At 60.5% G+C, this 62,500-nt stretch overlaps 1 long non-coding RNA gene across 1 annotated transcript; it reads left to right on the top strand.

The window, feature by feature from the left end:
• Positions 1 to 29,399: 29,399 nt before the first annotated feature.
• On the top strand, positions 29,400 to 50,362 carry LOC140399479 (uncharacterized). The gene is made up of 4 exons (XR_011937692.1): positions 29,400 to 29,473; positions 42,485 to 42,541; positions 45,455 to 45,531; positions 50,308 to 50,362. It is a non-coding gene; the product is annotated as an uncharacterized lncRNA (long non-coding RNA).
• The last annotated feature ends 12,138 nt before the right edge of the window (positions 50,363 to 62,500 follow it).

The raw sequence follows: 62,500 nt of genomic DNA, 5'->3' as shown, positions 1-62,500 counted from the left end.
CCCCCCCACTCTACCCCCCCATCCTCCTCTCTCCCCCCGTCCTCCACTCCCCCCCCGCCCCCCGTCCTCTACTCTTCCTCCCCCGTCCTCCACTCCCCCCCCCCGTCCTCTACTCTTCCCCCCCCCCCCCCATCTCCACTCTCTCCCCCCATCCTCCACTCCCCCCCCCACTCCCCCCGTCCTCCACTCTCTCCCCCCCCCCACTCTCCCCCCCTCCATCCTCCTCTCCTCCCCCCCGTCCTCCACTCCCCCCCCCCCCGTCTCCCACTCTCTCCCCCCATCCTCCACTCCCCCCCCCCCCCGTCCTTCACTCTCCCCCCCCCACTCTCCCCCCCTCCATCCTCCTCTCTCCCCCGTCCTCCACTCCCCCCCCCGTCCTCCACTCCCCCCCCCCCACTCTCTCCCCCCCCCGTCCTCCACTCTCTCCCCCCCGTCCTCCACTCTCTCCCCCCCCCACTCTCTTCCCCCCCCCCCGTCCTGCACTCTCTCCCCCCCCCCCGTCTCCCACTCTCTCCCCCCATCCTCCACTCCCCCCACTCCCCGTCCTCCACTGTCTCCCCCCCCCCCCCGTCCTCCACTCTCTCCCCCCCGTCCCCACTCTCTCCCCCCCCATCCCCCACTCTCTCCCCCTCGTCCCCCACTCTCTCCCCCCCCCACCGTCCTCCACTCTCTCTCCCCGTCCCCCACTCTCGCCCCCCTCCATCCTCCTCTCTTCCCCCCGTCCTCACTCCCCCCCCCACCCCCCCGTCCTCCACTCCCCCCCCCCACTCTCCCCCCCCCCATCCTCCACTCTCTCCCCCGTCCTCCACTCCCCCCCCCCCCCCCCGTTCTCCACCACCCCCCCCGGTCCTCCACTCCCCCCCCCCCCCCCCCGTCCTCCACTCCCCCCCCCCACTCTCTCCCCCCCCATGTCCTCCACTCTCTCCCCCCCGTCCTCCACTCCCCCCCCACCCCCCCGTCCTCCACTCCCCCCCCCCCCCACTCTCTCCCCCCCCCCCCCCCCCAATCCTCCACTCTCTCCCCCGTCTCCACTCCCCCCCCCGTTCTCCACCACCCCCCCCGGTCCTCCACTCCCCCCCCCCCCCCATGTCCTCCACTCCCCCCCCCCGTCCTCCACTCCCCCCCCCCCACTCTACCCCCCCATCCTCCTCTCTCCCCCGTCCTCCACTACCCCCCCCCGTCCTCCACTTCCCCCCCCCCGTCCTCCACTCCCCCCCCCCACTCTCTCCCCCACCCCTGTCCTCCACTCCCCCCCCCCACTCTCTCCCCCACCCCCGTCCTCCACTCTCTCCCCTCGTCCTCCACTCTTTCCCCCCCGTCCACCACTCTCTCCCCCCCCGTTCCCCACTCTCTCCCCCCCCGTCCCCCACTCTCTCCCCCCCTCCAACCTCCTCTCTCCCCCGTCCTCCACTCCCCCCCCCCCCCGTCCCCCACTCTCTCCCCCCCCGTCCCCCACTCTCTCCCCCCCCGTCCCCCACTCTCTTCCCCCCCGTCCCCCACTCTCTCCCCCCCATCACCCACTCTCTCCCCCTGTCCCCCCACTCTCCCCCGCCCCGCTCTCTCTCCCCCGCCCCGCTCTCTCTCCCCCGCCCCGCTCTCTCTCCCCCGCCCCGCTCTCTCTCCCCCGCCCCGCTCTCTCTCCCCGCCCCGCCTCTCTCTCCCCCGCCCCGCTCTCTCTCCCCCGCCCCGCTCTCTCTCCCCCGCCCCGCTCTCTCCCCCGCCCGGCTCTCTCTCCCCCGCCCGGCTCTCTCTCCCCCGCCCGCTCTCTCTCCCCCGCCCGCTCTCTCTCCCCCGCCCGACTCTCTCTCCCCCACCCGGCTCTCTCTCCCCCGCCCCGCTCTCTCTCCCCAGCCCCGCTCTCTCTTCCCCGCCCCGCTCTCTCTCCCATCCCCCCTCTCTCCCCATCGTTCTCCCTCTCCCCACCCGTCCCCTCTCTCACCCCCTCCCCCGTCCCGCTCTCTCTCCCCCGCCCCACCTCTCTCCCCATCCCCCTCTCTATCCCCCGGCCCGCTCTCTCTCCCCGACCCACTCTCTCCCCCCCGCCCTGAGCTCTCCCCCCCGCCCTGCGCTCTCTCCCCCGTCCCGTTCTCTCTCCCCGTCCCGTTCTCTCTGCCCCGCCCCGCTCTCTCTGCCCCGCCCCGCTCTCTCTGCCCCGCCCCGCTCTCTCTGCCCCGCCCCGCTCTCTCTGCCCGCCCCCGCTCTCTTTCCCCCGCCCCACTCTCTTTCCCCCGCCCCACTCTCTTTCCCCCGCCCCACTCTCTCTCCCCCGCCCTGCTCTGCCCCGCCCCGCACGCTCTGCCCCGCCCTGCTCTCTCTGCCCCGCCCCGCTCTCTCTGCCCCCGCCCCGCTCTCTCTGCCCCGCCCCGCTCTCTCTGCCCCGCCCCACTCTCTTTCCCCCGCCCCACTCTCTTTCCCCCGCCCCTCTCTCTTTCCCCCGCCCCTCTCTCTTTCCCCCGCCCCTCTCTCTTTCCCCCGCCCCACTCTCTTTCCCCCGCCCCACTCTCTTTCCCCCGCCCCACTCTCTTTCCCCCGCCCCACTCTCTTCCCCCGCCCCACTCTCTTTCCCCCGCCCCACTCTCTTTCCCCCGCCCCACTCTCTTTCCCCCGCCCCACTCTCTTTCCCCCGCCCCACTCTCTTTCCCCCGCCCCACTCTCTTTCCCCCGCCCCACTCTCTTTCCCCCGCCCCACTCTCTTTCCCCCGCCCCACTCTCTTTCCCCCGCCCCACTCTCTTTCCCCCGCCCACTCTCTTTCCCCCGCCCCACTCTCTTTCCCCCCGCCCCACTCTCTTTCCCCCGCCCCACTCTCTTTCCCCCGCCCCACTCTCTTTTCCCCCGCCCCACTCTCTTTCCCCCGCCCCACTCTCTTTCCCCCGCCCCACTCTCTTTCCCCCGCCCCACTCTCTTTCCCCCGCCCCACTCTCTTTCCCCCGCCCCACTCTCTTTCCCCCGCCCCACTCTCTTTCCCCCGCCCCACTCTCTTTCCCCCCGCCCCACTCTCTTTCCCCCGCCCCACTCTCTTTCCCCGCCCCACTCTCTTTCCCCCGCCCCACTCTCTTTCCCCCGCTCCACTCTCTGTCCCCCGCCCCACTCTCTCTCCCCCGCCCCACTCTCTCTCCCCCGCCCCACTCTCTCTCCCCCGCCCCACTCTCTCTCCCCCGCCCCACTCTCTCTCCCCCGCCCCGCTCTTCCCCCGCACCGCACTCTGTTCCCCGCCCCACTCTCTCTCCCCGCCCCACTCTCTCTCCCCCGCCCCACTCTCTCTCCCCCGCCCCACTCTCTCTCCCCCGCCCCACTCTCTCTCCCCCGCCCCACTCTCTCTCCCCCGCCCCACTCTCTCTCCCCCGCCCCACTCTCTCTCCCCCGCCCCGCTCTTCCCCCGCACCGCACTCTCTCCCCCCGCCCCGCACTCTCTCCCCCGCCCCACTCTCTCTCCCCCGCCCCCGCTCTTCCCCCGCCCCGCACTCTCTCCCCGCCCCGCACTCTCTCCCCCGCCCCGCACTCTCTCCCCCCGCCCCGCACTCTCTCCCCCGCCCCGCACTCTCTCCCCCGCCCCGCACTCTCTCCCCCGCTCCGCACTCTCTCCCCCGCCCCGCACTCTCTCCCCCGCCCCGCACTCTCTCCCCCGCCCCGCACTCTCTCCCCCGCCCCGCACTCTCTCCCCGCCCCGCACTCTCTCTCCCGCCCACTCTCTCTCCCCCGCCCCACTCTCTCTCCCCCGCCCCGCTCTTCCCCCGCACCGCACTCTGTTCCCCGCCCCACTCTCTCTCCCCCGCCCCACTCTCTCTCCCCCGCCCCACTCTCTCTCCCCCGCCCCACTCTCTCTCCCCCGCCCCACTCTCTCTCCCCCGCCCCACTCTCTCTCCCCCGCCCCGCTCTTCCCCCGCACCGCACTCTCTCCCCCGCCCCGCACTCTCTCCCCCGCCCCACTCTCTCTCCCCCGCCCCCGCTCTTCCCCCCGCCCCGCACTCTCTCCCCCGCCCCGCACTCTCTCCCCGCCCCGCACTCTCTCCCCGCCCCGCACTCTCTCCCCGCCCCGCACTCTCTCCCCCGCCCCGCACTCTCTCCCCCGCTCCGCACTCTCTCCCCGCCCCGCACTCTCTCCCCCCGCCCCGCACTCTCTCCCCCGCCCCGCACTCTCTCCCTCTCTCCCCGCCCCCGCACTCTCTCCCCCGCCCCGCACTCTCTCTCCCGCCCCGCACTCTCTCTCCCGCCCCGCACTCTCTCTCCCGCCCCGCACTCTCTCTCCCGCCCCGCACTCTCTCTCCCGCCCCGCACTCTCTCCCCGCCCGCACTCTCTCCCCCGCCCCGCACACTCTCCCCCCGCCCCGCACTCTCTCCCCCGCCCCGCACTCTCTCCCCCGCCCCGCACTCTCTCCCCCGCCCCGCACTCTCTCCCCCCCGCCCCGCACTCTCTTCCCCGCCCCGCACTCTCTCCCCCGCCCCGCACTCTCTCCCCCGCCCCGCACTCTCTCCCCCGCCCCGCACTCTCTCCCCCGCCCCGCACTCTCACCCCCGCCCCGCACTCACCCCCGCCCCGCACTCTCACCCCCGCCCCGCACTCTCACCCCCGCCCCGCACTCTCACCCCCGCCCCGCACTCTCACCCCCGCCCCGCACTCTCACCCCCGCCCCGCACTCTCTCCCCCGCCCCGCACTCTCTCCCCCGCCCCGCACTCTCCTCCCCGCCCCGCACTCTCTCCCCCGCCCCGCACTCTCTCCCCCGCCCCGCACTCTCTCCCCCGCCCCGCACTCTCTCCCCCCGCCCCGCACTCTCTCCCCCGCCCCGCACTCTCTCCCCCGCCCGCTCTCTCTCCCCGCCCCGCTCTCTCTCCCCGCCCCGCTCTCTCTCCCGCCCCGTTCTCTCTCCCCGCCCCGCTTTCTCTCCCCGCCCCGCTTTCTCTCCCCGCCCCGCTTTCTCTCCCTGCCCCTCTCTCTCTCCCCGCCCCTCTCTCTCTCCCCGCCCCTCTCTCTCTCCCCGCCCCGCTCTCTCTCCCCGCCCCGCTCTCTCTCCCCGCCCCGCTCTCTCTCCCCGCCCCGCTCTCTCTCCCCGCCCCGCTCTCTCTCCCCGCCCCGCTCTCTCTCCCCGCCCCCGCTCTCTCTCCCGCCCCGCTCTCTCTCCCCGCCCCGCTCTCTCTCCCCGCCCCGCTCTCTCTCCCCGCCCCGCTCTCTCTCCCCGCCCCGCTCTCTCTCCCCGCCCCGCTCTCTCTCCCCGCCCCGCTCTCTCTCCCCGCCCCGCTCTCTCTCCCCGCCCCGCTCTCTCTCCCCGCCCCGCTCTCTCTCCCCGCCCCGCTCTCTCTCCCCGCCCCGCTCTCTCTCCCCGCCCCGCTCTCTCTCCCCGCCCCGCTCTCTCTCCCCGCCCCGCTCTCTCTCCCCGCCCCGCTCTCTCTCCCCGCCCCGCTCTCTCTCCCCGCCCCGCTCTCTCCCCCGCCCCGCTCTCTCCCCCGCCCCGCTCTCTCCCCCGCCCCGCTCTCTCCCCCGCCCCGCTCTACTCCCCCGCCCCGCTCTCTCGCCCCCGCCCCGCTCTCTCTCCCCGCATCGCTCTCTCTCCCCGACCCGCTCTCTCCCCCGACCCGCTCTCTCCCCCGACCGCTCTCCCCCCCGCCCCGCTCTCTCACACCCGCCCGCTCTCTCTCCCCCGCCCCGCTCTCTCTCCCCCGCCCCGCTCTCTCTCCCCCGCCCCGCTCTCTCTCCCCCGCCCCGCTCTCTCTCCCCCGCCCCGCTCTCTCTCCCCCCGCCCCGCTCTCTCTCCCCCGCCCCGCTCTCTCTCCCCCGCCCCGCTCTCTCTCCCCCGCCCCGCTCTCTCTCTCCCCGCCCCGCTCTCTCTCCCCCGCCCCGCTCTCTCTCCCCCGCCCCGCTCTCTCTCCCCCGCCCCGCTCTCTCTCCCATTCCCCTCTCTCCCCCATCGTTCTCTCTCTCTCCCTCCCCCGTCCCCCCCTCTTCCCCTTCCCCCTCTCTCTCCCCCGCCCCGCTCTCTCTTCCCCGCACGGCTCTCTCTCCCCGCCCCGCTCTCTCTCCCCCGTCCCGCTCTCTCTCCCCCGCATCGCTCTCTCCCCCGCCCTGTTCTCTCACCCCCGCCCGCTCTCTCTCCCCCCGCCCTGCCTCTCTCACCCCCGCCCGCTCTCTCTCCCCGCCCTGCTCTCTCTCCCCCGCCCTGCTCTCTCTCCCCCGCCCTGCTCTCTCTCCCCCGCCCCAGTCCATCCACGAACCTGCCTCCCATCCATTGACTCCATCTACACCTCCCGCTGCCTGGGGAAAGCGGGCAGTATAATCAAAGACCCCTCCCACCCGGCTTACTCACTCTTCCAACTTCTTCCATCGGGCAGGAGATACAGAAGTCTGAGAACACGCACGAAAAGACTCAAAAACAGCTTCTTCCCCACTGTCACCAGACTCCTAAATGACCCTCTTATGGACTGACCTCATTAACACTACACCCTGTATGCTTCATCCGATGCCAGTGCTTTTGTAGTTACATTGTATATGTTGTGTTGCCCTATTATGTATTTTCTTTTATTCCCTTTTCTTCTCATGTACTTAATGATCTGTTGAGCTGCTCGCAGAAAAACTTTTCACTGTCCCTCGGTACACGTGACAATGAACAAATCCAATCCAACCCCAGCTCCAGCAGCACCTTCTTCACCCACGGGACATTACCTGCCCAAACAAACCCTGGTATCAGTGCATTCACCCTCCTAAAAACGCCTTTGCAATGAAGATCGGGAGATTCTGGAACACAAATAAAAACCTCGGGAGAATCGTCATCTCACCGATTGCACTCGTCCCGCCAACGAGACGGGAGCACATCCCACCTCCTAAAACCCGCCTTCACCTGTTCCAGCAGCCTAATTCAGCTTGTGCAGCTGCGCCCACCCCCGCGCCACCTGAATGCCCACGTGCTGATGGTTCCCCCCCCCCCCCACCACCCTAGCCTCTTCTCCAGCCCCCTCGCTCTTCCCCATATTCAACTTGTACCCCGAGAATCGATCAGATTCCTCCAATATTGCTCATAATGCCCTCAATAACTTCCAAAGGATGTGATATGTACAACAGCAGATTGTCCACGAACAGCGAGACCCTATGCTCCACACCCCCGGTACTATCCCTGCCAGTCCCCTTGATGCTCTCAGTGCCATTGCCAGTGGCTCTGTGCCAAGGCAAAGAGCAATGGGAGAGAGTGGACTTCCCTGCCTCGTCCCCTGGTGCAGCCGGAAATATTCCAAACTCACCCAGTTTGTCCGCACTCTCGCCACCGGTGCCTGGTACAATAACCGGTCCCAGTCCACAAACCCCTGTCCAAACCCAAACCGCCCCAGCACCCCCCACAAATAATCCCACTCCAGCCAGTCGAAGGCCTTCTCCAGATCCATGGCGACCACCACCTCCAGACTTCGTCCCTCCGGGGGCATCATTCTAACATTTAACAACCGCCTGATGTTGGCCAACAGATGCCTCCCCTTTACAGACCTCGTCTGGTCCTCCCCTATCACCCCCGGCACACAGCCCTCAATCCAAGATCTTGGCCAGCAACTTAGCGTCCACATTTAAAAATGAAATTGGCCGGGAAGATCCACACTGTTCCGAATCCTTATCCCGATTTGAAATTAAGGAGCCCGAGGCCTGCGATCACTCCCTGCTCCTTCGCCTCATTGCAACCGCCCTCACCAGCAGGAGCGCCAAGTCCCTCAAAAACGTTTTATAGAATTCCACCGGGCTCCCGTCCCGTCCCTAAACCCTCCAACACCTCCACCAGTCCAATATGGGCTCCCAATCCCTCCACGAGGTCCTCCTGCTTACCACCCCCACAGCTACTAAACTCCTCAACGACCCCCCCTCAAACTGATCTGTTCCCTGTGAGAACACTATTCACGACGCCCTATGCTGCTCTTGCTCATGTATTTGCTTTGTTTGGCCCCTTGCTCCGCACTGTAACCAATCACTGTCGATGTCCCATTTGTCAATGTTCTCTGTCGATTATTCTTTTTGTCTGCTGTGTACGTTCCCTTGGCCGCAGAAAATTACTTTTCACTGCACTTCGGGTACGTGTAACAATAAATCAAATCAAATCATATCCTCCACCCTTGGGAACATCAACCCACCCAAAAAATGCTTCATTCCCTCCACCCGGGCCAGGGGGTTCCGACTCCTACAACCTTCTATAACCTCATACCACAAAGGAGGGGGCGTTTCACCCCCACCGCCCCATTCACCCCCGCTGCCCCAAGTCACCCCCACCGGGTCCATGACCGCGTTCCCCCGTCCTATCTTCACCTTTCCGATCTCCCTTCCACAGTTGATGTGCCATCATCCTACTCGCCTTTTCCCCGTATTTATAACCCGCCCCCTTCACCCGACTCAACTGCCCTGCCGCCTTAACCCGTGGATATCACTCCATCTGAAGTTTCTGTCGCTCCCTCAACAACCCCACCCCCGGGGCCTCCGAATCCCTTCTATCTACCTGCAGGATCTCCTCCACCAACTTCGCCATCTCCGCCCGCTCCCTCTTGTCCCTATGCTACCATATTAAAATAAACTCCCCCCTCACCACTACGTTCAGTGCCTCCCACAACGTGGCGGGCAAAATCTCACCCGTGTCGTTGAACCGGTGCGGGTCCAGGTCCGGGATTGTCCCCAGCACGCTCCAACTCTACATTGTTGCAGATCATAGAACATAGAACATTACAGCACAGTACAGGCCCTTCGGGGCTTAAACATTCACCAACACCACGGGCATCCCCTCCTCTATCCCACTCACCATAATGAACCTCCTCCCGGAGACTGCCACTGTGTTCTCCGCTTCCAAACCTGCCCGCTTATTTATCGAGACAGCCACTCCCCCACCCCCCCCCGTCTTCAAATCCAATGCCCCCCCATCCCCGGCTCAAACATTATCTTGGTGCAAACAACAATATCAGAACAAAAAAAACCCGGCCCCACAGAACAAAGGACAATGACACCCAGAGCCCAATGCACTCACCCACGACCCTCCCCTATCCCCCACAAAACCCCCCAACAACCCCCCAGAGGATAAAAAACAAGAAGACAGAAAAGACTCCCCATCCCCCTCTCTCTCCCCCTGTTCCCCCCCTCTCTCCCCATCCCTCTCTCTCTTTCTCCCCATCCCCCTCTCTCCCCCCTCGTTCCCCCCCCCCTTTCTCTCCCTGTCCCCCTCGCTCACATCTCCGTCTCGACTCCATCCTCACACCACAAAGGAGGGAGCGTTTCACATTGTCCTCCCCTCTTGCCCTCCAGAAAGCTCGAGAAACAGAAAGAGAGAGAGCGGAAGAAGGAGGAGAAGAGGAAGATTGCCAGTTTATCCTTCACCCTGGATGACGAGGAGGAGGACGAAGAGGAGGAAGAGGAGGACCCAGGAGAGGAATTTAAAAGTGATGACGAAGAGCTGGCATTAGGTACGAAAGACGGTGAAATATCTTGTCCCTATCTGCTCCCCTGTGTCCCTTATCCGGATCCTTCTGTCAGTGCAACATGGCCGCCCCCGGCACAGTGGTCTGCCTCACAGCGCCAGGATACGGGTTCGATTCCGGCCTTGGGTGACTGTGTGGAGGTTGCACGTTCTCCCCGTGTCTGCGTGGGTTTCCCCCCCGAGCGCTCCACGGGGAATTGAACCCGGGTCCCTGGCACTGCGAGGGCAGTGGTGCTAACCACTGTGCTGCCTATCTCTGGAGTGGTTTGATTTTTGCAAGGTGTAGGAGCTGGTTTAGCTCAGTCGGCTAGACAGCTGGTTCGTGATGCGGAGACTTCCAGACATCCCTTGTACATCTTTCACCTCAGTAACACACCTGTGGATTCTCAAACGAGGGGCGCGATCCTCCCAGCCCTGCGCCGGGCCGGGGAACCGCCGCAACCGCGCCCCGGGGTGCGGAGAATCGGCGGCGGTAAGCGCCGGCACGTTTGGCGCGGCGCCGGTCGCGGGCCGCTGCACACGGCGGGGCCGCCGCTTCTCCGGCCCGGAGGGGCCGAGCGGCCGCGTGGCAAAGGCAGAGTGCCGCCGGTCGCTGCCGGCGGGAAATCTGAGCGAAGGGTCGGAGGGGGCGGCCTGTGGGGGAGGGAGGGGCGGGCTCCATCCCCGGGGGGGAGGCCTCCGATGGGGACTGGCCCGCGATCGGGGCCAGAACCCCGGCGCCATGTCGGGGCCGTAGCGTTCAGTAAGGCCACAGCACACGCGCGGGTTGGCGCCGCCCCCCCCAGTGCGCGCCAGGAAGTCAGGCTGGAGCGGCGTGGAAACCGACGGCGCAGACTCTCTGTTCCTCAATCTCCTCTTCCCTTCCAACCGCACATTTCAAACCACTTCTACCTTTGATTTCAGTCCCCCCCGAACCAGGCCAATCGGCCCCTCTGCTCGTGTGTTTATACAGCTTCACCCCCCGCTCCTTCAGCATGATCCACCTCAACCACTCCCCGTGGGAGCGAGTCCCACATTCTCCCCACTCCCCGTGGGAGTGAGTCCCACATTCTCCCCACGCCCCGTGGGAGCGAGTCCCACACTCTCCCCACTCCCCGTGGGAGCGAGTCCCACATTCTCCCCACTCCCCGTGGGAGCAAGTCCCACATTCTCCCCACTCCCCGTGGGAGCGAGTTCCACACGCCCCCCACTCCCCGTGGGAGCGAGTCCCACATTATCCCCACTCCCCGTGGGAGGGAGTCCCACATTCTCCCCACTCCCCGTGGGAGCGAGTTCCACATTCTCCCCACTCCCCGTGGGAGCGAGTCCCACATTCTCCCCACTCCCCGTGGGAGCGAGTCCCACATTCGCCCCACTACCCGCGGGAGCGAGTCCCACATTCTCCCCACGCCCCGTGGGAGCGAGTTCCACATTCTCCCCACTCCCCGTGGGAGCGTGTCCCACATTCTCCCCACGCCCCGTGGGAGCGAGTTCACATTGCTCCCCACGGGAGCGAGTCCCACATTCTCCCCACTCCCCGTGGGAGCGAGTTCCACACTCCCCATTCCCCGTGGGAGCGAGTTCCACACTCCCCCCCCCCCCCCCCACTCCCCAAGGGAGCGAGTCCCACACTCTCCCCACTCCCCGAGGGAGCGAGTCCCACATTCTCCACACTACCGAGGGAGCGAGTCCCACATTCTCCCCACTCCCCGTGGGAGCGAGTCCCACATTCTCCCCGCTCCCCGTGGGAGCGAGTCCCACATTCTCCCCGCTCCCCGTGGGAGCGAGTCCACATTCTCCCCGCTCCCCGTGGGAGCGAGTCCCACATTCTCCCCACTCCCCGTGGGAGCGAGTACCACATTCTCCCCACTCCCCGTGGGAGCGAGTCCCACATTCTCCCCCACTCCCCGTGGGAGCGAGTCCCACATTCTCCCCGCTCCCCGTGGGAGCGAGTCCCACATTCTCCCGCTCCCCGTGGGAGCGAGTCCCACATTCTCCCCACTCCCCGTGGGAGAGAGTCCCACATTCTCCCCACTCCCCGTGGGAGCGAGTCCCACATTCTCCCCACTCCCCGTGGGAGCGAGTTCCACATTCTCCCCACTCCCCGTGGGAGCGAGTCCCACATTCTCCCCACTCCCCGTGGGAGCGAATCCCACATCCTCCCCACTCCCCGTGGGAGCGAGTCCCACACTCTCCCCACTCCCCGTGGGAGCGAGTCCCACATTCTCCCCACTCCCCGTGGGAGTGAGTCCCACATTCTCCCCTCTCCCCGTGGGAGCGAGTCCCACATTCTCCCCACTCCCCGAGGGAGCGAGTCCCACATTCTCCCCACTCCCCGTGGGAGCGAGTCCCACATTCTCCCCACTCCCCGTGGGAGCGAGTCCCACATTCTCCCCACTCCCCGTGGGAGCGAGTTCCACATTCTCCCCACTCCCCGTGGGAGCGAGTTCCACACTCCCCCCACTCCCCATGGGAGCGAGTCCCACACTCTCCCCACTCCCCGTGGGAGCGAGTCCCACATTCTCCCCACTCCCCGTGGGAGCGAGTCCCACATTCTCCCCACTCCCCGTGGGAGCGAATCCCACATTCTCCCCACTCCCCGTGGGAGCGAGTCCCACATTCTCCCCACTCCCCGTGGGAGCGATTCCCACATTTTCCCCACTCCCCGTGGGAGCGAGTCCCACATTCTCCCCCACTCCCGAGGGAGCGAGTCCCAATTCTCCCCACTCCCCGAGGGAGCGAGTCCCACATTCTCCCCCACTCCCGTGGGAGCGAGTCCCACACTCTCCCCACTCCCGTGGAGCGAGTCCCACATTCTCCCCACTCCCCGTGGGAGTGAGTCCCGCATTCTCCCCACTCCCCGTGGGAGCGAGTCCCGCATTCTCCCCACGCCCCGTGGGAGTGAGTCTCGCATTCTCCCCACTCCCCGTGGAGCGAGTCCCACACTCCTCCCCACTCCCGTGGGAGCGAGTCCCACATTCACCCTCACTCCCCGTGGGAGCGAGTCCCACATTCTCCCCACTCCCCGTGGGAGCGAGTCCCACATTCTCCCCACGCCCCGTGGGAGCGAGTCCCACATTCTCCCCACTCCCCGTGGGAGCGAGTCCCACATTCTCCCCGCTCCCCGTGGGAGTGAGTCCCACATTCGCCCTACTCCCCGTGGGAGCGAGTCCCACATTCTCCCCACTCCCCGGGGGAGCGAGTCCCACCATTCTCCCCACTCCCGTGGGAGCGAGTCCCACATTCTCCCCACTCCCCGTGAGAGCGAGTCCCACATTCTCCCCACTCCCTGTGGGAGCGAGTCCCACATTCTTCCCCACTCCCCGTGGGAGCGAGTCCCACATTCCCCCCACTCCCCTGGGGAGCGAGTTCCACATTCTCCCCACTCCCCGTGGGAGCGAGTCCCACATTCTCCCCACTCCCCGTGGGAGCGAGTCCCACATTCTCCCCGCTCCCCGTGGGAGTGAGTCCCACATTCGCCCTACTCCCCGTGGGAGCGAGTCCCACATTCTCCCACTCCCCGGGGGAGCGAGTCCCACATTCTCCCCACTCCCCGTGGGAGCGAGTCCCACATTCTCCCCACTCCCGTGAGAGCGAGTCCCACATTCTCCCCACTCCTGTGGGAGCGAGTCCCACATTCTCCCCACTCCCCGTGGGAGCGAGTCCCACATTCCCCCCACTCCCCTGGGGAGCGAGTTCCACATTCTCCCCACTCCCCGTGGGAGCGAGTCCCACATTCTCCCCACTCCCCGTGGGAGCGAGTCCCACATTCTCCCCTCTCCCCGTGGGAGCGAGTCCCACATTCTCCCACTCCCCGTGGGAGCGAGTCCCACATTCTCCCACGCCCGTGGGAGCGAGTCCCACATTCTCCCCACTCCCCGTGGGAGCGAGTCCCACATTCTCCCCGCTCCCCGTGGGAGTGAGTCCACATTCGCCCTACTCCCCGTGGGAGCGAGTCCCACATTCTCCCCACTCCCCGGGGGAGCGAGTCCCACATTCTCCCCACTCCCCGTGGGAGCGAGTCCCACATTCTCCCCACTCCCCGTGAGAGCGAGTCCCACATTCTCCCCACTCCCCGTGGGAGCGAGTCCACATTCTCCCCACTCCCCGTGGGAGCGAGTCCCACATTCCCCCCACTCCCCTGGGGAGCGAGTCCCACATTCTCCCCACTCCCCGTGGGAGCGAGTCTCACAATCTCCCCACTCCCTGTGAGAGCGAGACCCACATTCTCCCACTCCCCGTGGGAGCGAGTCCCACATTCTCCCCACGCCCCGTGGGAGCGAGTCCCACATTCTCCCCACTCCCCGTGGGAGCGAGTCCCCACACACTCCGGGGGTCTGTGCAGGTTCCGGGGGTCTGGCCGGGCTCCGGGGGTCTGGGGCGGGCTCCGGGTGTCTGGGCGGGGTCTGGGCGGGCTCCGGGGGGTCTGGGCGGGGTCTGGGCGGGCTCCGGGGGTCTGGGCGGGCTCCGGGGGTCCTGGGCGGGGTCTGGGCGGGGTCCGGGGGGTCTGGGGCGGGGTCTGGGCGGGCTCCGGGGGTCTGGGCGGGGTCTGGGCGGGCTCCGGGGGTCTGGGCGGGCTCCGGGGGTCTGGGCGGGCTCCGGGGGTCTGGGCGGGGTCTGGGCGGGCTCCGGGGGGTCTGGGCGGGCTCCGGGGGTCTGGGCGGGCTCCGGGGGTCTGGGCGGGCTCCGGGGGTCTGGGCGGGCTCCGGGGGTCTGGGCGGGGTCTGGGCGGGCTCCGGGTGTCTGGGCGGGCTCCGGGGGTCTGGGCGGGGTCTGGGCGGGCTCCGGGGTCTGGGCAGGCTCCGGGGGTCTGGGCGGGCTCCGGGGGTCTGGGCGGGGTCTGGGGGTCTGGGCGGGCTCCGGGGGTCTGGGCGGGCTCCGGGGGTCTGGCCGGGCTCCGGGGGTCTGGGCGGGGTCTGGGCGGGCTCCGGGGGTCTGGGCGGGCTCCGGGGGTCTGGGCGGGCTCCGGGGTCTGGGCGGGCTCCGGGGGGTCTGGGCGGGCTCCGGGGGTCTGGGCGGGGTCTGGGCGGGCTCCGGGTGTCTGGGCGGGCTCCGGGGGTCTGGGCGGGGTCTGGGCGGCTCCGGGGGTCTGGGCAGGCTCCGGGGGTCTGGGCGGGGTCTGGGGTCTGGGCGGGGTCTGGGGGTCTGGGCGGGCTCCGGGGGTCTGGGCGGGCTCCGGGGGTCTGGCCGGGCTCCGGGGTCTGGCCGGGCTCCGGGGGTTCTGGGCGGGCTCCGGGGGTCTGGGCGGGGTCCTGGCGGGCTCCGGGGGGTCTGGGCAGGCTCCGGGGTCTGGGCGGGGTCTGGGCGGGCTCCGGGGGTCTGGCGGGCTCCGGGGGTCTGGCCGGGCTCCGGGGTCTGGGCAGGCTCCGGGGGTCTGGGCGGGGTCTGGGCGGGCTCCGGGGGTCTGGGCGGGCTCCGGGGGTCTGGGCGGGCTCGAGGGTCTGGGCGGGCTCCGGGGGTCTGGGCGGGCTCCGGGGGTCTAGGGCGGGCTCCGGGGGTCTGGGCGGGTCTGGGGGTCTGGGCAGGCTCCGGGGGTCTGGGCGGGCTCCGGGGGTCTGGGCGGCTCCGGGGTCTGGGCGGGGGTCCGGGGGTCTGGGCGGGGTCTGGGCGGGCTCCGGGGTCTGGGCGGGCTCCGGGGTCTGGGCGGGCTCCGGGGGTCTGGGCGGGGTCTGGGCGGGCTCCGAGGGTCTGGGCGGGGTCCGGGGGTCTGGGCGGGGTCTGGGCGGGCTCCGGGGGTCTGGGGCGGGCTCCGGGGGTCTGGGCGGGGTCTGGGCGGGGTCCGGGGGTCTGGTCGGGCTCCGGGGGTCTGGCGGGGTCCGGGGGTCTGGGCGGGGTCGGGGCGGGCTCCGGGGGTCTGGGCGGGGGGGCGGGGTCTGGGCGGGCTCCAGGGGTCTGGGCGGGCTCTGGCGGTCTGGCCGGGCTCCGGGGGTCTGGGCGGGGTCCGGGGGTCTGGGCGGGCTCCGGGGGGTCTGGGCTCCTTCTGTTGTTCCGTAAAATTTTTATTTTGAAAAATGTTTTCCTCTTTCCGTTTCAAGACATTCCCGCCAGAAGCGAAAACTGGGTAAAAATCCGGATGTGGACACCAGCTTCCTGCGGACAGGGAGAGGGAGGTAATCTCGGCCGCCTTCAATCCCGGTCACATCCGATCGAGCAGTGATCGTCGGGTCCTCAGCGCGGGGCGCCCACGGGTCCCGGTCACCCTGAGCGGGGGTCTGGCTGGGGGGGAGGTGGCGGGGTGATGGGCACTCGGATTGGCATAATCCCAGCCTCTGGCCTGGCGTCGGTAGAATGAAGCAGAAGATCCGCCACTTGCCTACTTCCAGACATCCCAAAGTCCTCACACCCGATGACCCGTGGTCATTCTTGCTCAGTGGGAAAGGCCAGTTTGTGCACCGCTACCGCGAACCGGAGTCATCTGTTTATTTTTGACGGTTGAACCGCGCGGAAAGAGGCCCTTCGGCCCTTCAGGCCTGTGCTGGCCCATCCAGCACCGATCAATGGAATTCCCATTTTCCAGCGCTTGATCCCGTAAACGTGTGTGCTATATTTCAAATGCTGGGGGAGCGCCGCACTGTCGGAGGGTCAGTGCTGAGGGAGCGCCGCACTGTCGGAGGGTCAGTGCTGAGGGAGCGCCGCACTGTCGGAGGGTCAGTGCTGAGGGAGCACCGCACTGTCGGAGGGTCAGTGCTGAGGGAGCGCCGAACTGTCGGAGGGTCAGTGCTGAGGGAGCGCCGCACTGTCGGGGGGTCAGTGCTGAGGGAGCGCCGCACTGTCGGAGGGTCAGTGCTGAGGGAGTGCCGAACTGTCGGAGGGTCAGTGCTGAGGGAGCGCCGCACTGTCGGGGGGTCAGTGCTGAGGGAGCGCCGCACTGTCGGGGGGTCAGTGCTGAGGGAGCGCCGCACTGTCGGAGGGTCAGTGCTGAGGGAGTGCCGCACTGTCGGAGGGTCAGTGCTGAGGGAGCGCCGCACTGTCGGAGGGTCAGTGCTGAGGGAGTGCCGCACTGTCGGAGGGTCAGTGCTGAGGGAGCGCCGCAATGTCGGCTGGTCAGTGCTGAGTGAGCGTCGCACTGTCAGAGGGTCAGTGCTGAGGGAGCACCGCACTGTCGGAGGGTCAGTGCTGAGGGAGCGCCGCACTGTCGGAGGGTCAGTGCTGAGGGAGCGCCGCACTGTCGGAGGGTCAGTGCTGAGGGAGCGCCGCACTGTCGGAGGGTCAGTGCTGAGGGAGCGCCGCACTGTCGGAGGGTCAGTGCTGAGGGAGCCCCGCACTGTTGGGGGGGTCAGTGCTGAGGGAGCGCCGCACTGTCAGAGGGTCAGTGCTGAGGGAGCGCCGCACTGTGGGAGTGTCAGTGCTGAGGGAGCGCCGCACTGTGGGAGTGTCAGTGCTGAGGGAGCGGCGCACTGTCGGAGGGTCAGTGCTGAGGCAGAGCCGCACTGTGGGAGTGTCAGTGCTGAGGGAGCGGCGCACTGTCGGAGGGTCAGTGCTGAGGGAGCGCCGCACTGTCGGAGGGTCAGTGCTGAGGCAGAGCCGCACTGTGGGAGTGTCAGTGCTGAGGGAGCGGCGCACTGTCGGAGGGTCAGTGCTGAGGGAGCGCCGCACTGTCGGAGGGTCAGTGCTGAGGGAGCGCCGCACTGTCGGAGGGTCAGTGCTGAGGCAGAGCCGCACTGTCGGAGGGTCAGTGCTGAGGGAGTGCCGCACTGTCGGTGGGTCAGTTCTGATGGAGCGCCGCACTGTTGGAGGGTCAGTGCTGAGGGAGCGCACTGTTGGAGGGTCAGTTCTGAGGGAGCGCCGCACTGACAGAGGGTCAGTGCTGAGGGAGCGCCGCACTGTCGGAGGGTCAGTGCTGAGGGAGCGCCGCACTGTCGGAGGGTCAGTGCTGAGGGAGCGCCGCACTGACGGAGGGTCAGTGCTGAGGGAGCGCCGCACTGTCGGAGGGTCAGTGCTGAGGGAGCGCCGCACTGTCGGAGGGTCAGTGCTGAGGGAGCGCTGTACTGATGGAGGGTCAGTGCTGAGGGAGTGCCACACTGTCGGAGGGTCAGTGCTGAGGGAGCGCCGCACTGTCGGAGGGTCAGTGCTGAGGGAGCGCCGCACTGTCGGAGGGTCAGTGCTGAGGGAGCGCCGCACTGTCGGAGGGTCAGTGCTGAGGGAGCGCCGCACTGTCAGAGGGTCAGTGCTGAGGGAGCGCCGCACTATCGGAGGGTCAGTGCTGAGGGAGCGCCGCACTGTCGGAGGGTCCGTGCTGAGGGAGCGCCGCACTGTCGGAGGGTCAGTGCTGAGGGAGTGCCGCACTGTCAGAGGGTCAGTGCTGAGGGAGCGCCGCACTGTCGGAGGGTCAGTGCTGAGGGAGCGCCGCACTGTCGGAGGGTCAGTGCTGAGGGAGCGTTGCACTGTCGGAGGGTCAGTGCTGAGGGAGCGCCACACTGTCGGAGGGTCAGTGCTGAGGGAGCACCGCACTGTCGGAGGGTCAGGGCTAAGGGAGCGTTGCACTGTCGGAGGGTCAGTGCTGAGGGAGCGTTGCACTGTCGGAGGGTCAGTGCTGAGGGAGCGTTGCACTGTCGGAGGGTCAGTGCTGAGGGAGCGCCACACTGTCGGAGGGTCAGTTCTGATGGAGCGCCGCACTGTCGGAGGGTCAGTGCTGAGGGAGCGCCACACTGTCGGTGGGTCAGTTCTGATGGAGCGCCGCACTGTCGGAGGGTCAGTGCTGAGGGAGCGCCGCACTGTCGGAGGGTCAGTGCTGAGGTAGCACCGCACTGTCGGAGGGTCAGTGCTGAGGGAGCAACGCACTGTCGGAGGGTCAGTGCTGAGGGAGCGCCGCACTGTCGGAGGGTCAGTGCTGAGGGAGCGCCGCACTGTCGGAGGGTCAGTGCTGAGGGAGCACCGCAGTGTCGGAGGGTCAGTGCTGAGGGAGCGCCACACTGCTTCAGTGATGGTTGGGTTCTTTTTTTAAAAAATTATTTTTATTAAAGGTTTTCATAAAATATCAATAACAAAATGAAAAAAGAAACCAACAGGGTTAACTCCAAAACACAATCTAGAAAAGCTACCCCCCCCGCCCCTGTACGTAAATAATAAATTAACATTAGCACCCACACAACTGGTATATACACCCCCTCAGACCCTTCCAGTGTAAATAACAAAAACAAAAATAAAGTAAACCCCCCCACCCCCCGAGCTGCTGCTGCCTTTGACCAATGTCTACCGTTCTGCCAGGAAATCCAAGAACGGTTGCCACCGCCTAAAGAACCCTTGTACCGACCCTCTCAAATCGAATTTCACCCTCTCCAATTTGATGAACCCTGCCATATCGCTGATCCAGGATTCCACGCTTGGGGGCCTCGTATCTTTCCACTGAAGGAGAATCCTTCGCCGAGCTACCAGGGACGCAAAGGCCAGAATTCCGGCCTCTTTCGCCTCCTGCACTCCCGGCTCCTCTGCCACCCCAAATATTGCGAGCCCCCAGCCCGGTTTGACCCTGGATCCTACCACCCTCGACACCGTCCTCGCTACGCCCTTCCAAACTTCCTCCAGCGCTGGGCATCCCCAGAACACATTCGCCGCCCAGTAGTAGTACGACAGGTTCGGGAGACCCAAACCCCCTGCCTGTCTTCCCCTCTGTAGCAGCACCTTTCTCACTCTGGCCACCTTCCCTCCCCATATGAATGAGGTAATCCTCCCGTCAATCTCCCTGAAAAAAGACTTTGGCAGGAAAATCGGCAGGCATTGAAAAATAAACAGGAATCGCGGCAACACATTCATTTTAACCGCCTGTACCCGACCTGCCAGTGACAGAGGAAGGCCATCCCACCTTGCCAGATCAGCTTTCACTCTCCCCACCAAACTAGTGATGTTGTACCTGCAAAGCCTCCCCCACACCCGGGCAACCTGCACCCCCAGATACCTAAAGTGAGTCCCTGCCCTTCTGAATGGCAGCCCTCCCACCCCTGCCCCCACCCCCGGCCGAGACACCACAAAGTACTCACTCTTGTCCAGGTTCAGCTTGTACCCCGAGAACGACCCAAATACCCGCAGTAGCTCCAATATTCCTCCTAAATACGCACTCGGCTCCGACACATACAGAAGCAAGTCGTCGGCATATAAGGACACCCTATGTTCTATCCCCCCCCCGGACTATTCCTTTCCATGCTCCCGAACTTCTCAATGAGATGGCCAATGGCTCAATCGCAAGTGCAAACAGCAGGGGGGACATAGGACATCCCTGTCTCGTCCCACGGTGAGGAGAAAAGTATCTCGAACTGATATTGTTTGTGCGGACACTCACCTTCAGCTCCTTATATAATAGCTTTACCCAATTCACAAACCTTGGTCCAATCCCAAACCGCTCCAGCACTGCCATCAGGTCCCCCCATTCTACCCGATCAAACGCCTTCTCGGCGTCCAATGCCACAACTACCTCTGTTTCCTTCCCTTCCGCCGGCGCCATAACAACGTTCAAAACCCTCCTAATGTTCGAAAACAGCTGCCTCCCTTTCACGAATCCCGTCTGATCCTCCCCTATCACCTTCGGGAGGCACTCCTCCAGCCTACCCGCCAGTACCTTCGCCAACACTTTTGCGTCCACATTCAGAAGTGATATGGGCCGATACGACCCACACTCCGTCGGATCCTTATCTTTTTTAGCAACAGGGAAATCGATGCCTGCCCCAAGGTTTGCGGCAACACCCCCTTCCCTATCGCCTCTTCAAACATCCCCACCATCAGGGGTGCCAACCTATCCTTGAATTTTTTATAATATTCCACCGGAAACCCACCCGGCCCTGCCACCTTCCCCGACTGCATCCTCCCAATCGCATCCTTTATCTCCTGCTCCACTATCGCTCCTTCTAATGTAGCCCTGCCCCCCTCCCCTCGCCTCGGGTACTCCAACCCATCTAGAAATTCCTGCATCTCTCGGTCTCCCCCGGGTGGCTCTGACTTGTACAACCTCTCATAAAACTCCTCAAAAACCTTGTTAATCAGCACTGGATCCACCACCAATTTCCCTGCCCTATCCCTCACCTGAAGAATTTCCCTTGCCGCTGCCTCCCTCCGGAGCTGACCTGCTAACATATTTATCTCCATGTTCATAAACTGCACCCCTTGCTCGTCTCAGTTGGCGCACCGCCTTCCTGGTGGACAGTCGGTCGAAGCTCGCCTGTAGCTCCTTCCTCTTTTCCAGCTTTGCTGGGTCCCCATCTTCTGCATACCTCCTATCTACCTCCAACATCTCATCTATTACCCTCTGCCGCTCCAACCTCTCCTCTTTGTCCACCCTGGCCTTAAACAAAATTACCTCATCCGTCACCACCGCCTTTGGAGCCTCCCAGACAACTGCATTCGACACCTCACCCGTACAATTGAAACCTACATATTCCTTAATTACCTTTTCAATTTTCTCACAGAACACTTGGTTCCCCAAAAGCCCCACATCCAGTTTCCACCCCGGTCTCTGCACTGCCCCCTTCTCCAGCACCATATCCACCCAATGTGGAGCGTGATCTGACACTGCAATTGCAGAGTATTCCGACCCCTTGACTCCAGCCAGCAAAGCCTTCCCCACCACAAAAAAGTCGATCCGCGAGTCTACCTTCTGGACCGCTGAGAAAAACGAGTACTCCCGTTCCCTTGGGTGCAGGAACCTCCAAGGGTCCACCCCTCCCATTTCCACCATTAGCCCTGCCAGTGCCTTCGCCCCCCTGATGGGACCAGCGAGCGCGGCCGTGATCTGTCCAACCTTGGCTCCTGCACCAAGTTCCAGTCCCCCCCCCCCCCCCCCCCCACCCACAATCAGCTCATGTGTGTCCAAGTCGGGAATAGCCCCAAACACCTTCCTCGCGAATCCCACATCGCCCCAATTGGGACCGTATACACTTAACAGCGCCACTAACCTCCCCTCCAGCGCCCCTGCCACAATCACATATCTACCCCCCTGATCTGCCACCACCTTCTCCATCTGGAAGCGTACCCTTTTGCTGACCAACACCGTTACCTCTCGAGCCCTTCCATCAAATCCGGAGTGAAACACTTGGCTAACCCAGCCCTTTTTAAGTCTCACCTGGTCCTTCACCCTCAAGTGAGTCTCCTGCAGCATTGCTACATCGGCTTTCAAACTTTTAAGATGCGCAAGCACTCTTGACCGGACCTCCTAACCCTCTCACGTTCCACGTGATTATCCTTACTGGGGGTCTCTCACTCCCTCCCCACAACTTTCTTATCCACCATCACCATACCACCGGGCCCTGTCCCATAAGCCTGACCCGCCCCTGTCCATTGTTAACATCAAACCCCTTCCTCCCCTCCCAAGAACCCCCCCTACAAAAACAACCCCCAACATCCATCCCTTCCCCCCCCCTCGCTCGCCTCGTAGGCCCATTGAAGCCTGCTATCCAGGCTCCAATGTCCGCAGCCCTCCTCTCACCTCACCTCCGTTCACTAGCTGACTTTAGTTAGCGCGGGTGGCTCCCCCCGCCAAGAATTCTCGCCCCCTTCCACCCAGTCCCAGAGAAAGACACACCCAACAATCCAACCCCTACAATTCACTAACATAACATTTAACCGTCGCAACACAGAACGCCATTAACTTGAACTCTGTAACAATGCAAAGAGAAGTAAATTGCAATACAAATCAGTAAAAAGAAAGTTGTAACATTTATACATTTTCCAGCTGCTCAAACACAGTCCACAGTCTCTCTTCCAGTTCCGCTCCTCACGTCTGTCCGCTCCTCACGTCTGTCACCAACGGCTCAGCCGCCTCCGCTGTCTCAAAATAAAAGTCTTTGGCGTTATATGTTACTCGCAACTTCGCCGGGTACACCACACCAAACCGCACCCCCTTGTACAAAGCCGCCTTCACTCGCCCAAACGCCGCTCGTCTTTTTGCCAACTCCACCGTCCAGTCCTGGTAGATCCGAACCGCAGAACCATCCCACAGCACCTCGCGCTCCTGCTTCGCCCAGCTTAATACCTTCTCCTTCATGCAAAACGTATGGAAGCAGATAATTACTACCCTTGGCGGCTCGTTCACTTTGGGCTTCGGCCTTAATGACCGATGAGCTCGGTCTAGCTCGTACAGGGTGGGGCTCTCACCCTCCCCTATCAGCTCCGCCAACTTCTTAGCGAAGTATTGCGTTGGCCTTGAGCCCTCTGTCCCTTCAGGCAAGCCCACAATTCTCAAATTGTGCCGCCTTGAGCGGTTTTCCAAGTCTTCCAGCTTTGCTCGGAGTCCTCTGTTACCCTCCACCACCCTCCGCAGCTCGTCCCCCATCGAGGTGACCTGGTCGCTGTGTCGTGTCACGGCCTCCTCCACCTCCTTCATCTTCTCGCCCTGCTCGCTCACCTTGGCCGATGCCTTTGCCACCGCCACCCTCATCGGGCCGATTGCCTCCTCCACCCATGACCTCAACACGATCGCCGTCTCCTTCCTCAAGGCCTCCATGTGCCTCGCAAACTGTTTTTCCAGCTCCACCGCCATCACCTCGGTCATCTTCTCCACCGTACGTAGTGCGGCCCCGCCTTGCAGCTCGGCGTCCGCCATCCTGTCAACACTTTTACTCGTCTTCTCCTTCAGCGGCGAACCCGCGTTTCCTCCTTTCTTCGACGCTGCTCTTCGCATCCTTTAGCGGCTTATTGTTTTTTATCTTCTTTCTTTTCTCCTCTCTCCCCCTTCACCCTCCTGCCCTTCATCAATCTGACTTTTGGGGGAAAAAAAGGGGAGAGAAAAAAAACTTTTACCAAACTTCCTTAAACCTTCTTTCTTTCTCCTCTGCATTCACCCAGAGCTCCCCTGGGACCAGGCTTCAACCTTCTTTCTCCCTCCTAGGTGGGAGCCATCCGATGTGGAGCACCCTCCCTACATGGTGCCCTGGCCTCGGGCCTGCCGCCTCGGCCTCCTCGTAGCTCCGCCCCCGCTGCTCTGACCTGCCGCGCTGGGCCCAGCGCCTCAGCCCCCGCCGCCCGACACCCGCGCGGGGTTCTTCGCCGGTTTTTAAACTGGCCCCGATGGCTGCTCGTGGCGGCCCCAAAGGCCGACGATAGTCGGGGGGGTGCGCGAAGACGCGGGGATTTCCCCGAAATCGCCGCGAATCGCGGTCACCGGCGGGAGCTCTTGTTGCTGCGGCCGCCCTGCTCGGCCAAGCCACCGGAAGTCCCTGAGGTGTCATAATTTGCGCAAGCTTTTTGTCCTGCTTCTGTGGCGTGGGAGACTAGAATTCGGGTCCATTTGGCCATATTATCTGGGGACAAATGGGCAAGGGCTATCTCTCCAAAATCTGCGGTAAAGTGAATCCACAAACGTCCAGCAAACGCTGTGGGGTGCTCTGTCTTCTTTTGCCTACACTTATTTAGGCCTTCTACAGGGTCTCCTCTGTTAAAGCCGATCGCATCAAGGATCGCCGTGTGCATCTCTTGGAGTGTGCCTCCTCCTACATTCTGTGGGTCGGGAAGGGCTGCCACGACTGAAGGGTCGAGGCTTAAAACTGTGAGCTTCACTTGCTCCTTTTCGTCCAGGCCGTACATGGTTGCCTGCTGTTTGACTTTCGTGAAAAATTGGTGGGGGTCTGATGTGGGAAGGAACGGTGTAATTTTTCCACACGCGTCCCGTAATTGGGTCACGGTTAACGGGGTTGTGTAAAGGAAGTCTGCTTCTCCTGCGGTGTGTGGTTACAGGGTTCATGGGGGGGTGTTCTGCCTGTTCGGTTGGGGCGCTTTCCTTTTCTGGGGTTTTTCCTGCGTACATGTCCCATGCACGTATCTATGGGCAGTCTCGTTCAATTCCTGCCAATCAGGGCAGTTTTCTTGATCTAATTGGGGTCCGAATGTACTCTGAAATCCATTTTGAACAGACAGCAGAGATTGCAATTCTGCAATTTGCTTCCGGCATTTTGCGTGGTCTACTGAGCTCTGCCTTTGTTCCATCGTGGAAGTATGGAGTGCTCGTAGGGCTGCTTTTAGATCATTGCATTGTTTCTGCAATTTCTTGACTTGCTGTTCTGTCTCTTGTCTTACCAAGACCGCACGTTGCGCGTCCTGGTAGGCCTTATCGTATTGCGTCTGAAAACTGTTCAAATGCGCGAGACAAGACTGATGTGTCCTCTTGGCATCATCCACCTCTCTGTCCCTTGCTGCTAACTGCTCTTTCAGATCGCGGTTCTCTTTCTCTACCTCACTCATGTCTCCCTCACTGGTTCTGTCTCTCTCGCTCTCTCTCGTGCTCTCTTGCTCTCTCGCTCTCTCTTATTCTCTCACTCTCTCTTATTCTCTCGCTCTCTCTTACTCTCTCGCTCTCTCTTGCTCTCTCGCTCTCTCTCGCTCTCTCGCTCTCTCTTGCTCTCTTGCTCTCTCTTGCTCTCTCGCTCTCTCTTGCTCTCTCGCTCTCTCTTGCTCTCTCGCTCTCTCTTGCTCTCTTGCTCTCTCGCTCTCTCTTGCTCTCTCGCTCTCTCTTGCTCTCTCGCTCTCTCGCTCTCTCTTACTCTCTCGCTCTCTCTTGCTCTCTCGCTATCTTGCTCTCTCTTCCTCTCTCGCTCTCTCTTACTCTCTTACTCTCTCTTACTCTCTCGCTCCCTCTTACTCTCTTACTCTCTCGCTCTCTTGCTCTCTCACTCTCTCGCTCTCTCTTGCTCTCTCGCTATCTTGCTCTCTCTTGCTCTCTCTCGCTCTCTTGCTCTCTCACTCTCTCACTCTCTCTTACTCTCTCACTCCCTCTTACTCTCTCGCTCTCTTGCTCTCTCACTCTCTCGCTCTCTCACTCTCTCGCTCTCTCTTGCTCTCTCGCTATCTTGCTCTCTCTTGCTCTCTCTTGCTCTCTCTTGCTCTCTCTTACTCTCTCACTCTCTCTTACTCTTACTCTCTCGCTCTCTCTCTCTCGCTCTCGCTTGCTCTCGCGCTGTCTCTTGCTCTCTCCCTCCCTCTCGCTCACTCTCTCTCACTCTTTCTTCCCGTTTCTCCCCCACTCTCACGCGGTCAGCGTTACAGTCTCCAGGGGATGGGAAGCAGTGTTCAGGGTTACAAAGGAAGGCGCCCGCTGTGCTGATACGCGCCAAGGTACAGCTTCACCCATCAGGTTAGCCGAGCGCCTGGTGGCAATATTCAACGCAGCCGACAACCCATCCAGGCCACCTTCCATCTGGAAAGCATTCTGCAGCCGGCAGATGTTCAGCAGATGTGTGCAACGGGGGAGTGGGGGGGGGAGTTGTGTGCAGGCGGGCGGGCTACAAACTGCACTCTCTTTAATCAAGCACCACCGTTTCCAATTACAGAACACGGCTACCAGAACCGTGTCTAATCAGGGACGAGGAGAGCCTGGACAAGTTAAACTTGAAATCTGCCTGTGTGTAGGATCTGTCGCCAGTAATGTTTAACAGCGAGCAGTAAACTGTTCCCCATCCAGTTCCTTCTCTCGTTCCTCTGTGTGGCGATGGTGTACAGGCAGTGGCATCGCTCCTAACGCTGCCTCTCCATGTCTGAGATCACGCAGAGTCTCGGCACCGAGTGACAAATCTCTCGCCCGTTAGTCACATTATTCGATACAGGCCTCTCGACGTTAATCAGAACCTTTCACCCCCCATACCCGCACCCACTGGCACCTCCCCATTCCAGCAGCATCGCCCACAACCTCCCGCATTGTTCCAGCAGTCAGCAGCATCTCCGCTGCTCCCACTCGCGTCCCAGTCAGAGTGTTGTGGCTTTCGGTCCCCCACAATCCAGGCCATGATACTCCCCTTGCCCGATGCCAGCGCTAAGAGAGCGCCACACTGTCGGAGGGTCAGTGCTGAGGGAGCGCCACATTGTCGGAGGGTCAGTGCTGAGGGAGCGCCACACTGTCGGAGGGTCAGTGCTGAGGGAGAACCGCACTGTCGGACGGTCAGTGCTGAGGGAGCGCCTCACTGTCGGAGGGTCAGTGCTGAGGGAGTGCCACAGTGTCAGAGGGTCAATGCTGAGGGAGCGCTATATTGTCGGAGGGTCAGTGCTGAGGGAGCGCTGCACTGTCCGCGGGAGCACCGCACTGTCCGAGGGTCAGTGCTGAGGGAGCGCCGCACTGTCAGTCAGTGCTGAGGGAGCGCCGCAGTGTCAGTCAGTGCTGAGGGAGCGCTGCACTGTCGCAGGGTCAGTGCTGAGGGAGCGCCGCACTGTCGGAGGGTCAGTGCTGAGGGAGCGCTGCACTGTCGGAAGGTCAGTGCTGAGGGAGGGCCGCACTGTCAGAAGGTCAGTGCTGAGTGAGCACCGCATTGTGGGAGGGTCAGTGCTGAGTGAGCCCCGCCCTGTTGGAGGGTCAGTGCTGAGGGAGTGCCGCACTGTCGGAGGGTCAGTGCTGAGGGAGCACCGCATTGTGGGAGGGTAAGTGCTGAGGGAGCGCCGCACTGTCGGAGGGTAAGTGCTGAGGGAGCGCCGCACTGTCGGAGGGTCAGTGCTGAGGGAGCGCCGCGCTGTCGGAGGATCAGTGCTGAGGGAGCACCGCACTGTCGGAGGGTCAGTGCTGAGGGAGTGCCACAGTGTCAGAGGGTCAATGCTGAGGGAGCGCTATATTGTCGGAGGGTCAGTGCTGGGGGAGCGCTGCACTGTCCGAGGGAGCACCGCACTGTCCGAGGGTCAGTGCTGAGGGGGCGCCGCACTGTCAGTCAGTGCTGAGGGAGCGCCGCACTGTCAGTCAGTGCTGAGGGAGCACTGCACCGTCGCAGGGTCAGTGCTGAGGGAGCGCCGCACTGTCAGTCAGTGCTGAGGGAGCGCCGCACTGTCAGTCAGTGCTGAGGGAGCACTGCACTGTCGCAGGGTCAGTGCTGAGGGAGCGCCGCACTGTCGGAGGGTCAGTGCTGAGGGAGCGCTGCACTGTCGGAAGGTCAGTGCTGAGGGAGCACCGCACTGTCGGAGGGTCAGTGCTGAGGGAGTGCCACAGTGTCAGAGGGTCAATGCTGAGGGAGCGCTATATTGTCGGAGGGTCAGTGCAGCGGGAGCGCCGCACTGTCGGGGGGGTCAGTGCTGAGGGAGCGCCGCACAGTCGGAGGGTCAGTGCTGAGGGAGCACCGCATTGTGGGAGGGTTAGGGCTGAGGGAACGCCGCACTGTCTGAGGGTCAGTGCTGAGTGAGCACCGCATTGTGGGAGGGTCAGTGCTGAGGGAGCGCCGCACTGTCGGAGGGTCAGTGCTGAGGGAGCACCGCATTGTGGGAGGGTTAGTGCTGAGGGAACGCCGCACTGTCTGAGGGTCAGTGCTGAGGGAGCACCGCATTGTGGGAGGGTCAGTGATGAGGGAGCGCCGCACTGTCGGAGGGTCAGTGCTGAGGGAGCGCCGCACTGTCGGAGGGTCAGTGCTGAGGGAGCGCCGCACTGTCGGAGGATCAGTGCTGAGGGAGCACCGCACTGTCGGAGGGTCAGTGCTGAGGGAGTGCCACAGTGTCAGAGGGTCAATGCTGAGGGAGCGCTATATTGTCGGAGGGTCAGTGCTGGGGGAGCGCTGCACTGTCCGAGGGAGCACCGCACTGTCCGAGGGTCAGTGCTGAGGGGGCGCCGCACTGTCAGTCAGTGCTGAGGGAGCGCCGCACTGTCAGTCAGTGCTGAGGGAGCACTGCACCGTCGCAGGGTCAGTGCTGAGGGAGCGCCGCACTGTCAGTCAGTGCTGAGGGAGCACTGCACTGTCGCAGGGTCAGTGCTGAGGGAGCGCCGCACTGTCGGAGGGTCAGTGCTGAGGGAGCGCTGCACTGTCGGAAGGTCAGTGCTGAGGGAGCACCGCACTGTCGGAGGGTCAGTGCTGAGGGAGTGCCACAGTGTCAGAGGGTCAATGCTGAGGGAGCGCTATATTGTCGGAGGGTCAGTGCAGCGGGAGCGCCGCACTGTCGGGGGGGTCAGTGCTGAGGGAGCGCCGCACTGTCGGAGGGTCAGTGCTGAGGGAGCACCGCATTGTGGGAGGGTTAGTGCTGAGGGAACGCCGCACTGTCTGAGGGTCAGTGCTGAGGGAGCACCGCATTGTGGGAGGGTCAGTGCTGAGGGAGCGCCGCACTGTCGGAGGGTCAGTGCTGAGGGAGCACCGCATTGTGGGAGGGTTAGTGCTGAGGGAACGCCGCACTGTCTGAGGGTCAGTGCTGAGGGAGCACCGCATTGTGGGAGGGTCAGTGATGAGGGAGCGCCGCACTGTCGGAGGGTCAGTGCTGAGGGAGCGGCGCACTGTCGGAGGGTCAGTGCTGAGGGAGCACCGCATTGTGGGAGGGTTAGTGCTGAGGGAGCGCCGCACTGTCGGAGGGTCAGTGCTGAGGGTGCGCCGCACTGTCGGAGGGTCAGTGCTGAGGGAGCACCGCATTGTGGGAGGGTTAGTGCTGAGGGAGCGCCGCACTGTCGGAGGGTCAGTGCTGAGGGAGCACCGCACTGTCGGAGGGTCAGTGATGAGGGAGCACCGCATTGTGGGAGGGTCAGTGCTGAGGGAACGCCGCACTGTCGAAGACACCATCGTTCATGATGAAATAATAAACCGGAGATAATTAAAAGATCCCAGATCCACGATTGGAAGAATAATGTGTGTGGAATTCTCCCCGTTGTCCTGTCGCCAATATCCGTCCCTCAAGTAACATCACTTTTGAGCTAGCCATCGCTCACATGGCTATTGATGGCAGCTTGCTGGGCACAAAATGGCTTCCGCTGTTCAACGCACTGAAATAAAATCTCGTGTTGATCCCGCATTTCTCACTGCCTCAGGATGTCTCCAACCACCTCACAGCCACAGACACATTTTGGGTTTGAAGCCCGGCTCGCTGTCGTAATGTAAGAAACGTGAGGGGGGGGGGGGTTGCACAGCAAGATCCCACAAGTAGCTCCCCTGCGAAATGACCCGGTTTATCCCTCTTCAGTGATGTCGGGCTGAGTGTCAATTATTCGCCCCCAGGACACCAGCGACAACGCACCTCCACCCCTGCGCCACACGTGCCACCCACCCCGTGTTACCCTTCAGCCGACACTCTCCATGGGATCTGGGGAGACAGCGTTGCGACTATAACGAGACCTCACCCCCTTTTGTCTTGTCTCCCCAGGAAGAAGAGAACCGCCTGCGGGAGGAGCTGCGGCAGGAGTGGGCCAACAAGCAAGAGAAGATCAAAAGTGAGGTGGGGCGCAGTCAGGCCCCTTGACGAGGCTGGCGGGATCACGTGCGGCGAACCCACAGCCCCGTCAATAATCTGAGCTGGACGCCACCCCGACCGCACGCACCAGGAGCCAATGGAAATGACTCCGACCCCCAGGCCCTCTCCGTTGCTGCCATCCATCCGACCCCCACCCCCCACCCCCACCCCCTCCACAGCCTGCCAGCCACCTCCCATGTGAACTGCACATGGTCCCCCACTTTGCTACCCCCACATCTCATTTTATACTGAACCCCGTTCACTCACCACACTCCCCGGGGAACCCCCTGCAAATACTGACACACTCCCCGGAAACTCCCCTGTAAATACTGACACACTCCCCGGGGACCCTCTGTAAATACTGACACACTTCCCGGGGACCCCCTGTAAATACTGACACACTCCCCGGGACCCCCTGTAAATACTGACACACTCCCCGGGGACCACCCTGTAAATACTGACACACTCCCCGGGGACCCACTGTAAATACTGACACACTACCCGGAAACCCCCCCTGTAAATACTGACACACTCCCTGGAAACCCCCCAGTAAATACTGACACACTCCCCCGGACCCCCTGTAAATACTGACACACTCCCCGGGGACCCCCTGTAAATACTGACACACTCCCCGGGACCCCCTGTAAATACTGACACACTCCCCGGGACCCCCTGTAAATACTGACGCACTCCCCGGGGAACCCCCTGTAAATACTGACACACTCCCCGGGAACCCCCTGTAAATACTGACACACTCCCCGGGAACCCCATGTAAATACTGACACACTCCCCGGGAACCCCCTGTAATTACTGACACACTCCCCGGGAACCCCCTGTAAATACTGACACACTCCTGGGGGCCCCCCTGTAAATACTGACGCACTCCCCGGGGACCCCCTGTAAATACTGACACACTCCCCGGGACACCCCTCTGTAAATACTGACACACTCCCCGGGGCCACCCCTGTAAATACTGACACACTCCCCGGGGACCCCCCTGTAAATACTGACACACTCCCCGGGGATCCCCCCTGTAAATACTGACACACTCCCCCGACCCCCTGTAAATACTGACACACTCCCCGGGAACCCCCTGTAAATACTGACACACTCCCCGGGAATTCACTGTAAATACTGACACACTCCCCGGGAACCCCCTGTAAATACTGACACACACCCGGGGACCCCCTGTAAATACTGACAACCTCCCCGGAAACCCCCTGTAAATACTGACACACTCCCCGGAAACCCCCCCTGTAAATACTGACACACTCCTCGGGGACCCCCTATAAATACTGACACACTCCCCGGGGACCCCCTGTAATTATTGACACACTCCCCAGAAACCCCCCCCTGTAAATACTGACACACTCCCCGGGGACCCCCAGTAAATACTGACACACTCCCCGGGGACCCCCTGTAAATACTGACACACTCCCCGGGACCCCTGTAAATACTGACACACTCCCCGGGGACCCCCTGTAAATACTGACACACTCCCCGGGGACCCCCTGTAAATACTGACACACTCCCCGGGGACCCCCTGTAAATACTGACACACTCCCCGGGACCCCCTGTAAATACTGACACACTCCCCGGGAACCCCCTGTAAATACTGACACACTCCCCGGGGACCCCCTGTAAATACTGACACACTCCCCGGGACCCCCTGTAAATACTGACACACTCCCCGGGGACCCCCTGTAAATACTGACACACTCCCCGGGATCCCCTGTAAATACTGACACACTCCCCGGAAACCCCCCAGTAAATACTGACACACTCCCCGGGGACCCCCTGTAAATACTGACACACTCCCCGGGGACCCCCTGTAAATACTGACACACTCCCCGGGACCCCCTGTAAATACTGACACACTCCCCGGGAACCCCCCTGTAAATACTGACACACTCCCCCGGACCCACTGTAAATACTGACACACTCCCCGGGGACCCCCCCTGTAAATACTGACACACTCCCCCGGACCCCCTGTAAATACTGACACACTCCCCGGGGACCCCCCCTGTAAATACTGACACACTCTCCGGCAACCTCCTGTAAATACTGACACACTCCCCCGGACCCCCTGTAAATACTGACACACTCCCCGGAAACCCCCCAGTAAATACTGACACACTCCCCGGGGACCCCCCCCTGTAAATACTGACACACTCCCCGGGGACCCCCTGTAAATACTGACACACTCCCCGGGATCCCCTGTAAATACTGACACACTCCCCGGAAACCCCCTGTAAATACTGACACACTCCCCGGGACCCCCTGTAAATACTGACACACTCCCCGGGAACCCCCCTGTAAATACTGACACACTCCCCGGGACACCCCTCTGTAAACACTGACACACTCCCCGGGGCCACCCCTGTAAATACTGACACACTCCCCAGGGACCCCCTGTAAATACTGACACACTCCCCGGGAACCCCACTGTAAATACTGACACACTCCCCGGAAACTCCCCAGTAAATACTGACACACTCCCCGGGGACCCCCCTGTAAATACTGACACACTCCCCCGGACCCACTGTAAATACTGACACACTCCCCGGGGACCCCCCCTGTAAATACTGACACACTCCCCCGGACCCCCTGTAAATACTGACACACTCTCCGGCAACCCCCTGTAAATACTGACACACTCCCCCGGACCCCCTGTAAATACTGACACACTCCCCGGAAACCCCCCAGTAAATACTGACACACTCCCCGGGGACCCCCCAGTAAATACTGACACACTCCCCGGGGACCCCCCTGTAAATACTGACACACTCCCCGGGGACCCCCTGTAAATACTGACACACTCCCCGGGACCCCCTGTAAATACTGACACCCTCCCCGGAAACCCCCCAGTAAATACTGACACACTCCCCGGGGACCCCCCCTGTAAATACTGACACACTCCCCGGGACCCCCTGTAAATACTGACACACTCCCCGGGGACCCCCTGTAAATACTGACACACTCCCCGGGACACCCCTCTGTAAATACTGACACACTCCCCGGGGACCCGCCTGTAAATACTGACACACTCCACGGAAACCCCCCAGTAAATACTGACACACTCCCCGGGGACCCCCCTGTAAATACTGACACACTCCCCGGGATCCCCCCTGTAAATACTGACACACACCCCGGGGACCCCCTGTAAATACTGACACACTCCCCGGGACACCCCTCTGTAAATACTGACACACTCCCCGGGGCCACCCCTGTAAATACTGACACACTCCCCGGGGACCCCCTGTAAATACTGACACACTCCCCGGGAACCCCCTGTAAATACTGACACACTCCCCGGGAACCCCCTGTAAATACTGACACACTCCCCGGGAACCCCCTGTAAATACTGACACACTCCCCGGGAACCCCCTGTAAATACTGACACAGTCCCCGGGACCCCCTGTAAATACTGACGCACTCTCCAGGAACTCCCTGTAAATACTGACACACTCCCCGGGAACCCCCTGTAAATACTGACGCACTCCCCGGGGACCCCTGTAAACACTGACACACTCCCCGGGGACCCCCCTGTAAACACTGACACACTCCCCAGGAACCCCCTGTAAATACTGACGCACTCCCCGGGGACCCCTGTAAATACTGACACACTCCCCGGGGACACCCCCTGTAAACACTGACACACTCCCCAGGAACCCCCTGTAAATACTGACACACTCCCCGGGGACCCCTGTAAATACTGACACACTCCCCGGGGACACCCCTGTAAATACTGACACACTCCCCGGGAACCCCCTGTAAATACTGACACACTCCCCGGGACCCCCTGTAAATACTGACACACTCCCCGGGAACCCCCTGTAAATACTGACACACTCCCGGGGGACCCACCTGTAAATACTGACACACTCCCCGGGGACCCCCTGTAAATACTGACACACTCCCGGGGGAACCACCTGTAAATACTGACATACTCCCCGGGGACCCCCCTGTAAATACTGACACACTCCCCGGGGACCCCCCTGTAAATACTGACACACTCCCCGGGACCCCCCAGTCAATGCTGACACACTCCCCGGGGACCCCCCTGTATATACTGACACACTCCCCGGAAACCCCCCCTGTAAATACTGACACACTCCTCGGGGACCCCCTATAAATACTGACACACTCCCCGGGGACCCCCTGTAATTATTGACACACTCCCCAGAAACCCCCCCCTGTAAATACTGACACACTCCCCGGGGACCCCCAGTAAATACTGACACACTCCCCGGGGACCCCCTGTAAATACTGACACACTCCCCGGGACCCCTGTAAATACTGACACACTCCCCGGGGACCCCCTGTAAATACTGACACACTCCCCGGGGACCCCCTGTAAATACTGACACACTCCCCGGGGACCCCCTGTAAATACTGACACACTCCCCGGGACCCCCTGTAAATACTGACACACTCCCCGGGAACCCCCTGTAAATACTGACACACTCCCCGGGGACCCCCTGTAAATACTGACACACTCCCCGGGACCCCCTGTAAATACTGACACACTCCCCGGGGACCCCCTGTAAATACTGACACACTCCCCGGGATCCCCTGTAAATACTGACACACTCCCCGGAAACCCCCCAGTAAATACTGACACACTCCCCGGGGACCCCCTGTAAATACTGACACACTCCCCGGGGACCCCCTGTAAATACTGACACACTCCCCGGGACCCCCTGTAAATACTGACACACTCCCCGGGAACCCACCTGTAAATACTGACACACTCCCCCGGACCCACTGTAAATACTGACACACTCCCCGGGGACCCCCCCTGTAAATACTGACACACTCCCCCGGACCCCCTGTAAATACTGACACACTCCCCGGGGACCCCCCCTGTAAATACTGACACACTCTCCGACAACCTCCTGTAAATACTGACACACTCCCCCGGACCCCCTGTAAATACTGACACACTCCCCGGAAACCCCCCAGTAAATACTGACACACTCCCCGGGGACCCCCCCCTGTAAATACTGACACACTCCCCGGGGACCCCCTGTAAATACTGACACACTCCCCGGGATCCCCTGTAAATACTGACACACTCCCCGGAAACCCCCTGTAAATACTGACACACTCCCCGGGACCCCCTGTAAATACTGACACACTCCCCGGGAACCCCCCTGTAAATACTGACACACTCCCCGGGACACCCCTCTGTAAACACTGACACACTCCCCGGGGCCACCCCTGTAAATACTGACACACTCCCCAGGGACCCCCTGTAAATACTGACACACTCCCCGGGAACCCCACTGTAAATACTGACACACTCCCCGGAAACTCCCCAGTAAATACTGACACACTCCCCGGGGACCCCCCTGTAAATACTGACACACTCCCCCGGACCCACTGTAAATACTGACACACTCCCCGGGGACCCCCCCTGTAAATACTGACACACTCCCCCGGACCCCCTGTAAATACTGACACACTCTCCGGCAACCCCCTGTAAATACTGACACACTCCCCCGGACCCCCTGTAAATACTGACACACTCCCCGGAAACCCCCCAGTAAATACTGACACACTCCCCGGGGACCCCCCAGTAAATACTGACACACTCCCCGGGGACCCCCCTGTAAATACTGACACACTCCCCGGGGACCCCCTGTAAATACTGACACACTCCCCGGGACCCCCTGTAAATACTGACACCCTCCCCGGAAACCCCCCAGTAAATACTGACACACTCCCCGGGGACCCCCCCTGTAAATACTGACACACTCCCCGGGACCCCCTGTAAATACTGACACACTCCCCGGGGACCCCCTGTAAATACTGACACACTCCCCGGGACACCCCTCTGTAAATACTGACACACTCCCCGGGGACCCGCCTGTAAATACTGACACACTCCACGGAAACCCCCCAGTAAATACTGACACACTCCCCGGGGACCCCCCTGTAAATACTGACACACTCCCCGGGATCCCCCCTGTAAATACTGACACACACCCCGGGGACCCCCTGTAAATACTGACACACTCCCCGGGACACCCCTCTGTAAATACTGACACACTCCCCGGGGCCACCCCTGTAAATACTGACACACTCCCCGGGGACCCCCTGTAAATACTGACACACTCCCCGGGAACCCCCTGTAAATACTGACACACTCCCCGGGAACCCCCTGTAAATACTGACACACTCCCCGGGAACCCCCTGTAAATACTGACACACTCCCCGGGAACCCCCTGTAAATACTGACACAGTCCCCGGGACCCCCTGTAAATACTGACGCACTCTCCAGGAACTCCCTGTAAATACTGACGCACTCCCCGGGAACCCCCTGTAAATACTGACGCACTCCCCGGGGACCCCTGTAAACACTGACACACTCCCCGGGGACCCCCCTGTAAACACTGACACACTCCCCAGGAACCCCCTGTAAATACTGACGCACTCCCCGGGGACCCCTGTAAATACTGACACACTCCCCGGGGACACCCCCTGTAAACACTGACACACTCCCCAGGAACCCCCTGTAAATACTGACACACTCCCCGGGGACCCCTGTAAATACTGACACACTCCCCGGGGACACCCCTGTAAATACTGACACACTCCCCGGGAACCCCCTGTAAATACTGACACACTCCCCGGGACCCCCTGTAAATACTGACACACTCCCCGGGAACCCCCTGTAAATACTGACACACTCCCGGGGGACCCACCTGTAAATACTGACACACTCCCCGGGGACCCCCTGTAAATACTGACACACTCCCGGGGGAACCACCTGTAAATACTGACATACTCCCCGGGGACCCCCCTGTAAATACTGACACACTCCCCGGGGACCCCCCTGTAAATACTGACACACTCCCCGGGACCCCCCAGTCAATGCTGACACACTCCCCGGGGACCCCCCTGTATATACTGACACACTCCCCGGGGACCCCCCTGTAAATACTGACACACTCCCCGGGACCCCCCAGTCAATGCTGACACACTCCCCGGGACCCCCCAGTCAATGCTGACACACTCCCCGGGACCCCCCAGTCAATGCTGACACACTCCCCGGGGACCCCCCAGTCAATGCTGACACACTCCCCGGGGACCCCCCTGTAAATACTGACACACTGCCGGGGGACCCCCAGTCAATGCTGACACACTCCCCGGGACCCCCTGTAAATACTGACACACTGCCGGGGGACCCCCAGTCAATGCTGACACACTCCCCGGGGACCCCCCTGTAAATACTGACACACTGCCGGGGGACCCCCAGTCAATGCTGACACACTCCCTGGCGCTACCCCGTTGACATCTGAAAGCTGTTGCGGGGAAACCACAGGAAAATCTGTTTTGAATTTGCTGCGGTTTATTTTTTGTTGAAGAAAGCAGTGTCAAACATTACAATGTGGAACTCTTGTCGGATCAAAGAGCTTCATTTCCAGGGTCCCGATTTGCAAGGGGAAAGGATTAAAGCCCGCCGGGGGTGCATAATGCTGTCAGCAGCGAGGGTCATTGAAAATGGGGCGACTGTAGCCCGGCGGGGGGTCGGCCCGCACACCCCGCGTTTTGCAAAAAAACCCAGCTGCAGCAGGAAAGGGCCGTCATTGTCTCTCACCGAGGGTGGGGCAAAAATAGCGCCCAATTGCCCCGGGCGGTGGGGGACTGGGGGAGGAGGGGGCAGGGGTGCAGCCCCCGTTAAATTGCTGTCTCTCTTTGATCCACCTTTACGAGCAGGCCGGGAATGGTAAGGACCCAAGTTCCACAGTCAGAGAGAGAGATACCTTTTTTCTTTTGCCTGCGTCTTCAAGTCTCCAAACTCAGCACTTTGGAAGGCGCGACTTGGGAGCTTTTATTTTTAACCTCCGCTCCTAATCTGTACCAGCTGGCCGCTGACTCAGGCTTCCTCCCAGCCAACTTAAAACGGCCTGAGCACTGAGCAGTCAGGTTTTCGCTGCACTTGATGTTTTTCCGTTTACTGCTGCTACATTCTCTTGGTTTTACAAAGGGAACATTTCCTGTGCCGTCCACTTAGGAGAAATTTTCATTGTGCCAGCACTCACCAGATAGACGCAGGAAATCTCCCTCTACACGGTCCCCATCAAACCCTCCCAGGACAGGTACAGCACGGGGTTAGATACAGAGTAAACCTCCCTCTACACTGTCCCCATCAAACACTCCCAGGACAGGGACAGCACGGGGTTCGATACAGAGTAAACCTCCCTCTACACTGTCCCCATCAAACACTCCCAGGACAGGTACAGCACGGAGTTAGATACAGAGTAAACCTCCCTCTACACTGTCCCCATCAAACACTCCCAGGACAGGTACAGCACGGGGTTAGATACAGAGTAAAGCTCCCTCTACACTGTCCCCATCAAACACTCCCAGGACAGGTACAGCACGGGGTTAGATACTGTGTAAAGCTCCCTCTACGCTGTCCCCATCAAACACTCCCAGGACAGGTACAGCACAGGGTTAGATACAGAGTAAAGCTCCCTCTACACTGTCCCCATCAAACACTCCCAGGACAGGTACAGCACGGGGTTAGATACAGAGTAAAGCTCCCTCTACACTGGCCCCATCAAACACTCCCAGGACAGGTACAGCACGGGGTTAGATACAGAGTAAAGCTCCCTCTACACTGTCCCCATCAAGCACTCCCAGGACAGGTACAGCACGGGGTTAGATACAGAGTAAAGCTCCCTCTACACTGTCCCCATCAAACTCTCCCAGGACAGGGACAGCACGGGGTTCGATACAGAGTAAACCTCCTTCTACACTGTCCCCATCAAACACTCCCAGGACAGGGACAGCACGGGGTTCGATACAGAGTAAACCTCCCTCTACACTGTCCCCATCAAACACTCCCAGGACAGGGACAGCACGGGGTTCGATACAGAGTAAACCTCCCTCTACACTGTCCCCATCAAACACTCCCAGGACAGGTACAGCACGGGGTTAGATACAGACTAAAGCTCCCTCTACACTGTCCCCATCAAACACTCCCAGGACAGGTACAGCACGGGGTGAGATACAGAGTAAAGCTCCCTCTACACTGTCCCCATCAAACACTCCCAGGACAGGTACAGCACGGGGTTAGATACAGAGTAAAGCTCCCTCTACACTGTCCCCATCAAACACTCCCAGGCAGGTACAGCACGGGGTTAGATACAGAGTAAAGCTCCCTCTACACTGTCCCCATCAAACACGCCCAGGACAGGTACAGCACGGGGTTAGATACAGAGTAAAGCTCCCTCTACACTGTCCCCATCAAACACTCCCAGGACAGGTACAGCACGGGGTAAGATACAGAGTAAAGCTCCCTCTACACTGTCCCCATCAAACACTCCCAGGACAGGTACAGCACGGGGTTAGATACAGAGTAAAGCTCCCTTCAACCTGTCCCCATCAAAGACTCCCAGGACAGGTACAGCACGGGGTTAGATACAGAGTAAAGCTCCCTCTACATTGTCCCCATCAAACACTCACAGGACAGGTACAGCACGGGGTTAGATACAGAGTAAAGCTCCCTCTACACTGTCCCCATCAAACACTCCCAGGACAGGTACAGCACGGGGTTAGATACAGAGTAAAGCTCCCTCTACACTGTCCCCATCAAACACTCCCAGGACAGGTACAGCACGGGGTAAGATACAGAGTAAAGCTCCCTCTACACTGTCCCCATCAAACACTCCCAGGACAGGTACAGCACGGGGTTAGATACAGAGTAAAGCTCCCTTCAACCTGTCCCCATCAAAGACTCCCAGGACAGGTACAGCACGGGGTTAGATACAGAGTAAAGCTCCCTCTACACTGTCCCCATCAAACACTCCCAGGACAGGTACAGCACGGAGTTAGATACAGAGTAAACCTCCCTCTACACTGTCCCCATCAAACACTCCCAGGACAGGTACAGCACGGGGTTAGATACAGAGTAAAGCTCCCTCTACACTGTCCCCATCAAACACTCCCAGGACAGGTACAGCACGGGGTTAGATACTGTGTAAAGCTCCCTCTACGCTGTCCCCATCAAACACTCCCAGGACAGGTACAGCACAGGGTTAGATACAGAGTAAAGCTCCCTCTACACTGTCCCCATCAAACACTCCCAGGACAGGTACAGCACGGGGTTAGATACAGAGTAAAGCTCCCTCTACACTGGCCCCATCAAACACTCCCAGGACAGGTACAGCACGGGGTTAGATACAGAGTAAAGCTCCCTCTACACTGTCCCCATCAAACACTCCCAGGACAGGTACAGCACGGGGTTAGATACAGAGTAAAGCTCCCTCTACACTGTCCCCATCAAACTCTCCCAGGACAGGGACAGCACGGGGTTCGATACAGAGTAAACCTCCTTCTACACTGTCCCCATCAAACACTCCCAGGACAGGGACAGCACGGGGTTCGATACAGAGTAAACCTCCCTCTACACTGTCCCCATCAAACACTCCCAGGACAGGTACAGCACGGGGTTAGATACAGAGTAAAGCTCCCTCTACACTGTCCCCATCAAACACTCCCAGGCAGGTACAGCACGGGGTTAGATACAGAGTAAAGCTCCCTCTACACTGTCCCCATCAAACATGCCCAGGACAGGTACAGCACGGGGTTAGATACAGAGTAAAGCTCCCTCTACACTGTCCCCATCAAACACTCCCAGGACAGGTACAGCACGGGGTAAGATACAGAGTAAAGCTCCCTCTACACTGTCCCCATCAAACACTCCCAGGACAGGTACAGCACGGGGTTAGATACAGAGTAAAGCTCCCTTCAACCTGTCCCCATCAAAGACTCCCAGGACAGGTACAGCACGGGGTTAGATACAGAGTAAAGCTCCCTCTACATTGTCCCCATCAAACACTCACAGGACAGGTACAGCACGGGGTTAGATACAGAATAAAGCTCCCTCTACACTGTCCCCATCAAACACTCCCAGGACAGGTACAGCACGGGGTTAGATACAGAGTAAAGCTCCCTCTACACTGTCCCCATCAAACACTCCCAGGACAGGTACAGCACGGGGTAAGATACAGAGTAAAGCTCCCTCTACACTGTCCCTATCAAACACTCCCAGGACAGGTACAGCACGGGGTTAGATACAGAGTAAAGCTCCCTTCAACCTGTCCCCATCAAAGACTCCCAGGACAGGTACAGCACGGGGTTAGATACAGAGTAAAGCTCCCTCTACATTGTCCCCATCAAACACTCACAGGACAGGTACAGCACGGGGTTAGATACAGAGTAAAGCTCCCTCTACACTGTCCCCATCAAACACTCCCAGGACAGGTACAGCACGGGGTTAGATACAGAGTAAAGCTCCCTCTACACTGTCCCCATCAAACACTCCCAGGACAGGTACAGCACGGGGTAAGATACAGAGTAAAGCTCCCTCTACACTGTCCCCATCAAACACTCCCAGGACAGGTACAGCACGGGGTTAGATACAGACTAAAGCTCCCTTCAACCTGTCCCCATCAAACACTCACAGGACAGGTACAGCACGGGGTTAGATACAGAGTAAAGCTCCCTCTACACTGTCCCCATCAAACACTCCCAGGACAGGTAGAGCACGGGGTTAGATACAGAGTAAAGCTCCCTCTACATTGTCCCCATCAAACACTCACAGGACAGGTACAGCACGGGGTTAGATACAGAGTAAAGCTCCCTCTACACTGTCCCCATCAAACACTCTCAGGACAGGTAGAGCACGGGGTTAGATACAGAGTAAAGCTCCCTCTACATTGTCCCCATCAAACACTCACAGGACAGGCACAGCACGGGGTTAGATACAGAGTAAAGCTCCCTCTACACTGTCCCCATCAAACACTCCCAGGACAGGTAGAGCACGGGGTTAGATACAGAGTAAAGCTCCCTCTACATTGTCCCCATCAAACACTCACAGGACAGGTACAGCACGGGGTTAGATACAGAGTAAAGCTCCCTCTACACTGTCCCCATCAAACACTCCCAGGACAGGTAGAGCACGGGGTTAGATACAGAGTAAAGCTCCCTCTACATTGTCCCCATCAAACACTCACAGGACAGGTAGAGCACGGGGTTAGATACAGAGTAAAGCTCACTCTACATTGTCCCCATCAAACACATCCCAGGACAGGTACAGCACGGGGTGAGATACAGAGTAAAGCTCCCTCTACACTGTCCCCATCAAACACTCCCAGGACAGGGACAGCACGGGGTTAGATACAGAGTAAAGCTCCCTCCACACTGTCCCCATCAAACACTCCCAGGACAGGTACAGCACGGGTTTAGATACAGAGTAAAGCTCCCTCCACACTGTCCCCATCAAACACTCCCAGGGCAGGTACAGCACGGGGTTAGATACAGAGTAAAGCTCCCTCCACACTGTCCCCATCAAACACTCCCAGGACTGGTACAGCACGGGGTTAGATACAGAGTAAAGCTCCCTCTACACTGTCCCCATCAAACACACCCAGGACAGGTACAGCACGGGGTTAGATACAGAGTAAAGCTCCCTCTACACTGTCCCCATCAAACACTCCCAGGACAGGTAGAGCACGGGGTTAGATACAGAGTAAAGCTCCCTCTACATTGTCCCCATCAAACACTCACAGGACAGGTAGAGCACGGGGTTAGATACAGAGTAAAGCTCCCTCCACACTGTCCCCATCAAACACTCCCAGGACTGGTACAGCACGGGGTTAGATACAGAGTAAAGCTCCCTCTACACTGTCCCCATCAAACACACCCAGGACAGGTACAGGACGGGGTGAGATACAGAGTAAAGCTCACTCTACATTGTCCCCATCAAACACTCCCAGGACAGGTACAGCACGGGGTGAGATACAGAGTAAAGCTCCCTCTACACTGTCCCCATCAAACACTCCCAGGACTGGTACAGCACGGGGTTAGATACAGAGTAAAGCTCCCTCTACACTGTCCACAGACCAGGTTGAAGGGTGTCGCTGTGTTATTTGAAGGACTGTGTTGGGTAATTACTTGTCATTCTGGGTTCTAGGTGAGGAGATTGAAATCACTTTCAGTTACTGGGATGGGTCAGGACATCGACGAACCGTCAAGGTGAGGAATGTCAAATCTTCCTCCCTCCTGCTACTCTTTCACCCATGTGAGCTCTCCCACTGTCACTCCCTCTCTCTCGCTCTGTATCTCCGTCACTCTCACTGTCATTTCCCCTGTCTCCTGTCCCTCTCGCCCTCGCCCTCTCTCTCTCTCTCGCCCACTCTCTCGCCCTCTCTCTCTCCCTCACCCTCTGTCTCTCACCCTCTCTCTCTCTCACACTCTCTGTCTCACAGCCTCTCTCGCCCTCTCTCTCTCGCCCTCTCTCTTTCGCACTCTCTCTTTCCCCCTCTCACCCTCCCCCTCTCACCCTCCCTCTCTCGCCCTCTCTCTAGCCCTCTCTCTCGCCCTCCCTGTCTCGCTCTCTCTCGCCCTCTCTCTCTCGCCCTCTCTCTCTCGCCCTCTCTCTCTCGCCCTCTCCCTCTCACCCTCTCTCTCTCACCCTCTCTGTCTCGCCCTCTCTGTCTCGCCCTCTCTCTCACAGCCTCTCTCGCACTCTCCACACACTTTCTCGCATTCTCTGTGACACTCACCATTTCTCCTCCCGTCTGTTGCCCTCTCCGCCCGTCTGTTGCCCTCTCCGCCCGTCTGTCGCCCTCTCCGCCCGCCTGTCGCCCTCTCCGCCCGCCTGTCGCCCTCTCCGCCCGCCTGTCGCCCTCTCCGCCCGCCTGTCGCCCTGTCCGCCCGCCTGTCGCCCTCTCCGCCCGCCTGTCGCCCTCTCCGCCCGCCTGTCGCCCTGTCCGCCAGTCTGTCGCCCTCAACGCCCGCCTGTCGCCCTCTCCGCCCGCCTGTCGCCCTCTCCGCCCGTCTGTCGCCCTCTAAACCCGTCTGTCGCCCTCTCCGCCCGTCTGTCGCCCTCTCCGCCCGTCTGTCGCCCTCTCCGCCCGTCTTTCGCCCTCTCCGCCCGTCTTTCGCCCTCTCCGCCCGCCTGTCGCCCTCTCCGGCCGCCTGTCGCCCTCTCCGGCCGCCTGTCGCCCTCTCCGCCCGCCTGTCGCCCTCTCCGCCCGCCTGTCGCCCTCTCCGCCCGCCTGTCGCCCTCTCCACTTGTCTGCCGCCCCCTCCGCCCGCCTGTCGCCCCCTCCGCCCGCCTGTCGCCCTCTCCGCCCGCCTGTCGCCCTCTCCGCCCGCCTGTCGCCCTCTCCGCCCGCCTGTCGCCCTCTCCACTTGTCTGCCGCCCTCTCCGCCTGTCTCTCTCCCTCCGTCACAGTCTTTCTTTCCGCCGCTATTTCTTTCTTTGCCTCTGTTTCTCACTCTCCGTCTCTTTATCTCTCTCTCTCCAGCTCTTTCTCTCTCTCTCCTCCTGTTTCTCTCTCTCTGCCTTTGTCTCTCTCTCTCTCTCTCCGCCTCTATCTCTCTCGCTCCACCTCAGTCTCTTACTCTGTCTCTTCCACTCTCTCTATCTTTCTTCCTCTCCATCTACCTCTCTCTCCCTCTCTCTCTCCATCTCTCTCTCTCTCTCTCTGAAGATTAATGACCGTCTCATCTCCAGCGACGCTGTAATCTCTCTCCCTCCTTTTAACCCTCTCGCCCTCTCTCTTTCGCACTCTCTCTTTCCCCCTCTCACCCTCCCCCTCTCACCCTCCCTCTCTCGCCCTCTCTCTAGCCCTCTCACTCGCCCTCCCTGTCTCGCTCTCTCTCGCCCTCTCTCTCTCGCCCTCTCTCTCTCGCCCTCTCTCTCTCGCCCTCTCCCTCTCACCCTCTCTCTCTCACCCTCTCTGTCTCGCCCTCTCTGTCTCGCCCTCTCTCTCACAGCCTCTCTCGCACTCTCCACACACTTTCTCGCATTCTCTGTGACACTCACCATTTCTCCTCCCGTCTGTTGCCCTCTCCGCCCGTCTGTTGCCCTCTCCGCCCGTCTGTCGCCCTCTCCGCCCGCCTGTCGCCCTCTCCGCCCGCCTGTCGCCCTCTCCGCCCGCCTGTCGCCCTCTCCGCCCGCCTGTCGCCCTCTCCGCCCGCCTGTCGCCCTCTCCGCCCGCCTGTCGCCCTCTCCGCCCGCCTGTCGCCCTGTCCGCCAGTCTGTCGCCCTCAACGCCCGCCTGTCGCCCTCTCCGCCCGCCTGTCGCCCTCTCCGCCCGTCTGTCGCCCTCTCCGCCCGTCTGTCGCCCTCTAAACCCGTCTGTCGCCCTCTCCGCCCGTCTGTCGCCCTCTCCGCCCGTCTGTCGCCCTCTCCGCCCGTCTTTCGCCCTCTCCACCCGTCTTTCGCCCTCTCCGCCCGCCTGTCGCCCTCTCCGGCCGCCTGTCGCCCTCTCCGGCCGCCTGTCGCCCTCTCCGGCCGCCTGTCGCCCTCTCCGCCCGCCTGTCGCCCTCTCCGCCCGCCTGTCGCCCTCTCCGCCCGCCTGTCGCCCTCTCCGCCCGCCTGTCGCCCTCTCCACTTGTCTGCCGCCCCCTCCACCCGCCTGTCGCCCCCTCCGCCCGCCTGTCGCCCTCTCCGCCCGCCTGTCGCCCTCTCCGCCCGCCTGTCGCCCTCTCCGCCCGCCTGTCGCCCTCTCCGCCCGCCTGTCGCCCTCTCCGCCCGCCTGTCGCCCTCTCCGCCCGCCTGTCGCCCTCTCCACTTGTCTGCCGCCCTCTCCGCCTGTCTCTCTCCCTCCGTCACAGTCTTTCTTTCCGCCGCTATTTCTTTCTTTGCCTCTGTTTCTCACTCTCCGTCTCTTTATCTCTCTCTCTCCAGCTCTTTCTCTCTCTCTCCTCCTGTTTCTCTCTCTCTGCCTTTGTCTCTCTCTCTCTCTCTCCGCCTCTATCTCTCTCGCTCCACCTCAGTCTCTTACTCTGTCTCTTCCACTCTCTCTATCTTTCTTCCTCTCCATCTACCTCTCTCTCCCTCTCTCTCTCCATCTCTCTCTCTCTCTCTCTGAAGATTAATGACCGTCTCATCTCCAGCGACGCTGTAATCTCTCTCCCTCCTTTTAACCCTCCCAGATGAAGAAAGGGAACACGATACAACAATTCCTCCAGAAAGGATTGGAGATCCTGCGCAAAGATTTCAGTGAATTAAGGTACTACACCAAAATCTAGTGTTTCGGGGTAGACAATCGAGGAGTCCGGATTAACAAAACATTTTAACTAATGGCGTGTTAACAACCCATAAAACCAGGAAACTCAGCTTCACTTAACACGGCTCAAACTGAAAAACAAACAACTTCTAGAAATATAAGTCTTGGTTAGACCACACATAAAATACTGTGCACAGTTCCCGTCTCCCTGTCCCACTCGGAATACTGCGCCAGGTCCCGTCTCCCTATCCCACTTGGAATACCGTGCACAGTTACGGTCTCCCTATCCCACTTGGAATACTGTGCACAGTTTCTGTCTCCCTATCCCACTCGGAATATTGTGCACAGTTCCGGTCTCCCTATCCCACTTGGAATACTGTGCACAATTCCTGTCTCCCTATCCCACTCAGAATACTGTGCACAGTACCTGTCTCCCTATCGCACTTGGAATACTGTGCACAGTTCCCGCCTCCCTATCCCACTTGGAATACTGTGCACAGTTCCAGTCTCCCTATCCCACTCGGAATACTGCGTACAGTTCCGGTCTCCCTATCCCACTTGGAATACTGCGTACAGTTCCAGTCTCCCTATCCCACTCGGAATACTGTGCACAGTTCCGGTCTCCATATCCCACTCGGAATACTGTGCACAGTTCCTGTCTCCCTATCCCACTTGGAATACTGTACACAGTTACGGTCTCCTTATCCCACTTGGTATACTGTGCACAGTTCCCGTCTCCCTATCCCACTCAGAATACTGTGCACAGTTCCTGTCTCCCTATCCCACTTGGAATACTACGCACAGTTCCAGTCTCCCTATCCCACTCGGAATACTGTGCACAGTTCCCGTCTTCCTATCCCACTCGGAATACTGTGCACAGTTCCTGTCTCCCTATCCCACTTGGAATACTGCGCACAGTTCCAGTCTCCCTATCCCACTCGGAATACTGCGCACAGTTCCTGTCCCCGCATTCCACTTGGAATACTGTGCACAATTCTGGTCTCCTTATCCCACTTGGAATACTGTGCACAGTTCCCGTCTCCCTATCCCACTTGGAATACTGTGCACAGTTCCGGTCTCCATATCCCACTCGGATTACTGTGCACAGTTCCGGTATCCGTATCCCACTTGGGATATTCTGCACAGTTCCCATCTCCCTATCCCATTTGGAATACTGTGCACAGTTCCGGTCTCCCTATCCCACTCGGAATACTGTGCACAGTTCCGGTCTCCCTATCCCACTTGGAACACTGTGCACAGTTCCTGTCTCCGTATCCCATTTGGAATACTGTGCACAGTTTCCATCTCCCTATCCCATTTGGAATACTGTGCACAGTTCCGGTCTCCCTATCCCACTCAGAATACTGTGCACAGTTCCGGTCTCCCTATCCCACTTGGAATACTGTGCACAGTTCCGGTCTCTCTATCCCACTTGGAATACTGTGCACAGATCCGGTCTCCCTATCCCACTTGGAATACTGTGCACAGTTCCCGTCTCCCTATCCCACTCGGAATACTGTGCACAGTTCCCGTCTCCATATCCCACTCGGAATACTGTGCACAGTTCCCGTCTCCCTATCCCACTCGGAATACTGTGCACAATTCCGGTCTCCCTATCCCACTCAGAATACTGTGCACAGTTCCCGTCTCCCTATTCCACTCGGAATACTGTGCACAGTTCCCGCCTCCCTATCCCACTTGGAATACTGTGCACAGTTCCCGTCTCCCTATCCCACTCGGAATACTGTGCACAGTTCCCGTCTCCCTATCCCACTTGGAATACTGTGCACAGTTCCCGCCTCCCTATCCCACTTGGAATACTGTGCACAGTTCCGGTCTCTGTATCCCACTTGGAATACTGTGCACAGTTCCGGTCTCTGTATCCCACTCGGAATACAGTGCACAGTTCCTTTCTCCCTATCCCACTCGGAATACTGTGCACAATTCCGGTCTCCCTATCCCACTCAGAATACTGTGCACAGTTCCCGTCTCCCTATTCCACTCGGAATACTGTGCACAGTTCCCGCCTCCCTATCCCACTTGGAATACTGTGCACAGTTCCCGTCTCCCTATCCCACTCGGAATACTGTGCACAGTTCCCGCCTCCCTATCCCACTTGGAATACTGTGCACAGTTCCGGTCTCTGTATCCCACTTGGAATACTGTGCACAGTTCCGGTCTCTGTATCCCACTCGGAATACAGTGCACAGTTCCTTTCTCCCTATCCCACTCGGAATACTGTGCACAATTCCGGTCTCCCTATCCCACTCAGAATACTGTGCACAGTTCCCGTCTCCCTATTCCACTCGGAATACTGTGCACAGTTCCCGCCTCCCTATCCCACTTGGAATACTGTGCACAGTTCCCGTCTCCCTATCCCACTCGGAATACTGTGCACAGTTCCCGCCTCCCTATCCCACTTGGAATACTGTGCACAGTTCCGGTCTCTGTATCCCACTCGGAATACAGTGCACAGTTCCTTTCTCCCTATCCCACTCGGAATACTGTGCACAGTTCCGGTCTCCGTGTCCCACTTGGAATACTGCGCAGTCCAGTCTCCCTATCCCAGGGTGGCAGTGTAAAGGTGCCCTTGTTCCAGGGGGAGGGTCAGGGATTGACCCTGCACTTACCCTGATCACCCTGGGGTCTCTGTTGGCCCGGGGGACCCCGGATGCCATTCCGCCTGGTCCGTGTTTGTGTGGACCCAGCACTGATAGGCGCCCGAATGCAGCCTTGCTGGGTACGCCAGTGGATTCCACGCAGGTAGGTTGTAAGTTGGTTTACAACCTACTTCTCATGGAACATTGGAGCATCCAGGGTGTCGCTGAACCTGTCGGAGACTCGCTGGAGGCCTCCCCTGGAATTCCCAGCCGCATTGCGCTCACAGAAGAGCCAACGCAGCCATAGATTCGCGTCCATTGTCTCTAATTATTTACTCCTCAAGGAACACTCTTTATATAAACAAAATTCCATTAGTCCGTCTTCAGCAAACAATATCCCTGGCTGGAATAAATTATGAACTTACTTTTATGATGCTTTAATTTCACCTCCGTTTCCAAAAGGTCTAGCTGCCTTTCAAACCAGGATTTATAAAAACATGACCGCAGCAGTCACACATACACACACCAACTCAGGATTTTAACCCTGACTGCACCAAATACAAACAATACAATATATCTGAAAATCCTACATTCATCATACTGGGCACAATTTTGGTCCCCGTATCCCACTTGGAACACTGGTTCTAGCGCGGTTCTAGTCTCAGGATTTAGAGGCACTGGGAAAGTTGCAGGGAAGATTTAGGTACTATTCCATTCAGCTTTTTCATACCTGCTACCTTAGATTAGGGAGAGGCCATTCAACCCCTCTCGAGCCTGTTGCACAGGAACAGGAGGAGGCCCATTCAGCCCCTCTCGAGCCTGTTACACAGGAACAGGAGGAGGCCCCATTCAGCCCCTCTCGAGCCTGTTACACATTGAACAGGAGGAGGCCCCATTCAGCCCCTCTCGAGCCTGTTACACAGGAACAGGAGAAGGCCCCATTCAGCCCCTCTCGAGCCTGTTACACAGGAACAGGAGGAGGCCCATTCAGACCCTCTCGAGCCTGTTACACAGGAACAGGAGGTGGCCCATTCAGCCCCTCTCGAGCCTGTTACACAGGAACAGGAGGAGGCCCATTCAGCCCCTCTCGAGCCTGTTACACAGCAACAGGAGGAGGATCATTTGGTTAATCATTGCCCATCTGCACCTCAATTCCACTTTACTCACCTTCGTTAAGTGACCCTTAATCCGCCTGACAAACCTCGGGCGAGATTCTCCGACCCCCCCGCCAGGTCGGAGAATCACCGGGGGCTGGTGTGAATCCCGCCCCTGCCGGTTGCCGAATTCTCTGGCACCGGATATTCGGCGGGGGCGGGAATCACGCCGCGCCGGTTGGCGGGCCCCCCCCGGCAATTCTCCGGCCCGTATGGGCCGAAGTCCCGCTGCTGGAATGCCTGTCCCACCGGCGTGGATTAAACCACCTCTCTTACCGGCGGGACAAGGCGGCGCGGGCGGGCTCCGGGGTCCTGGGGGGGGGCGCGGGGCGATCTGGCCCTGGGGGGTGCCCCCATGGTGGCCTGGCCCGCGATTGGGGCCCACCGATCCGCGGGCGGGCCTGTGCCGTGGGGGCACTTTCCTTCCGCCTTCGCCATGGTCTCCACCATGGCGGAGACGGAAGAGACCCCCCTCCACTGCGCATGCGCGGGGATGCCGTGAGCGGCCGCTGACGCTCCCGCTCATGCGCCACCCGGCAAAGTCAGTTTCGCGCCAGCTGGCGGGGCACCAAAGGCCTTTCCCGCCAGCTGGCGGGGCGGAAATCAGTCCGGCGCGGGCCTAGCCCCTCAAGGTTAGGGCTCGGCCGCTCAAGATGCGGAGGATTCCACACCTTTGGGGCGGCGCGATGCCGGACTGATTCGCGACGTTTTTGGCGCCGGTCGGTGGACATCGCGCCGACTGCGGAGAATCCCGCCCCTCGTGCAAGGACGATCCCAGAACAGAGAGGTTGTGACTATCAGGAAAGATTGAACAGACTCTTTTCTGCAGGAAGGGGAAGTGAAGAGGGGGTAACCTGATCGATGAAGGGGATGGGAAGTAGCAGGCGTGGGGACAGGAACAAGGACACAAGGCCAGAGGGCCAGTCCCTGGGGCTGTAGAGTCGTCACAATCTGAATCAGGTGTCTTTGGTTACAGTGCTGGAAAGGCAGCTCTCGCTAAACCCGTCTCCATGTTCTTCCTGCAGGTCAGCGGGAGTCGAACAGCTGATGTACATCAAAGAGGATCTAATCATTCCACATGTAGGTGGTGTTCGGGGTTTCTTACTGCTTCGCCAGATGTGTAAACTCACTGTAAAATAATGGGCGGGATTCTCCGACCCCCCGCCAGGCTGGAGAATCACTGGGGGGGGGCACGGTGGCCTGGCCCGCGCTGGCCTGGCCCGCGCTCCCTCCCTCTTTCCCTGTCCGTAATGGCCGGCGTGGAGGAGAACCCCCCAGCGCTGTGATGACGCCGGCTGGCGGAGGCCCGTTAGCGCCGGTTGGCGCGGTGCCAACACCGCCGGCGCGGCCACGCCCCTGAAGGTGCAGCAGTTTCCGCACATTCCGGGCAGCCCGACTGTGGTTCACGCCACACCTCGCGCCGGTACCCGCCCACCCCGCCGGTTAGTGCAGAATCCCGCCCAATGTGCCTGTCACCAAGAATTCTCACACGGCAGCTCACTCTCCCGAAGTGCACCATTTTACAACCCTTTAATATCCCCCTCCCAGCCTAACCCCACTCTCCCCCTCACTCCCCACACCCTTTAATATCCCCCTCCCAGCCTAACCCCACTCACCCCCTCACTCCCCGCACCCTTTAATATCCCCCTCACAGTCTAACCCCACTCTCCCCCTCACTCCCCACACCCTTTAATATCCCCCTCCCAGCCTAACCCCACTCTCCCCCTCACTCCCCACACCCTTTAATATCCCCCTCCCAGCCTAACCCCACTCTCCCCCTCACTCCCCACACCCTTTAATATCCCCCTCCCAGCCTAACCCCACTCTCCCCCTCACTCCCCACACCCTTTAATATCCCCCTCCCAGCCTAACCCCACTCTCCCCCTCACTCCCCACACCCTTTAATATCCCCCTCCCAGTCTAACCCCACTCTCCCCCTCACTCCCCACACCCTTTAATATCCCCCTCCCAGCCTAACCCCACTCTCCCCCTCACTCCCCGCACCCTTTAATATCCCCCTCCCAGCCTAACCCCACTCTCCCCCTCACTCCCCGCACCCTTTAATATCCCCCTCCCAGTCTAACCCCACTCTCCCCCTCACTCCCCACACCCTTTAATATCCCCCTCCCAGCCTAACCCCACTCTCCCCCTCACTCCCCACACCCTTTAATATCCCCCTCCCAGTCTAACCCCACTCTCCCCCTCACTCCCCACACCCTTTAATATCCCCCTCCCAGCCTAACCCCACTCTCCCCCTCACTCCCCGCACCCTTTAATATCCCCCTCCCAGCCTAACCCCACTCTCCCCCTCACTCCCCGCACCCTTTAATATCCCCCTCCCAGCCTAACCCCACTCTCCCCCTCACTCCCCACACCCTTTAATATCCCCCTCCCAGTCTAACCCCACTCTCCCCCTCACTCCCCACACCCTTTAATATCCCACCCAGTCTAATCCCACTTACCCGCCTCACTCCCCGCACCCTTTAATATCCCCCTCCCAGTCTAACCCCACTCTCCCCCTCACTCCCCACACCCTTTAATATCCCCCTCCCAGCCTAACCCCACTCTCCCCCTCACTCCCCGCACCCTTTAATATCCCCCTCCCAGCCTAATCCCACTCTCCCCCTCACTCCCCGCACCCTTTAATATCACACCCAGTCTAACCCCACTCTCCCCCTCACTCCCCGCACCCTTTAATATCCCCCTCCCAGCCTAACCCCACTCTCCCCCTCACTCCCCGCACCCTTTAATATCCCACCCAGTCTAATCCCACTCTCCCCCTCACTCCCCGCACCCTTTAATATCCCCCTCCCAGCCTAACCCCACTCTCCCCCTCACTCCCCGCACCCTTTAATATCCCCCTCCCAGCCTAACCCCACTCTCCCCCTCACTCCCCGCACCCTTCAATATCCCACCCAGTCTAATCCCACTCTCCCCCTCACTCCCCGCACCCTTCAATATCCCACCCAGTCTAATCCCACTCTCCCCCTCACTCCCCGCACCCTTTAATATCCCCCTCCCAGCCTAACCCCACTCTCCCCCTCACTCCCCGCACCCTTTAATATCCCACCCAGCCTAACCCCACTCTCCCCCTCACTCCCCGCACCCTTTAATATCCCCCTCCCAGCCTAACCCCACTCTCCCCCTCACTCCCCACACCCTTTAATATCCCCCTCCCAGCCTAACCCCACTCTCCCCCTCACTCCCCGCACCCTTTAATATCCCCCTCCCAGCCTAACCCCACTCTCCCCCTCACTCCCCGCACCCTTTAATATCCCCCTCCCAGCCTAACCCCACTCTCCCCCTCACTCCCCACACCCTTTAATATCCCCCTCCCAGCCTAACCCCACTCTCCCCTCACTCCCCGCACCCTTTAATATCCCCCTCCCAGCCTAACCCCACTCTCCCCCTCACTCCCCGCACCCTTTAATATCCCCCTCCCAGCCTAACCCCACTCTCCCCCTCACTCCCCGCACCCTTTAATATCCCCCTCTCAGCCTAACCCCACTCTCCCCCTCACTCCCCGCACCCTGTAATATCCCACCCAGTCTAATCCCACTCTCCCCCTCACTCCCCACACCCTTTAATATCCCACCCAGTCTAATCCCACTCTCCCCCTCACTCCCCACACCCTTTAATATCCCACCCAGTCTAATCCCACTCTCCCCCTCACTCCCCGCACCCTTTAATATCCCACCCAGCCTAACCCCACTCTCCCCCCTCACTCCCCACACCCTTTAATATCCCACCCAGTCTAACCCCACTCTCCCCCTCACTCCCCGCACCCTTTAAATCCCCCTCCCAGCCTAACCCCACTCTCCCCCTCACTCCCCACACCCTTTAATATCCCCCTCCCAGCCTAACCCCACTCTCCCCCTCACTCCCCGCACCCTTTAATATCGCCCTCCCATCCTAACCCCACTCTCCCCCTCACTCCCCACACCCTTTAATATCCCACCCAGTCTAACCCCACTCTCCCCCTCACTCCCCGCACCCTTTAATATCCCCCTCCCAGCCTAACCCCACTCTCCCCCTCACTCCCCACACCCTTTAATATCCCCCTCCCAGCCTAACCCCACTCTCCCCCTCACTCCCCGCACCCTTTAATATCCCCCTCCCAGCCTAACCCCACTCTCCCCCTCACTCCCCGCACCCTTTAATATCCCCCTCCCAGCCTAACCCCACTCTCCCCCTCACTCCCAAAACCCTTTAATATCCCCCTCCCAGCCTAACCCCACTCTCCCCCTCACTCCCCGCACCCTTTAATATCCCACCCAGTCTAACCCCACTCTCCCCCTCACTCCCCACACCCTTTAATATCCCCCTCCCAGCCTAACCCCACTCTCCCCTTCACTCCCCGCACCCTTTAATATCCCACCCAGTCTAACCCCACTCTCCCCCTCACTCCCCACACCCTTTAATATCCCCCTCTCAGCCTAACCCCACTCTCCCCCTCGCTCCCCACACCCTTTAATATCCCCCTCCCAGCCTAACCCCACTCTCCCCCTCACTCCCTGCACCCTTTAATATCGCGCTCCCAGCCTAACCCCACTCTCCCCCTCACTCCCCGCACCCTTTAATATCCCACCCAGTCTAATCCCACTCTCCCCCTCACTCCCCACACCCTTTAATATCCCCCTTCCAGCCTAACCCCACTCTCCCCCTCACTCCACACACCCTTTAATATCCCCCTCCCAGCCTAACCCCACTCTCCCCCTCACTCCCTGCACCCTTTAATATCGCGCTCCCAGCCTAACCCCACTCTCCCCCTCACTCCCCGCACCCTTTAATATCCCACCCAGTCTAACCCCACTCTCCCCCTCACTCCCAAAACTCTTTAATATCCCCCTCCCAGCCTAACCCCACTCTCCCCCTCACTCCCAAAACCCTTTAATATCCCACCCAGTCTAATCCCACTCTCCCCCTCACTCCCAAAACCCTTTAATATCCCCCTCCCAGCCTAACCCCACTCTCCCCCTCACTCCCAAAACCATTTAAAATCCCCCTCCCAGCCTAACCCCACTCTCCCCCTCACTCCCCACACCCTTTAATATCCCACCCAGCCTAACCCCACTCTCCCCCTCACTCCCCACACCCTTTAATATCCCCCTCCCAGCCTAACCCCACTCTCCCCCTCACTCCCCGCACCCTTTAATATCCCCCTCCCAGTCTAATCCCACTCTCCCCCTCGCTCCCCGCACCCTTTAATATCCCACCCAGTCTAACCCCACTCTCCCCCTCACTCCCCGCACCCTTTAATATCCCCCTCCCAGCCTAACCCCACTCTCCCCCTCACTCCCCACACCCTTTAATATCCCACCCAGCCTAACCCCACTCTCCCCCCTCACTCCCCACACCTTTTAATATCCCCCTCCCAGCCTAACCTCACTCTCCCCCTCACTCCCCGCACCCTTTAATATCCCCCTCCCAGTCTAACCCCACTCTCCCCCTCACTCCCCACACCCTTTAATATCCCCCTCCCAGTCTAATCTCACTCTCCCCCTCGCTCCCCGCACCCTTTAATATCCCACCCAGTCTAATCCCACTCTCCCCCTCACTCCCCGCACCCTTTAATATCCCCCTCCCAGTCTAATCCCACTCTCCCCCTCGCTCCCCGCACCCTTTAATATCCCACCCAGTCTAATCCCACTCTCCCCCTCACTCCCCACACCCTTTAATATCCCACCCAGCCTAACCCCACTCTCCCCCTCACTCCCCACACCCTTTAATATCCCCCTCCCAGCCTAACCCCACTCTCCCGCTCACTCCCCACACCCTTTAATATCCCCCTCCCAGCCTAACCCCACTCTCCCCCTCGCTCCCCGCACCCTTTAATATCCCACCCAGTCTAATCCCACTCTCCCCCTCACTCCCCGCACCCTTTAATATCCCACCCAGTCTAATCCCACTCTCCCCCTCACGCCCCGCTCCCTTTAATATCCCCCTCCCAGCCTAACCCCACTCTCCCCCTCACTCCCAAAACCCTTTAATATCCCCCTCCCAGCCTAACCCCACTCTCCCCCTCACTCCCAAAACCCTTTAATATCCCCCTCCCATCCTAACCCCACTCCCCCCCTCACTCCCAAAACCCTTTAATATCCCACACAGTCTAATCCCACTCTCCCCTCACTCCCAAAACCCTTTAATATCCCCCTCCCAGCCTAACCCCACACTCCCCCTCACTCCCAAAACCCTTTAAAATCCCCCTCCCAGCCTAACCCCACTCTCCCCCTCACTCCCAAAACCATTTAAAATCCCCCTCCCAGCCTAACCCCACTCTCCCCCTCACTCCCCACACCCTTTAATATCCCACCCAGCCTAACTCCACTCTCCCACCACACTCCCCACCCCCTTTAATATCCCACCCAGTCTAACCCCACTCTCCCCCTCACTCCCCGCACCCTTTAATATCCCCCTCCCAGCCTAACCCCACTCTCCCCCTCACTCCCCGCACCCTTTAATATCCCCCTCCCAGCCTAACCCCACTCTCCCCCTCACTCCCCGCACCCTTTAATATCCCCCTCCCAGCCTAACCCCACTCTCCCCCTCACTCCCCGCACCCTTTAATATCCCCCTCCCAGCCTAACCCCACTCTCCCCCTCACTCCCAAAACCCTTTAATATCCCCCTCCCAGCCTAACCCCACTCTCCCCCTCACTCCCCGCACCCTTTAATATCCCACCCAGTCTAACCCCACTCTCCCCCTCACTCCCCGCACCCTTTAATATCCCCCTCCCAGCCTAACCCCACTCTCCCCCTCACTCCCCACACCCTTTAATATCCCCCTCCCAGCCTAACCCCACTCTCCCCCTCACTCCCCGCACCCTTTAATATCCCCCTCCCGGCCTAACCCCACTCTCCCCCTCACTCCCAAAACCCTTTAATATCCCCCTCCCAGCCTAACCCCACTCTCCCCCTCACTCCCCGCACCCTTTAATATCCCACCCAGTCTAACCCCACTCTCCCCCTCACTCCCCACACCCTTTAAAATCCCCCTCCCAGCCTAACCCCACTCTCCCCCTCACTCCCCGCACCCTTTAATATCCCACCCAGTCTAACCCCACTCTCCCCCTCACTCCCCACACCCTTTAATATCCCCCTCCCAGCCTAACCCCACTCTCCCCCTCACTCCCCGCACCCTTTAATATCCCACCCAGTCTAATCCCACTCTCCCCCTCACTCCCCACACCCTTTAATATCCCCCTCCCAGCCTAACCCCACTCTCCCCCTCACTCCCCGCACCCTTTAATATCCCCCTCCCAGCCTAACCCCACTCTCCCTCTCACTCCCAAAACCCTTTAATATCCCACCCAGTCTAATCCCATTCTCCCCCTCACTCCCAAAACCCTTTAATATCCCCCTCCCAGCCTAACCCCACTCTCCCCCTCGCTCCCCGCACCCTTTAATATCCCACCCAGCCTAACCCCACTCTCCCCCCTCACTCCCCACACCCTTTAATATCCCACCCAGCCTAACCCCACTCTCCCCCTCACTCCCCGCACCCTTTAATATCCCACCCAGTCTAACCCCACTCTCCCCCTCACTCCCCACACCCTTTAATATCATCCTCCCAGCCTAACCCCACTCTCCCCCTCACTCCCAAAACCCTTTAATATCCCCCTCCCAGCCTAACCCCACTCTCCCCCTCACTCCCAAAACCCTTTAATATCCCCCTCCCAGCCTAACCCCACTCTCCCCCTCACTCCCCACACCCTTTAATATCCCACCCAGCCTAACCCCACTCTCCCCCCTCACTCCCCACACCCTTTAATATCCCCCTCCCAGCCTAACCCCACTCTCCCCCTCACTCCCCGCACCCTTTAATATCCCCCTCCCAGCCTAATCCCACTCTCCCCCTCGCTCCCCGCACCCTTTAATATCCCCCTCCCAGCCTAACCCCACTCTCCCCCTCACTCCCCACACCCTTTAATATCCCACCCAGCCTAACCCCACTCTCCCCCCTCACTCCCCGCACCCTTTAATATCCCCCTCCCAGTCTAACCCCACTCTACCCCTCACACCCCGCACCCTTTAATATCCCTCCCAGCCTAACCCCACTCTCCCCCTCACTCCCCGCACCCTTTAATATCCCCCTCCCAGCCTAACCCCACTCTCCCCCTCACTCCCCGCACCCTTTAATATCCCCCTCCCAGTCTAACCCCACTCTCCCCCTCACTCCCCGCACCCATTAATATCCACCTCCCAGCCTAACCCCACTCTCCCCCTCACTCCCCGCACCCTTTAATATCCCCCTCCCAGCCTAATCCCACTCTCCCCCTCACTCCCCGCACCCTTTAATATCCCCCTCCCAGCCTAATCCCACTCTCCCCCTCACTCCCCGCACCCTTTAATATCCCCCTCCCAGCCTAACCCCACTCTCCCCCTCACTCCCCACACCCTTTAATATCCCCCTCCCAGCCTAACCCCACTCTCCCCCTCACTCCCCGCACCCTTTAATATCCCCCTCCCAGCCTAACCCCACTCACTCCCCGCACCCTTTAATATCCCCCTCCCAGCCTAACCCCACTCTCCCCCTCACTCCCCGCACCCTTTAATATCCCCCTCCCAGTCTAACCCCACTCTCCCCCTCACTCCCCGCACCCTTTAATATCCCCCTCCCAGCCTAACCCCACTCTCCCCCTCACTCCACGCACCCTTTAATATCCCCCTCCCAGTCTAATCCCACTCTCCCCCTCGCTCCCCGCACCCTTTAATATCCCACCCAGTCTAATCCCACTCTCCCCCTCACTCCCCGCACCCTTTAATATCCCCCTCCCAGTCTAATCCCACTCTCCCCCTCGCTCCCCGCATCCTTTAATATCCCACCCAGTCTAATCCCACTCTCCCCTCACTCCCCGCTCCCTTTAATATCCCACCCAGCCTAACCCCACTCTCCCCCTCACTCCCCACACCCTTTAATATCCCACCCAGCCTAACCCCACTCTCCCCCTCACTCCCCACACCCTTTAATATCCCCCTCCCAGCCTAACCCCACTCTCCCCCTCACTCCCCACACCCTTTAATATCCCCCTCCCAGCCTAACCCCACTCTCCCCCTCACTCCCCGCACCCTTTAATATCCCCCTCCCAGTCTAATCCCACTCTCCCCCTCACTCCCCGCACCCTTTAATATCCCCCTCCCAGCCTAACCCCACTCTCCCCCTCGCTCCCCGCACCCTTTAATATCCCACCCAGTCTAATCCCACTCTCCCCCTCACTCCCCGCACCCTTTAATATCCCACCCAGTCTAATCCCACTCTCCCCCTCACTCCCCACACTCTTTAATATCCCACCCAGCCTAACCCCACTCTCCCCCTCACTCCCCGCACCCTTTAATATCCCACCCAGCCTAACACCACTCTCCCCCTCACGCCCCGCTCCCTTTAATATCCCCCTCCCAGCCTAACCCCACTCTCCCCCTCACTCCCCACACCCTTTAATATCCCACCCAGCCTAACCCCACTCTCCCCCTCACTCCCCGCACCCTTTAATATCCCACCCAGCCTAACCCCACTCTCCCCCTCACTCCCAAAACCCTTTAATATCCCCCTCCCAGCCTAACCCCACTCTCCCCCTCACTCCCAAAACCCTTTAAAATCCCCCTCCCAGCCTAACCCCACTCTCCCCCTCACTCCCAAAACCCTTTAAAATCCCCCTCCCAGCCTAATCCCACTCTCCCCCTCACTCCCCACACCCTTTAATATCCCACCCAGCCTAACCCCACTCTCCCCCTCACTCCCCACACCCTTTAATATCCCACCCAGCCTAACCCCACTCTCCCCCTCACTCCCAAAACCCTTTAATATCCCCCTCCCAACCTAACCCCACTCTCCCCCTCACTCCCCACACCCTGTAATATCCCACCCAGTCTAACCCCACTCTCCCCCTCACTCCCCACACCCTTTAATATCCCCCTCCCTGCCTAACCCCACTCTACCCCTCACACCCCGCACCCTTTAATATCCCCCTCCCAGTCTAATCCCACTCTCCCCCTCGCTCCCCACACCCTTTAACATCCCACCCAGTCTAATCCCACTCTCCCCTCACTGCCCGCACCCTTTAATATCCCCCTCCCAGCCTAATCCCACTCTCCCCCTCACTCCCAAAACCCTTTAATATCACTCCCAGTCTAATCCCACTCTCCCCTCACTCCCAAAACCCTTGAATATCCCACCCAGTCTAATCCCACTCTCTCCCTCACTCCCCGCGACCTTTAATATCCCCCTCCAAGCCTAATCTCATTCTCCCCCTCACTCCCCGCAACCTTTAATATCCCACCCAGTCTAATCCCACTCTCCCCCTCACTCCCAAAACCCTTTAATATCCCCCTCCCCGCCTAATCCCACTCTCCCCCTCACTCCCTGCACCCTTTAAAATCCCACTCTCCCCCTCACTCCCCGCACCCTTTAATATCTCACCCAGTCTAATCCCACTCTCCCCCTCACTCCCCGCACCCTTTAATATCCCCCTCCCAGTCTAATCCCACTCTCCCCCTCACTCCCCGCACCCTTTAATATCCCACCCAGTCTCATCCCACTCTCCCCCCTCACTCCCCGCACCCGTTAATATCCCACCAAGCCTAATCCCACTCTCCCCCTCGCTCCCCACACCCTTTAATATCCCACCCAGTCTAATCCCACTCTCCCCCCTCACTCCCTGCACCCTTTAATATCCCACCCAGTCTAATCTCACTCTCCCCCTCACACCCCACACCCTTTAATATCCCACCCAGTCTAACCCCACTCTCCCCCTTACTCCCCGCACCCTTTAATATCCCACCCAGTCTAATCCCACTCTCCCCCTCGCTCCCCGCACCCTTTAATATCTCTCCCAGTCTAATCCCACTCTCCCCCTCACTCCCCGCACCCTTTAATATCCCACCCAGCCTAACCCCACTCTCCCCCTCACTCCCCGCACCCTTTAATATCCCACCCAGCCTAATCCCACTCCCCCACAGTGGTGGGGGGGATGCCGGAGGTGGTGCGGATCCTCAGGGAGTTTGAAGACTTTTCCGGATATAAGCTCAACGTGGGGAAGAGTGAGCTCTTCGTGATACACCCGGGGGACCAGGGAAGGGGGATAGACGAGCTTCCACTGAAGAGGGCGGAAAGGAGTTTTCGGTACCTGGGGATCCAGGTGGCCAGGAGCTGGGGGGCCCTACACAAGCTCAACTTGACGAGGCTGGTGGAGCAGATGGAGGAGGAGTTTAAAAGGTGGGATATGCTGCCACTCTCCCTGGCGGGTAGGGTACAGTCGGTGAAGATGACGGTGCTCCCGAGGTTCCTTTTTATATTCCAGTGCCTCCCCATCCTGATCCCTCAGGCCTTTTTTAAGCGGGTCAGCGGGAGCATCATCGGATTTGTATGGGCGAAAAAGACCCCGAGGGTGGGAAGGGTGTTTCAGGAGCGGAGTAGGGACAGAGGAGGGTAAGCTTTGCCTAATCTGTGTGGGTACTACTGGGCTGCCAATGTGATGATAATACGCAAGTGGGTAATGGAGGGGGAGGGCGCGGCGTGGAAGAGGCTGGAGATGGCGTCCTGTGTGGGCACGAGCCTGAGAGCGCTGGTGACGGCATCGCTGCCGCTCCCGCCGACAAGGTTCACCACGAGTCCAGTGGTGGTGGCGACCCTCAAAATCTGGGGGCAGTGGAGATGCTACAGGGGGGAGGCAGAGGCTTTGGTGTGGTCCCCGATCCGGGAGAACCATCGGTTTGTCCCGAATGGATGGAGGGTTCCTGAGCTGGCACAGGGCAGGAATTAGAAGGCTGGGGGACCTGTTTAGAGATGGGACGTATGCGAGCCTTGGGGCGCTGGAGGAAAAATTCGGGCTTCCCCCTGGAAATGCCTTCAGGTACATGCAGGTAAGGGCGTTTGTAAGACGGCAGGTGAGGGAGTTCCCGCTGCTTCCAGCACTCAGGATCCAGGATAGGGTGCTCTCGGGGGTGTGGAATGGAGGGGGCAGGGTCTCGGCGATCTACCAGGAGATGCAGGAGGAGGAGGAGACCTCGGTGGAGGGGCTGAAAGGTAAATGGGAGGAGGAGCTTGGGGAGGAGATAGACGAGGGTACGTGGGCGGACGCCCTGGGTAGGGTTAATTCTTCCTCTTGCGCCAGGCTTAGCCTGATACAATTTAAGGTTCTTCACAGAGCGCATATGACGGGGGCGAGGCTGAGCAGGTTCTTTGAGGCGGAAGACAGGTGTGGGAGGAGCAAATCACACCCATATGTTCTGGGCGTGCCCGGAGCTGGATGGGTTCTGGAGGGGCTTTGCAAGGACGGTGTCCAAGGTGGTGAACACCCGGGTTAAGCCGAGTTGGGGGCTGGCACTATTTGGGGTATCGGACGAGCCGGGAGTGCAGGAGGCGAAAGAGGCCGGTATTCTGGCCTTTGCGTCCCTGGTAGCCCGGCAGAGGATTTTGCTACTCTGGAAGGATGCGAGGCCCCCGAGTGTGGAAGCTTGGATCAATGACATGCCAGTGTTCATTAAACTGGAGAGGGTAAAGTTTGCCTTGTGGGGGTCTGTGCAAGGGTTCTTCAGGCGGTGGCAACCGTTCCTAGACTATCTCACGGAGCGTTAGGAGGAGGTCAGCAGCAGCAGCAGCCCAGGGAGGGGGGGTACTTGGTGTTTACTACTGTGTTTATTATCGTTTAATGGGGGGCTTGTATATTGGGGGAATACGTGACAGAGCGATAAGATGTTTATTTATGTGTTTGCTTTTTCCTATTTCTGTAAGGGGGGTTTGTTGAAAATATGTAAAAAATTTGAATAGAAATATATTTTTTTTAAATATCCCACCCAGCCTATTGCCACTCGAGTTTACTCTGCACCCCACATCCCCCTCCCCACATCCCCCTCCCCACATCCCACCTCCCCACATCCCACCTCCCCACATCCCACCTCCCCACATCCCCCTCCCCCCGCATCCCCCTCCCCCGCATCCCCCTCCCCCCGCATCCCCCTCCCCCCGCATCCCCCTCCCCCGCATCCCCCTCCCCCGCATCCCCCTCCCCCCGCATCCCCCTCCCCCGCATCCCCCTCCCCCCCGCATCGCCCTCCCCCCCCTCCCCCTCCCCCCGCACCCCCCGCACCCCCCCTCCACCGCACCCCCCCTCCCCCCGCACCCCCCCTCCCCCCGCACCCCTCCTCCCCCCGCACCCCCCCTCCCCCCGCATCCCCCTCCCCCGCATCCCCCTCCCCCCGCACCCCCCGCACCCCCTCCCCC

Source organism: Scyliorhinus torazame, chromosome 22 (genome assembly GCF_047496885.1).
Source record: "Scyliorhinus torazame isolate Kashiwa2021f chromosome 22, sScyTor2.1, whole genome shotgun sequence".
Classification (NCBI taxonomy): domain Eukaryota; kingdom Metazoa; phylum Chordata; class Chondrichthyes; order Carcharhiniformes; family Scyliorhinidae; genus Scyliorhinus; species Scyliorhinus torazame.
Note: the sequence above shows the minus strand (reverse complement) of the source record. Positions and strands in the feature narration are given on the sequence as shown.